Source organism: Heterodontus francisci, unplaced genomic scaffold (genome assembly GCF_036365525.1).
Source record: "Heterodontus francisci isolate sHetFra1 unplaced genomic scaffold, sHetFra1.hap1 HAP1_SCAFFOLD_1605, whole genome shotgun sequence".
Lineage (NCBI taxonomy): Eukaryota > Metazoa > Chordata > Chondrichthyes > Heterodontiformes > Heterodontidae > Heterodontus > Heterodontus francisci.
In genome coordinates this window covers 1-61,908 of record NW_027140894.1, presented here as the reverse complement: position 1 = coordinate 61,908, position 61,908 = coordinate 1, and the positions used below count along the sequence as shown (strand labels likewise).

The following is a 61,908-nucleotide window of genomic DNA, read 5'->3' as shown; positions in this document are numbered from 1 at the left end:
TGTGAGGAGTAGAGAGAGACAGCAGAGTGAGAGAGAGAGACAGCAGAGTGAGAGAGAGAGACAGCAGAGTGAGAGAGAGAGACAGCAGAGAGAGAGAGAGAGACAGCAGAGAGAGAGAGAGAGACAGCAGAGTGAGAGAGAGAGAGCAGCAGAGAGAGAGAGAGAGACAGCAGAGTGAGAGAGTGAGACAGCAGAGTGAGAGAGAGAGACAGCAGAGTGAGAGAGAGAGACAGCAGAGTGAGAGAGAGAGACAGCAGAGTGAGAGAGAGAGAGACAGCAGAGAGAGAGAGAGAGAGACAGCAGAGAGAGAGAGAGAGAGACAGCAGAGAGAGAGAGAGAGACAGCAGAGAGAAGAGAGAGAGAGACAGCAGAGAGAGAGAGAGAGACAGCAGAGAGAGAGAGAGAGACAGCAGAGAGAGAGAGAGAGAGACAGCAGAGAGAGAGAGAGCAGAGAGAGAGAAGCAGAGAGAGAGACAGCAGAGAGAGAGACAGCAGAGAGAGAGACAGCAGAGAGAGAGACAGCAGAGAGAGACAGCAGAGAGAGAGAGAGAGAGACAGCAGGAGAGAGAGAGAGAGACAGCAGAGTGAGAGAGAGAGACAGCAGAGTGAGAGAGAGAGACAGCAGAGTGAGAGAGAGAGACAGCAGAGTGAGAGAGAGAGACAGCAGAGTGAGAGAGAGAGGACAGCAGAGAGAGAGAGAGAGACAGCAAGTGAGAGAGAGAGACAGCAGAGAGAGAGAGAGAGACAGCAGAGTGAGAGAGAGAGACAGCAGAGAGAGAGAGAGAGAGACAGCAGAGAGAGAGAGAGAGACAGCAGAGTGAGAGAGAGAGAGACAGCAGAGAGAGAGAGAAGAGAGAGAGAGAGACAGCAGAGAGAGACAGCAGAGAGAGAGACAGCAGAGTGAGAGAGAGAGAGACAGCAGAGTGAGAGAGAGAGAGACAGCAGAGAGAGAGAGAGAGACAGCAGAGAGAGAGAGAGAGAGACAGCAGAGAGAGAGAGAGAGACAGCAGAGAGAGAGAGAGAGACAGCAGAGTGAGAGAGAGAGACAGCAGAGTGAGAGAGAGAGAGACAGCAGAGAGAGAGAGAGAGAGACAGCAGAGAGAGAGAGAGAGACAGCAGAGTGAGAGAGAGAGACAGCAGAGAGAGAGAGAGAGACAGCAGAGAGAGAGAGAGAGAGACAGCAGAGAGAGAGAGAGAGACAGCAGAGAGAGAGAGAGAGACAGCAGAGAGAGAGAGAGAGACAGCAGAGAGAGAGAGAGAGACAGCAGAGAGAGAGAGAGAGACAGCAGAGAGAGAGAGAGAGAGACAGCAGAGAGAGAGAGAGAGACAGCAGAGAGAGAGAGAGAGACAGCAGAGAGAGAGAGAGAGACAGCAGAGAGAGAGAGAGAGACAGCAGAGAGAGAGAGAGAGACAGCAGAGAGAGAGAGAGAGACAGCAGAGAGAGAGAGAGAGAGACAGCAGAGAGAGAGAGAGAGAGACAGCAGAGAGAGAGAGAGAGAGACAGCAGAGAGAGAGAGAGAGACAGCAGAGAGAGAGAGAGAGAGACAGCAGAGAGAGAGAGAGAGACAGCAGAGAGAGAGAGAGAGAGACAGCAGAGAGAGAGAGAGAGAGACAGCAGAGAGAGAGAGAGAGAGACAGCAGAGAGAGAGAGAGAGACAGCAGAGAGAGAGAGAGAGACAGCAGAGAGAGAGAGAGAGACAGCAGAGAGAGAGAGAGAGACAGCAGAGAGAGAGAGAGAGACAGCAGAGAGAGAGAGAGAGACAGCAGAGAGAGAGAGAGAGAGACAGCAGAGTGAGAGAGGAGAGACAGCAGAGAGAGAGAGAGAGACAGCAGAGTGAGAGGGAGAGACAGCAGATAGAGAGAGAGAGGGAGACAGCAGAGTGAGAGGGAGAGACAGCAGAGAGAGAGAGAGGAGACAGCAGAGAGAGAGGGAGAGACAGCAGAGTGAGAGAGAGGAGACAGCAGAGTGAGAGAGAGAGACAGCAGAGAGAGAGAGGAGACAGCAGAGAGAGAGGAGAGACAGCAGAGAGAGAGAGAGAGACAGCAGAGAGAGAGAGAGACAGCAGAGTGAGAGAGAGAGACAGCAGAGAGAGAGAGAGAGAGACAGCAGAGACAGCAGAGAGAGAGAGAGAGAGGCAGCAGAGAGAGAGAGAGAGAGACAGCAGAGAGAGAGAGAGAGACAGCAGAGAGAGAGAGAGAGACAGCAGAGAGAGAGAGAGAGACAGCAGAGAGAGAGAGAGAGACAGCAGAGAGAGAGAGAGAGACAGCAGAGAGAGAGAGAGAGAGACAGCAGAGGAGAGAGAGAGACAGCAGAGAGAGAGAGAGAGACAGCAGAGAGAGAGAGAGAGACAGCAGAGAGAGAGAGAGAGACAGCAGAGAGAGAGAGAGAGACAGCAGAGAGAGAGAGAGAGACAGCAGAGAGAGAGAGAGAGACAGCAGAGAGAGAGAGAGAGACAGCAGAGAGAGAGAGAGAGAGACAGCAGAGAGAGAGAGAGAGAGACAGCAGAGAGAGAGAGAGAGAGACAGCAGAGAGAGAGAGAGAGAGACAGCAGAGAGAGAGAGAGACAGCAGAGAGAGAGAGAGAGACAGCAGAGAGAGAGAGAGACAGCAGAGTGAGAGAGAGAGACAGCAGAGTGAGAGAGAGAGACAGCAGAGTGAGAGAGAGAGACAGCAGAGTGAGAGGAGAGACAGCAGAGAGAGAGGGAGAGAGGGAGACAGCAGAGTGAGAGAGAGAGACAGCAGAGTGAGAGAGAGAGACAGCAGAGTGAGAGGGAGAGACAGCAGATAGAGAGGGAGAGAGGAGACAGCAGAGTGAGAGGGAGAGACAGCAGAGAGAGAGAGGGAGACAGCAGAGAGAGAGGGGGAGACAGCAGAGTGAGAGGGGGAGACAGCAGAGTGAAGAGGGAGAGACAGCAGAGAGAGAGAGGAGACAGCAGAGAGAGAGAGGAGACAGCAGAGAGAGAGGAGAGACAGCAGAGAGAGAGAGAGACAGCAGAGAGAGAGAGAGAGAGACAGCAGAGAGAGAGAGAGAGAGAGAGAGAGCAGAGACAGCAGAGTGAGAGAGGGAGACAGCAGAGTGAGAGAGAGAGACAGCAGAGTGAGAGAGAGAGACAGCAGAGTGAGAGAGAGAGACAGCAGAGAGAGAGAGAGAGACAGCAGAGTGAGAGGGAGACAGCAGAGTGAGAGGGAGACAGCAGAGTGAGAGAGAGAGACAGCAGAGTGAGAGAGAGAGACAGCAGAGAGAGAGAGAGGAGACAGCAGAGTGAGAGGGAGACAGCAGAGTGAGAGAGAGAGACAGCAGAGTGAGAGAGGAGACAGCAGAGTGAGAGGGAGACAGCAGAGAGAGAGAGAGACAGCAGAGTGAGAGAGAGAGACAGCAGAGTGAGAGAGAGAGACAGCAGAGTGAGAGAGAGAGACAGCAGAGTGAGAGAGAGAGACAGCAGAGAGAGAGAGAGAGACAGCAGAGAGAGAGAGAGACAGCAGAGAGAGAGAGAGAGACAGCAGAGAGAGAGAGGGAGACAGCAGAGTGAGAGAGAGAGACAGCAGAGAGAGAGAGAGAGACAGCAGAGAGAGAGAGAGAGAGACAGCAGAGAGAGAGAGAGAGAGAGCAGAGAGAGAGAGAGAGAGACAGCAGAGAGAGAGAGAGAGAGACAGCAGAGAGAGAGAGAGAGAGACAGCAGAGTGAGAGAGAGAGAGACAGCAGAGAGAGAGAGAGAGAGAGACAGCAGAGAGAGAGAGAGAGAGAGACAGCAGAGAGAGAGAGAGACAGCAGAGAGAAGAGAGAGAGAGAGAGACAGCAGAGAGAGAGAGAAAGACTAATTTTCCACTGTTACCTTGTACTGATGTCTCACTTCCTTCATCACCGTAACTCCAAGGGAAAAATTGACATAATTTGTGGAGTTCAAACTGTGTGGAAACATGGAAAACAGAAAAGTCACTGGATATCTAACACACTGTAACACCCAGTGCCAGAGGGGGAAAGGACAGTGTATCTAACACACTGTAACACCCAGTGCCAGAGGGGGAAAGGACAGTGTATCTAACACACTGTGACACCCGGTCCCAGAGGGGGAAAGGGCAGTGCATCTAACGCACTCTGACAACCGGTCCCAGAGGGGGGGAAAGGACAGTGTATCTAACACACTCTAACACCCAGTGCCAGAGGGGGGAAAGGACAGTGTATCTAACGCACTGTGACACCCAGTCCCAGAGGGGGGAAAGGACAGTGTATCTAACGCACTGTGACACCCAGTGCCAGAGGGGGGAAAGGACAGTGTATCTAACGCACTGTAACACCCAGTGCCAGAGGGGGGAAAGGACAGTGTATCTAACGCACTGTGACACCCAGTGCCAGAGGGGGGGAAAGGACAGTGTATCTAACGCACTGTAACACCCAGTCCCAGAGGGGGGAAAGGACAGTGTATCTAACACACTGTGACACCCAGTCCCAGAGGGGGAAAGGGACAGTGTATCTAACGCACTGTGACACCCAGTGCCAGAGGGGGGGAAAGGACAGTGTATCTAACGCACTGTAACACCCAGTGCCAGAGGGGGGAAAGGACAGTGTATCTAACGCACTGTGACACCCAGTCCCAGAGGGGGGAAAGGACAGTGTATCTAACGCACTGTGACACCCAGTGCCAGAGGGGGGAAAGGACAGTGTATCTAACGCACTGTAACACCCAGTGCCAGAGGGGGGAAAGGACAGTGTATCTAACGCACTGTAACACCCAGTGCCAGAGGGGGGAAAGGACAGTGTATCTAACGCACTGTGACACCCAGTGCCAGAGGGGGGAAAGGACAGTGTATCTAACGCACTGTAACACCCAGTCCCAGAGGGGGGAAAGGACAGTGTATCTAACACACTGTGACACCCAGTCCCAGAGGGGGAAAGGACAGTGTATCTAACACACTGTGACACCCGGTCCCAGAGGGGGAAAGGGACAGTGTATCTAACACACTGCAACACCCGGTCCCAGAGGGGGAAAGGACAATGTATCTAACGCACTCTGACACCCGGTCCCAGAGGAGGGGAAAGGACAGTGTATCTAACGCACTGTGACACCCGGTCCCAGAGGGGGAAAGGACAATGTATCTAACACACTGCAACACCCAGTCCCAGAGAGGGGGAAAGGACAGTGTATCTAACGCACTCTGACACCCGGTCCCAGAGGAGGGGAAAGGACAGTGTATCTAACACACTGCAACACCCAGTCCCAGAGAGGGGAAAGGACAATGTATCTAACACACTGCAACACCCAGTCCCAGAGAGGGGAAAGGACAGTGTATCTAACACACTGTAACACCCGGTCCCAGAGGGGGAAAGGACAATGTATCTAACACACTACAACACCCAGTCCCAGAGAGGGGAAAGGACAGTGTATCTAACACACTGTAACACCCGGTCCCAGAGGGGGAAAGGACAATGTATCTAACACACTGTAACACCCAGTCCCAGAGGGGGGGAAAGGACAGTGTATCTAACGCACTGTGACACCCGGTCCCAGAGGGGGAAAGGACAGTGTATCTAACATACTGTGACACCGGTCCCAGAGGGGGGAAAGGACAGTGTATCTAACACACTGTGACACCCGGGTCCCAGAGGGGGAAAGGACAGTGTATCTAACACACTGTGAGACCCAGTCCCAGAGGGGGAAAGGACAGTGTATCTAACACACTGTGACACCCGGTCCCAGAGGGGGAAAGGACAGTGTATCTAACACACTGTGAGACCCAGTCCCAGAGGGGGGAAAGGACAGTGTATCTAACGCACTGTGACACCCAGTCCCAGAGGGGGAAAGGACAGTGTATCTAACACACTGTGACACCCGGTCGCAGAGGGGGGAAAGGACAGTGTATCTAACACACTGTGACACCCGGTCCCAGAGGGGGAAAGGACAGTGTATCTAACACACTGTGAGACCCAGTCCCAGAGGGGGAAAGGACAGTGTATCTAACACACTGTGACACCCGGTCCCAGAGGCGGAAAGGACAGTGTATCGAACACACTGTGACACCCGGTCCCAGAGGGGGAAAGGACAATGTATCTAACACACTGTGACACCCGGTCCCAGAGGGGGAAAGGACAATGTATCTAACACACTGTGACACCCGGTCCCAGAGGGGGAAAGGACAATGTATCTAACACACTGTGACACCCGGTCCCAGAGGGGGAAAGGACAATGTATCTAACACACTGTGACACCCGGTCCCAGAGGCGGAAAGGACAGTGTATCTAACACACTGTGACACCCGGTCCCAGAGGGGGAAAGGACAATGTATCTAACACACTGTGACACCCGGTCCCAGAGGGGGAAAGGACAGTGTATCTAACACACTGTGACACCCGGTCCCAGAGGGGGAAAGGACAGTGTATCTAACACACTGTGACACCCAGTCCCAGAGGGGGAAAGGAGAGTGTATCTAACACACTGTGACACCCGGTCCCAGAGGGGGAAAGGACAGTGTATCTAACACACTGTGACACCCAGTCCCAGAGGGGGAAAGGACAGTGTATCTAACACACTGTGACACCCGGTCCCAGAGGGGGAAAGGACAGTGTATCTAACACACTGTGACACCCGGTCCAAGAGGGGGAAAGGACAGTGTATCTAACACACTGTGACACCCGGTCCCAGAGGGGGAAAGGACAGTGTATCTAACACACTGTGACACCCAGTCCCAGAGGGAGAAAGGACAGTGTATCTAACACACTGTGACACCCGGTCCCAGAGGGGGAAAGGACAGTGTATCTAACACACTGTGACACCCGGTCCAAGAGGGGGAAAGGACAGTGTATCTAACACACTGTGACACCCGGTCCCAGAGGGGGAAAGGACAGTGTATCTAACACACTGTGACACCCAGTCCCAGAGGGGGAAAGGACAGTGTATCTAACACACTGTGACACCCGGTCCCAGAGGGGGAAAGGACAGTGTATCTAACACACTGTGACACCCGGTCCAAGAGGGGGAAAGGACAGTGTATCTAACACACTGTGACACCCAGTCCCAGAGGGGGAAAGGACAGTGTATCTAACACACTGTGACACCCGGTCCCAGAGGGGGAAAGGACAGTGTATCTAACACACTGTGACACCCGGTCCAAGAGGGGGAAAGGACAGTGTATCTAACACACTGTGACACCCGGTCCCAGAGGGGGAAAGGACAGTGTTTCTAACACACTGTGACACCTCGGTGTTCACTAACCTCTGCAGTAGGAGGTTGACTCTGTGCCGAACAGGGATGTTGAGAGTATCTCGGTTGTTATTCAGTGCCCCCACTTCCTCGTTGTCACTACCGAGGGAGAGAAGGAGAGAGAGTGAGAGGAAGACCGAGAGAGAGGTGTGAGACGCAGGGGGCAGCTCCTGCAACAGTGGGAGGGCGACTGAGAGGAGGCGAGGTTGTGGGGAGGAGTCAGACGCGGAGGAGGAGGAGGGTACGGAAGGTCTGACATGGAGGGCGAAGGGACGGATGAGGGGAGGCGCCGTCAAGAGACGGGGGAGGGTGGGCGAGGCCGTGAGAGGAGAGCGGAGGGTCAGCGCGAGGGGAAAGGTGGGAGCGGAGGAGTAAGGGGAGGGAGGTTCAGAGGGGAGTGGGCCTATTGGAGGGCGGTTGGGGAGCTGGGTTCTTCGGATGAGGGGCAGGGGTCAGGGACGGAGGCGAGGGATCTGAGGGAGGAGGGTTTACCTCATGGCAGTCGCAACAACCCTCACAGAGTCATTCAAACTGTTGGCATTGGAGACGTCCAACGTCAGGATGAAAATTACCTGGAGATTAAACATGAGAGAACAAAGATTAACATGGGATCCGTTCACCCTCTCTCTCAGGGTGATATCTGTACACTGACTGGTGTCTCTCAGTCCCCTCTCTCTCAGGGAGATATCTGTACACTGACTGGTGTCTCTCAGTCCCCTCTCTCTCAGGGTGATATCTGTACACTGACTGGTGTCTCTCAGTCCCCTCTCTCTCAGGGTGATATCTGTACACTGACTGGTGTCTCTCAGTCCTCTCTCTCTCAGGGTGATATCTGTACACTGACTGGTGTCTCTCAGTCCCTCTCTCTCAGGGTGATATCTGTACACTGACTGGTGTCTCTCAGTCCCTCTCTCTCTCAGGGTGATATCTGTACACTGACTGGTGTCTCTCAGTCTCTATCTCTCAGGGTGATATCTGTACACTGACTGGTGTCTCTCAGTCCCTCTCTCTCAGGGTGATATCTGTACACTGACTGGTGTCTCTCAGTCCCCTCTCTCTCAGGGTGATATCTGTACACTGACTGGTGTCTCTCAGTCCCTCTCTCTCAGGGTGATATCTGTACACTGACTGGTGTCTCTCAGTCCCCTCTCTCTCAGGGTGATATCTGTACACTGACTGGTGTCTCTCAGTCCCCTCTCTCTCAGGGTGATATCTGTACACTGACTGGTGTCTCTCAGTCCTCTCTCTCAGGGTGATATCTGTACACTGACTGGTGTCTCTCAGTCTCTCTCTCTCAGGGTGATATCTGTACACTGACTGGTGTCTCTCAGTCCCCTCTCTCTCAGGGTGATATCTGTACACTGACTGGTGTCTCTCAGTCTCTCTCTCTCAGGGTGATATCTGTACACTGACTGGTGTCTCTCAGTCCTCTCTCTCAGGGTGATATCTGTACACTGACTGGTGTCTCTCAGTCCCTCTCTCTCAGGGTGATATCTGTACACTGACTGGTGTCTCTCAGTCCCCTCTCTCTCTCAGGGTGATATCTGTACACTGACTGGTGTCTCTCAGTCCTCTCTCTCAGGGTGATATCTGTACACTGACTGGTGTCTCTCAGTCCCCTCTCTCTCTCAGGGTGATATCTGTACACTGACTGGTGTCTCTCAGTCCCCTCTCTCTCAGGGTGATATCTGTACACTGACTGGTGTCTCTCAGTCCCCTCTCTCTCAGGGTGATATCTGTACACTGACTGGTGTCTCTCAGTCCCCTCTCTCTCAGGGTGATATCTGTACACTGACTGGTGTCTCTCAGTCCCCTCTCTCTCAGGGTGATATCTGTACACTGACTGGTGTCTCTCAGTCCCTCTCTCTCAGGGTGATATCTGTGCACTGACTGGTGTCTCTCAGTCCCCTCTCTCTCAGGGTGATATCTGTACACTGACTGGTGTCTCTCAGTCTCTCTCTCTCAGGGTGATATCTGTACACTGACTGCTGTCTCTCAGTCCCCTCTCTCTCAGGGTGATATCTGTACACTGACTGGTGTCTCTCAGTCCCCTCTCTCTCAGCGTGATATCTGTACACTGACTGGTGTCTCTCAGTCCCTCTCTCTCAGGGTGATATCTGTACACTGACTGGTGTCTCTCAGTCCCTCTCTCTCAGGGTGATATCTGTGCACTGACTGGTGTCTCTCAGTCCCCTCTCTCTCAGGGTGATATCTGTACACTGACTGGTGTCTCTCAGTCCCTCTCTCTCAGGGTGATATCTGTACACTGACTGGTGTCTCTCAGTCCCTCTCTCTCAGGGTGATATCTGTGCACTGACTGGTGTCTCTCAGTCCCCTCTCTCTCAGGGTGATATCTGTACACTGACTGGTGTCTCTCAGTCTCTCTCTCTCAGGGTGATATCTGTACACTGACTGCTGTCTCTCAGTCCCCTCTCTCTCAGGGTGATATCTGTACACTGACTGGTGTCTCTCAGTCCCCTCTCTCTCAGCGTGATATCTGTACACTGACTGGTGTCTCTCAGTCCCTCTCTCTCAGGGTGATATCTGTACACTGACTGGTGTCTCTCAGTCCCTCTCTCTCAGGGTGATATCTGTACACTGACTGGTGTCTCTCAGTCCCTCTCTCTCAGGGTGATATCTGTACACTGACTGGTGTCTCTCAGTCCCCTCTCTCTCAGAGTGATATCTGTACACTGACTGGTGTCTCTCAGTCCCTCTCTCTCAGGGTGATATCTGTACACTGACTGGTGTCTCTCAGTCCCTCTCTCTCAGGGTGATATCTGTACACTGACTGGTGTCTCTCAGTCCCTCTCTCTCAGGGTGATATCTGTACACTGACTGGTGTCTCTCAGTCTCTCTCTCTCAGGGTGATATCTGTACACAGACTGGTGTCTCTCAGTCCTCAGTCTCTCAGGGTGATATCTGTACACTGACTGGTGTCTCTCAGTCCCTCTCTCAGGGTGATATCTGTACACTGACTGGTGTCTCTCAGTCTCTCTCTCTCAGGGTGATATCTGTACACTGACTGGTGTCTCTCAGTCCCTCTCTCTCAGGGTGATATCTGTACACTGACTGGTGTCTCTCAGTCCCCTCTCTCTCAGGGTGATATCTGTACACTGTCTGGTGTCTCTCAGTCCCTCTCTCTCAGGGAGATATCTGTACACTGACTGGTGTCTCTCAGTCCCTCTCTCGCTCAGGGTGATATCTGTACACTGACTGGTGTCTGTCAGTCCTCTCTCTCTCAGGGTGATATCTGTACACTGACTGGTGTCTCTCAGTCCCTCTCTCTCAGGGTGATATCTGTACACTGACTGGTGTCTCTCAGTCCTCTCTCTCAGGGTGATATCTGTACACTGACTGGTGTCTCTCAGTCCCCTCTCTCTCAGGGAGATATCTGTACACTGACTGGTGTCTCTCAGTCCCTCTCTCTCAGGGAGATATCTGTACACTGACTGGTGTCTCTCAGTCCCCTCTCTCTCAGGGTGATATCTGTACACTGACTGGTGTCTCTCAGTCCCCTCTCTCTCAGGGTGATATCTGTACACTGACTGGTGTCTCTCAGTCCCTCTCTCTCTGGGTGATATCTGTACACTGACTGGTGTCTCTCAGTCCCCTCTCTCTCAGGGTGATATCTGTACACTGACTGGTGTCTCTCAGTCCCCTCTCTCTCAGGGTGATATCTGTACACTGACTGGTGTCTCTCAGTCCCCTCTCTCTCAGGGTGATATCTGTACACTGACTGGTGTCTCTCAGTCCCCTCTCTCTCAGGGTGATATCTGTACACTGACTGGTGTCTCTCAGTCCCCTCTCTCTCTCAGGGTGATATCTGTACACTGACTGGTGTCTCTCAGTCCCTCTCTCTCAGGGTGATATCTGTACACTGACTGGTGTCTCTCAGTCCCTCTCTCTCAGGGTGATATCTGTGCACTGACTGGTGTCTCTCAGTCCCCTCTCTCTCAGGGTGATATCTGTACACTGACTGGTGTCTCTCAGTCTCTCTCTCTCAGGGTGATATCTGTACACTGACTGCTGTCTCTCAGTCCCCTCTCTCTCAGGGTGATATCTGTACACTGACTGGTGTCTCTCAGTCCCCTCTCTCTCAGCGTGATATCTGTACACTGACTGGTGTCTCTCAGTCCCTCTCTCTCAGGGTGATATCTGTACACTGACTGGTGTCTCTCAGTCCCTCTCTCTCAGGGTGATATCTGTACACTGACTGGTGTCTCTCAGTCCCTCTCTCTCAGGGTGATATCTGTACACTGACTGGTGTCTCTCAGTCCCCTCTCTCTCAGAGTGATATCTGTACACTGACTGGTGTCTCTCAGTCCCTCTCTCTCAGGGTGATATCTGTACACTGACTGGTGTCTCTCAGTCCCCTCTCTCTCTCAGGGTGATATCTGTACACTGACTGGTGTCTCTCAGTCCCTCTCTCTCAGGGTGATATCTGTACACTGACTGGTGTCTCTCAGTCCCTCTCTCTCAGGGTGATATCTGTGCACTGACTGGTGTCTCTCAGTCCCCTCTCTCTCAGGGTGATATCTGTACACTGACTGGTGTCTCTCAGTCTCTCTCTCTCAGGGTGATATCTGTACACTGACTGCTGTCTCTCAGTCCCCTCTCTCTCAGGGTGATATCTGTACACTGACTGGTGTCTCTCAGTCCCCTCTCTCTCAGCGTGATATCTGTACACTGACTGGTGTCTCTCAGTCCCTCTCTCTCAGGGTGATATCTGTACACTGACTGGTGTCTCTCAGTCCCTCTCTCTCAGGGTGATATCTGTACACTGACTGGTGTCTCTCAGTCCCTCTCTCTCAGGGTGATATCTGTACACTGACTGGTGTCTCTCAGTCCCCTCTCTCTCAGAGTGATATCTGTACACTGACTGGTGTCTCTCAGTCCCTCTCTCTCAGGGTGATATCTGTACACTGACTGGTGTCTCTCAGTCCCTCTCTCTCAGGGTGATATCTGTACACTGACTGGTGTCTCTCAGTCCCTCTCTCTCAGGGTGATATCTGTACACTGACTGGTGTCTCTCAGTCTCTCTCTCTCAGGGTGATATCTGTACACAGACTGGTGTCTCTCAGTCCTCAGTCTCTCAGGGTGATATCTGTACACTGACTGGTGTCTCTCAGTCCCTCTCTCAGGGTGATATCTGTACACTGACTGGTGTCTCTCAGTCTCTCTCTCTCAGGGTGATATCTGTACACTGACTGGTGTCTCTCAGTCCCTCTCTCTCAGGGTGATATCTGTACACTGACTGGTGTCTCTCAGTCCCCTCTCTCTCAGGGTGATATCTGTACACTGTCTGGTGTCTCTCAGTCCCTCTCTCTCAGGGAGATATCTGTACACTGACTGGTGTCTCTCAGTCCCTCTCTCGCTCAGGGTGATATCTGTACACTGACTGGTGTCTGTCAGTCCTCTCTCTCTCAGGGTGATATCTGTACACTGACTGGTGTCTCTCAGTCCCTCTCTCTCAGGGTGATATCTGTACACTGACTGGTGTCTCTCAGTCCTCTCTCTCAGGGTGATATCTGTACACTGACTGGTGTCTCTCAGTCCCCTCTCTCTCAGGGAGATATCTGTACACTGACTGGTGTCTCTCAGTCCCTCTCTCTCAGGGAGATATCTGTACACTGACTGGTGTCTCTCAGTCCCCTCTCTCTCAGGGTGATATCTGTACACTGACTGGTGTCTCTCAGTCCCCTCTCTCTCAGGGTGATATCTGTACACTGACTGGTGTCTCTCAGTCCCTCTCTCTCTGGGTGATATCTGTACACTGACTGGTGTCTCTCAGTCCCCTCTCTCTCAGGGTGATATCTGTACACTGACTGGTGTCTCTCAGTCCCCTCTCTCTCAGGGTGATATCTGTACACTGACTGGTGTCTCTCAGTCCCCTCTCTCTCAGGGTGATATCTGTACACTGACTGGTGTCTCTCAGTCCCCTCTCTCTCAGGGTGATATCTGTACACTGACTGGTGTCTCTCAGTCCCCTCTCTCTCTCAGGGTGATATCTGTACACTGACTGGTGTCTCAGTCCCCTCTCTCTCAGGGTGATATCTGTACACTGACTGGTGTCTCTCAGTCCCTCTCTCTCAGGGTGATATCTGTACACTGACTGGTGTCTCTCAGTCCCTCTCTCTCAGGGTGATATCTGTACACTGACTGGTGTCTCAGTCCCCTCTCTCTCAGGGTGATATCTGTACACTGACTGGTGTCTCTCAGTCCCCTCTCTCTCAGGGTGATATCTGTACACTGACTGGTGTCTCTCAGTCCCTCTCTCTCTCAGGGTGATATCTGTACACTGACTGGTGTCTCTCAGTCCCTCTCTCTCTGGGTGATATCTGTACACTGACTGGTGTCTCTCAGTCCCTCTCTCTCAGGGTGATATCTGTACACTGACTGGTGTCTCTCAGTCCCTCTCTCTCAGGGTGATATCTGTACACTGACTGGTGTCTCTCAGTCCCTCTCTCTCAGGGTGATATCTGTACACTGACTGGTGTCTCTCAGTCCCTCTCTCTCTGGGTGATATCTGTACACTGACTGGTGTCTCTCAGTCCCCTCTCTCTCAGGGTGATATCTGTACACTGACTGGTGTCTCTCAGTCCCCTCTCTCTCAGGGTGATATCTGTACACTGACTGGTGTCTCTCAGTCCCTCTCTCTCAGGGTGATATCTGTACACTGACTGGTGTCTCTCAGTCCCCTCTCTCTCAGGGTGATATCTGTACACTGACTGGTGTCTCTCAGTCTCTCTCTCTCAGGGTGATATCTGTACACTGACTGGTGTCTCTCAGTCCCCTCTCTCTCAGGGTGATATCTGTACACTGACTGGTGTCTCTCAGTCCCCTCTCTCTCAGGGTGATATCTGTACACTGACTGGTGTCTCTCAGTCCCCTCTCTCTCAGGGTGATATCTGTACACTGACTGGTGTCTCTCAGTCCCCTCTCTCTCTCAGGGTGATATCTGTACACTGACTGGTGTCTCTCAGTCCCTCTCTCTCAGGGTGATATCTGTACACTGACTGGTGTCTCAGTTCCCTCTCTCTCAGGGTGATATCTGTACACTGACTGGTGTCTCTCAGTCCCCTCTCTCTCAGGGTGATATCTGTACACTGACTGGTGTCTCTCAGTCCCTCTCTCTCTCAGGGTGATATCTGTACACTGACTGGTGTCTCTCAGTCCCTCTCTCTCTGGGTGATATCTGTACACTGACTGGTGTCTCTCAGTCCCTCTCTCTCAGGGTGATATCTGTACACTGACTGGTGTCTCTCAGTCCCCTCTCTCTCAGGGTGATATCTGTACACTGACTGGTGTCTCTCAGTCCCCTCTCTCTCAGGGTGATATCTGTACACTGACTGGTGTCTCTCAGTCCCCTCTCTCTCAGGGTGATATCTGTACACTGACTGGTGTCTCTCAGTCCCCTCTCTCTCAGGGTGATATCTGTAAACTGACTGGTGTCTCTCAGTCCCTCTCTCTCTGGGTGATATCTGTACACTGACTGGTGTCTCTCAGTCCCTCTCTCTCAGGGTGATATCTGTACACTGACTGGTGTCTCTCAGTCCCCTCTCTCTCAGGGTGATATCTGTACACTGACTGGTGTCTCTCAGTCCCTCTCTCTCAGGGTGATATCTGTACACTGACTGGTGTCTCTCAGTCCCCTCTCTCTCAGGGTGATATCTGTACACTGACTGATGTCTCTCAGTCCCCTCTCTCTCAGGGTGATATCTGTACACTGACTGGTGTCTCTCAGTCCCCTCTCTCTCAGGGTGATATCTGTACACTGACTGGTGTCTCTCAGTCCCCTCTCTCTCAGGGTGATATCTGTACACTGACTGGTGTCTCTCAGTCCCCTCTCTCTCAGGGTGATATCTGTACACTGACTGGTGTCTCTCAGTCCCCTCTCTCTCAGGGTGATATCTGTACACTGACTGGTGTCTCTCAGTCCCCTCTCTCTCAGAGTGATATCTGTACACTGACTGGTGTCTCTCAGTCCCTCTCTCTCAGGGTGATATCTGTACACTGACTGGTGTCTCTCAGTCCCCACTCTCTCTGGGTGATATCTGTACACTGACTGGTGTCTCTCAGTCTCTCTCTCTCAGGGTGATATCTGTACACTGACTGGTGTCTCTCAGTCCCTCTCTCTCTGGGTGATATCTGTACACTGACTGGTGTCTCTCAGTCCCTCTCTCTCAGGGTGATTTCTGTACACTGACTGGTGTCTCTCAGTCTCTCTCTATCAGGGTGATATCTGTACACTGACTGGTGTCTCTCAGTCCCCTCTCTCTCAGAGTGATATCTGTACACTGACTGGTGTCTCTCAGTCCCTCTCTCTCAGGGTGATATCTGTACACTGACTGGTGTCTCTCAGTCCCTCTCTCTCAGGGTGATATCTGTACACTGACTGGTGTCTCTCAGTCCCCTCTCTCTCAGGGTGATATCTGTACACTGACTGGTGTCTCTCAGTCCCTCTCTCTCAGGGTGATATCTGTACACTGACTGGTGTCTCTCAGTCCCTCTCTATCAGGGTGATATCTGTACACTGACTGGTGTCTCTCAGTCCCTCTCTCTCAGGGTGATATCTGTACACTGACTGGTGTCTCTCAGTCCCAACTCTCTCAGGGTGATATCTGTACACTGACTGGTGTCTCTCAGTCTCTCTCTCTCAGTGTGATATCTGTACACTGACTGGTGTCTCTCAGTCCCTCTCTCTCAGGGTGATATCTGTACACTGACTGGTGTCTCTCAGTCTCTCTCTCTCAGTGTGATATCTGTACACTGACTGGTGTCTCTCAGTCCCTCTCTCTCAGGGTGATATCTGTGCACTGACTGGTGTCTCTCAGTCCCTCTCTCTCAGGGTGATTTCTGGACACTGACTGGTGTCTCTCAGTCCCCTCTCTCTCAGGGTGATATCTGTACACTGACTGGTGTCTCTCAGTCTCTCTCTCTCAGGGTGATATCTGTACACTGACTGGTGTCTCTCAGTCCCTCTCTCTCAGGGTGATATCTGTACACTGACTGGTGTCCCTCAGTCTCTCTCTCTCAGGGTGATATCTGTACACTGACTGGTGTCTCTCAGTCCCCTCTCTCTCAGGGTGATATCTGTACACTGACTGGTGTCTCTCAGTCCCCTCTCTCTCAGGGTGATATCTGTACACTGACTGGTGTCTCTCAGTCCCCTCTCTCTCAGGGTGATATCTGTACACTGACTGGTGTCTCTCAGTCCCTCTCTCTCAGGGTGATATCTGTACACTGACTGGTGTCTCTCAGTCCCCCCTCTCTCAGGGTGATATCTGTACACTGACTGGTGTCTCTCAGTCCCCTCTCTCTCAGGGTGATATCTGTACACTGACTGGTGTCTCTCAGTCCCTCTCTCTCAGGGTGATATCTGTACACTGACTGGTGTCTCTCAGTCCCTCTCTCTCAGGGTGATATCTGTACACTGACTGGTGTCTCTCAGTCTGTCTCTCTCAGGGTGATATCTGTACACTGACTGGTGTCTCTCAGTCCCCTCTCTCTCTGGGTGATATCTGTACACTGACTGGTGTCTCTCAGTCCCTCTCTCTCAGGGTGATATCTGTACACTGACTGGTGTCTCTCAGTCCCTCTCTCTCAGGGTGATATCTGCACACTGACTGGTGTCTCTCAGTCCCCTCTCTCTCAGGGTGATATCTGTACACTGACTGGTGTCTCTCAGTCCCCTCTCTCTCAGGGTGATATCTGTACACTGACTGGTGTCTCTCAGTCCCTCTCTCTCTCAGGGTGATATCTGTACACTGACTGGTGTCTCTCAGTCCCCTCTCTCTCAGGGTGATATCTGTACATTGACTGGTGTCTCTCAGTCCCTGTCTCTCTCAGGGTGATATCTGTACACTGACTGGTGTCTCTCAGTCCCTCTCTCTCTCAGGGTGATATCTGTACACTGACTGGTGTCTCTCAGTCCCTCTCTCTCTCAGGGTGATATCTGTACACTGACTGGTGTCTCTCAGTCCCCTCTCTCTCAGGGTGATATCTGTACATTGACTGGTGTCTCTCAGTCCCCTCTCTCTCAGGGTGATATCTGTACACTGACTGGTGTCTCTCAGTCTCTCTCTCTCAGGGTGATATCTGTACACTGACTGGTGTCTCTCAGTCCCCTCTCTCTCAGGGTGATATCTGTACACTGACTGGTGTCTCTCAGTCCCCTCTCTCTCAGGGTGATATCTATACACTGACTGGTGTCTCTCAGTCCCCTCTCTCTCAGGGTGATATCTGTACACTGTTTGGTGTCTCTCAGTCCCCTCTCTCAGGGTGATATCTGTACACGGACTGGTGTCTCTCAGTCCCTCTCTCTCAGGGTGATATCTGTACACTGTTTGGTGTCTCTCAGTCCCCTCTCTCAGGGTGATATCTGTACACTGACTGGTGTCTCTCAGTCTCTCTCTCTCTCAGGGTGATATCTGTACACTGACTGGTGTCTCTCAGTCCCTCTCTCTCAGGGTGATATCTGTACACTGACTGGTGTCTCTCAGTCCCTCTCTCTCAGGGTGATATCTGTACACTGACTGGTGTCTCTCAGTCCCTCTCTCTCAGGGTGATATCTGTATACTGACTGGTGTCTCTCAGTCCCCTCTCTCTCAGGGTGATATCTGTACACTGACTGGTGTCTCTCAGTCCCTTCTCTCAGGGTGATATCTGAACACTGACTGGTGTCTCTCAGTCCCCTCTCTCTCAGGGTGATATCTGTACACTGACTGGTGTCTCTCAGTCCCTCTCTCTCAGGGTGATATCTGTACACTGACTGGTGTCTCTCAGTCCCCTCTCTCTCAGGGTGATATCTGTACACTGACTGGTGTCTCTCAGTCCCTTCTCTCAGGGTGATATCTGCACACTGACTGGTGTCTCTCAGTCCCCTCTCTCTCAGGGTGATATCTGTACACTGACTGGTGTCTCTCAGTCCCCTCTCTCTCAGGGTGATATCTGTACACTGACTGGTGTCTCTCAGTCCCTTCTCTCAGGGTGATATCTGCACACTGACTGGTGTCTCTCAGTCCCCTCTCTCTCAGGGTGATATCTGTACACTGACTGGTGTCTCTCAGTCCCTTCTCTCAGGGTGATATCTGCACACTGACTGGTGTCTCTCAGTCCCCTCTCTCTCAGGGTGATATCTGTACACTGACTGGTGTCTCTCAGTCCCTCTCTCTCATGGTGATATCTGTACACTGTTTGGTGTCTCTCAGTCTCTCTCTCTCAGGGTGATATCTGTACACTGACTGGTGTCTCTCAGTCGCTCTCTCTCAGGGTGATATCTGTACACTGATTGGTGTCTCTCAGTCCCTCTCTCTCAGGGTGATATCTGTACACTGACTGGTGTCTCTCAGTCCCTCTCTCTCAGGGTGATATCTGTACACTGACTGGTGTCTCTCAGTCCCCTCTCTCTCAGGGTGATATCTGTACACTGACTGGTGTCTCTCAGTCCCTTCTCTCAGGGTGATATCTGCACACTGACTGGTGTCTCTCAGTCCCCTCTCTCTCAGGGTGATATCTGTACACTGACTGGTGTCTCTCAGTCCCCTCTCTCTCTGGGTGATATCTGTACACTGACTGGTGTCCCTCAGTCCCTCTCTCTCAGGGTGATATCTGTACACTGACTGGTGTCTCTCAGTCCCCTCTCTCTCAGGGTGATATCTGTACACTGACTGGTGTCTCTCAGTCTCTCTCTCAGGGAGATATCTGTACACTGACTGGTGTCTCTCAGTCCCTCTCTCGCTCAGGGTGATATCTGTACACTGACTGGTGTCTCTCAGTCCCCTCTCTCTCAGGGTGATATCTGTACACTGACTGGTGTCTCTCAGTCCCCTCTCTTTCAGGGTGATATCTGTACACTGACTGGTGTCTCTCAGTCCCTCTCTATCAGCGTGATATCTGTACACTGACTGGTGTCTCTCAGTCCCTCTCTCTCAGGGAGATATCTTTACACTGACTGGTGTCTCACAGTCCCTCTCTCTCAGGGTGATATCTGTACACTGACTGGTGTCTCTCAGTCCCCTCTCTCTCAGGGTGATATCTGTACACTGACTGGTGTCTCTCAGTCCCTCTCTCTCAGGGTGATATCTGTACACTGACTGGTGTCTGTCAGTCCCCTCTCTCTCAGGATGATATCTGTACACTGACTGGTGTCTCTCAGTCCCTCTCTCTCAGGGTGATATCTGTACACTGACTGGTGTCTCTCAGTCCCTCTCTCTCAGGATGATATCTGTACACTGACTGGTGTCTCTCAGTCCCCTCTCTCTCAGGGTGATATCTGTACACTGACTGGTGTCTCTCAGTCCCTCTCTCTCAGGGTGATATCTGTACACTGACTGGTGTCCCTCAGTCTCTCTCTCTCAGGGTGATATCTGTACACTGACTGGTGTCTCTCAGTCCCCTCTCTCTCAGGGTGATATCTGTACACTGACTGGTGTCTCTCAGTCCCCTCTCTCTCAGGGTGATATCTGTACACTGACTGGTGTCTCTCAGTCCCCTCTCTCTCAGGATGATATCTGTACACTGACTGGTGTCTCTCAGTCCCCTCTCTCTCAGAGTGATATCTGTACACTGACTGGTGTCTCTCAGTCCCTCTCTCTCAGGGTGATATCTGTACACTGACTGGTGTCTCTCAGTCCCCACTCTCTCAGGGTGATATCTGTACACTGACTGGTGTCTCTCAGTCCCCTCTCTCTCAGGGTGATATCTGTACACTGACTGGTGTCTCTCAGTCCCTCTTTCTCAGGGTGATATCTGTACACTGACTGGTGTCTCTCAGTCCCCTCTCTCTCAGGGTGATATCTGTACACTGACTGGTGTCTCTCAGTCCTCTCTCTCTCAGGGTGATATCTGTACACTGACTGGTGTCTCAGTCCCCTCTCTCTCAGGGTGATATCTGTACACTGACTGGTGTCTCAGTCCCCTCTCTCTCAGGGTGATATCTGTACACTGACTGGTGTCTCTCAGTCTCTCTCTCTCAGGGTGATATCTGTACACTGACTGGTGTCTCTCAGTCCCCTCTCTCTCAGGGTGATATCTGTACACTGACTGGTGTCTCTCAGTCCCCTCTCTCTCAGAGTGATATCTGTACACTGACTGGTGTCTCTCAGTCCCTCTCTCTCAGGGTGATATCTGTACACTGACTGGTGTCTCTCAGTCCCCACTCTCTCTGGGTGATATCTGTACACTGACTGGTGTCTCTCAGTCTCTCTCTCTCAGGGTGATATCTGTACACTGACTGGTGTCTCTCAGTCCCTCTCTCTCAGGGTGATATCTGTACACTGACTGGTGTCTCTCAGTCTCTCTCTCTCAGTGTGATATCTGTACACTGACTGGTGTCTCTCAGTCCCTCTCTCTCAGGGTGATATCTGTGCACTGACTGGTGTCTCTCAGTCCCTCTCTCTCAGGGTGATTTCTGGACACTGACTGGTGTCTCTCAGTCCCCTCTCTCTCAGGGTGATATCTGTACACTGACTGGTGTCTCTCAGTCTCTCTCTCTCAGGGTGATATCTGTACACTGACTGGTGTCTCTCAGTCCCTCTCTCTCAGGGTGATATCTGTACACTGACTGGTGTCTCTCAGTCCCCTCTCTCTCAGGGTGATATCTGTACACTGACTGGTGTCTCTCAGTCCCCTCTCTCTCAGGGTGATATCTGTACACTGACTGGTGTCTCTCAGTCCCCTCTCTCTCAGGGTGATATCTGTACACTGACTGGTGTCTCTCAGTCCCTCTCTCTCAGGGTGATATCTGTACACTGACTGGTGTCTCTCAGTCCCCCCTCTCTCAGGGTGATATCTGTACACTGACTGGTGTCTCTCAGTCTCTCTCTCTCAGGGTGATATCTGTACACTGACTGGTGTCTCTCAGTCCCTCTCTCTCAGGGTGATATCTGTACACTGACTGGTGTCTCTCAGTCCCTCTCTCTCAGGGTGATATCTGTACACTTACTGGTGTCTCTCAGTCTGTCTCTCTCAGGGTGATATCTGTACACTGACTGGTGTCTCTCAGTCCCCTCTCTCTCTGGGTGATATCTGTACACTGACTGGTGTCTCTCAGTCCCTCTCTCTCAGGGTGATATCTGTACACTGACTGGTGTCTCTCAGTCCCTCTCTCTCAGGGTGATATCTGCACACTGACTGGTGTCTCTCAGTCCCCTCTCTCTCAGGGTGATATCTGTACACTGACTGGTGTCTCTCAGTCCCCTCTCTCTCAGGGTGATATCTGTACACTGACTGGTGTCTCTCAGTCCCTCTCTCTCAGTGTAATATCTGCACACTGACTGGTGTCTCTCAGTCCCCTCTCTCTCAGGGTGATATCTGTACATTGACTGGTGTCTCTCAGTCCCTGTCTCTCTCAGGGTGATATCTGTACACTGACTGGTGTCTCTCAGTCCCTCTCTCTCTCAGGGTGATATCTGTACACTGACTGGTGTCTCTCAGTCCCTCTCTCTCTCAGGGTGATATCTGTACACTGACTGGTGTCTCTCTGTCCCCTCTCTCTCAGGGTGATATCTGTACACTGACTGGTGTCTCTCAGTCCCCTCTCTCTCAGGGTGATATCTGTACATTGACTGGTGTCTCTCAGTCCCCTCTCTCTCAGGGTGATATCTGTACACTGACTGGTGTCTCTCAGTCTCTCTCTCTCAGGGTGATATCTGTACACTGACTGGTGTCTCTCAGTCCCCTCTCTCTCAGGGTGATATCTGTACACTGACTGGTGTCTCTCAGTCCCCTCTCTCTCAGGGTGATATCTGTACACTGACTGGTGTCTCTCAGTCCCTCTCTCTCAGGGTGATATCTGTACACTGTTTGGTGTCTCTCAGTCCCCTCTCTCAGGGTGATATCTGTACACTGACTGGTGTCTCTCAGTCTCTCTCTCTCTCAGGGTGATATCTGTACACTGACTGGTGTCTCTCAGTCCCTCTCTCTCAGGGTGATATCTGTACACTGACTGGTGTCTCTCAGTCCCTCTCTCTCAGGGTGATATCTGTACACTGACTGGTGTCTCTCAGTCCCTCTCTCTCAGGGTGATATCTGTACACTGACTGGTGTCTCTCAGTCCCCTCTCTCTCAGGGTGATATCTGTACACTGACTGGTGTCTCTCAGTCCCTTCTCTCAGGGTGATATCTGCACACTGACTGGTGTCTCTCAGTCCCCTTTCTCTCAGGGTGATATCTGTACACTGACTGGTGTCTCTCAGTCCCTCTCTCTCAGGGTGATATCTGTACACTGACTGGTGTCTCTCAGTCCCCTCTCTCTCAGGGTGATATCTGTACACTGACTGGTGTCTCTCAGTCCCTTCTCTCAGGGTGATATCTGCACACTGACTGGTGTCTCTCAGTCCCCTCTCTCTCAGGGTGATATCTGTACACTGACTGGTGTCTCTCAGTCCCCTCTCTCTCAGGGTGATATCTGTACACTGACTGGTGTCTCTCAGTCCCTTCTCTCAGGGTGATATCTGCACACTGACTGGTGTCTCTCAGTCCCCTCTCTCTCAGGGTGATATCTGTACACTGACTGGTGTCTCTCAGTCCCTTCTCTCAGGGTGATATCTGCACACTGACTGGTGTCTCTCAGTCCCCTCTCTCTCAGGGTGATATCTGTACACTGACTGGTGTCTCTCAGTCCCTCTCTCTCAGGGTGATATCTGTACACTGTTTGGTGTCTCTCAGTCCCCTCTCTCAGGGTGATATCTGTACACTGACTGGTGTCTCTCAGTCTCTCTCTCTCAGGGTGATATCTGTACACTGACTGCTGTCTCTCAGTCGCTCTCTCTCAGGGTGATATCTGTACACTGACTGGTGTCTCTCAGTCCCTCTCTCTCAGGGTGATATCTGTACACTGACTGGTGCCTCTCAGTCCCTCTCTCTCAGGGTGATATCTGTACATTGACTGGTGTCTCTCAGTCTCTCTCTCTCAGGGTGATATCTGTACACTGACTGGTGTCTCTCAGTCCCTTCTCTCAGGGTGATATCTGCACACTGACTGGTGTCTCTCAGTCCCCTCTCTCTCAGGGTGATATCTGTACACTGACTGGTGTCTCTCAGTCCCCTCTCTCTCTGGGTGATATCTGTACACTGACTGGTGTCCCTCAGTCCCTCTCTCTCAGGGTGATATCTGTACACTGACTGGTGTCTCTCAGTCCCCTCTCTCTCAGGGTGATATCTGTACACTGACTGGTGTCTCTCAGTCTCTCTCTCAGGGAGATATCTGTACACTGACTGGTGTCTCTCAGTCCCTCTCTCGCTCAGGGTGATATCTGTACACTGACTGGTGTCTCTCAGTCCCCTCTCTCTCAGGGTGATATCTGTACACTGACTGGTGTCTCTCAGTCCCCTCTCTCTCAGGGTGATATCTGTACACTGACTGGTGTCTCTCAGTCCCTCTCTATCAGCGTGATATCTGTACACTGACTGGTGTCTCTCAGTCCTTCTCTCTCAGGGAGATATCTTTACACTGACTGGTGTCTCACAGTCCCTCTCTCTCAGGGTGATATCTGTACACTGACTGGTGTCTCTCAGTCCCCTCTCTCTCAGGGTGATATCTGTACACTGACTGGTGTCTCTCAGTCCCTCTCTCTCAGGGTGATATCTGTACACTGACTGGTGTCTGTCAGTCCCCTCTCTCTCAGGATGATATCTGTACACTGACTGGTGTCTCTCAGTCCCTCTCTCTCAGGGTGATATCTGTACACTGACTGGTGTCTCTCAGTCCCTCTCTCTCAGGATGATATCTGTACACTGACTGGTGTCTCTCAGTCCCCTCTCTCTCAGGGTGATATCTGTACACTGACTGGTGTCTCTCAGTCCCTCTCTCTCAGGGTGATATCTGTACACTGACTGGTGTCCCTCAGTCTCTCTCTCTCAGGGTGATATCTGTACACTGACTGGTGTCTCTCAGTCCCCTCTCTCTCAGGGTGATATCTGTACACTGACTGGTGTCTCTCAGTCCCCTCTCTCTCAGGGTGATATCTGTACACTGACTGGTGTCTCTCAGTCCCCTCTCTCTCAGGATGATATCTGTACACTGACTGGTGTCTCTCAGTCCCCTCTCTCTCAGAGTGATATCTGTACACTGACTGGTGTCTCTCAGTCCCTCTCTCTCAGGGTGATATCTGTACACTGACTGGTGTCTCTCAGTCCCCACTCTCTCAGGGTGATATCTGTACACTGACTGGTGTCTCTCAGTCCCCTCTCTCTCAGGGTGATATCTGTACACTGACTGGTGTCTCTCAGTCCCTCTTTCTCAGGGTGATATCTGTACACTGACTGGTGTCTCTCAGTCCCCTCTCTCTCAGGGTGATATCTGTACACTGACTGGTGTCTCTCAGTCCTCTCTCTCTCAGGGTGATATCTGTACACTGACTGGTGTCTCAGTCCCCTCTCTCTCAGGGTGATATCTGTACACTGACTGGTGTCTCAGTCCCCTCTCTCTCAGGGTGATATCTGTACACTGACTGGTGTCTCTCAGTCTCTCTCTCTCAGGGTGATATCTGTACACTGACTGGTGTCTCTCAGTCCCTCTCTCTCAGGGTGATATCTGTACACTGACTGGTGTCTCTCAGTCTGTCTCTCTCAGGGTGATATCTGTACACTGACTGGTGTCTCTCAGTCCCCTCTCTCTCAGGGTGATATCTGTACACTGACTGGTGTCTCTCAGTCCCCTCTCTCTCAGAGTGATATCTGTACACTGACTGGTGTCTCTCAGTCCCTCTCTCTCAGGGTGATATCTGTACACTGACTGGTGTCTCTCAGTCCCCACTCTCTCTGGGTGATATCTGTACACTGACTGGTGTCTCTCAGTCTCTCTCTCTCAGGGTGATATCTGTACACTGACTGGTGTCTCTCAGTCCCTCTCTCTCTGGGTGATATCTGTACACTGACTGGTGTCTCTCAGTCCCTCTCTCTCAGGGTGATTTCTGTACACTGACTGGTGTCTCTCAGTCTCTCTCTATCAGGGTGATATCTGTACACTGACTGGTGTCTCTCAGTCCCCTCTCTCTCAGAGTGATATCTGTACACTGACTGGTGTCTCTCAGTCCCTCTCTCTCAGGGTGATATCTGTACACTGACTGGTGTCTCTCAGTCTGTCTCTCTCAGGGTGATATCTGTACACTAACTGGTGTCTCTCAGTCCCTCTCTCTCAGGGTGATATCTGTACACTGACTGGTGTCTCTCAGTCCCCTCTCTCTGAGTGATATCTGTACACTGACTGGTGTCTCTCAGTCCCTCTCTCTCAGGGTGATATCTGTACACTGACTGGTGTCTCTCAGTCTCTCTCTCTCAGGGTGATATCTGTACACTGACTGGTGTCTCTCAGTCCCCACTCTCTCTGGGTGATATCTGTACACTGACTGGTGTCTCTCAGTCTCTCTCTCTCAGGGTGATATCTGTACACTGACTGGTGTCTCTCAGTCCCTCTCTCTCTGGGTGATATCTGTACACTGACTGGTGTCTCTCAGTCCCTCTCTCTCAGGGTGATATCTGTACACTGACTGGTGTCTCTCAGTCCCTCTCTCTCTCAGGGTGATATCTGTACACTGACTGGTGTCTCTCAGTCCCTCTCTCTCAGGGTGATTTCTGTACACTGACTGGTGTCTCTCAGTCTCTCTCTATCAGGGTGATATCTGTACACTGACTGGTGTCTCTCAGTCCCCTCTCTCTCAGAGTGATATCTGTACAATGACTGGTGTCTCTCAGTCCCTCTCTCTCAGGGTGATATCTGTACACTGACTGGTGTCTCTCAGTCCCTCTCTCTCAGGGTGATATCTGTACACTGACTGGTGTCTCTCAGTCCCTCTCTCTCAGGGTGATATCTGTACACTGACTGGTGTCTCTCAGTCCCTCTCTCTCAGGGTGATATCTGTACACTGACTGGTGTCTCTCAGTCCCCACTCTCTCAGGGTGATATCTGTACACTGACTGGTGTCTCTCAGTCTCTCTCTCTCAGTGTGATATCTGTACACTGACTGGTGTCTCTCAGTCCCTCTCTCTCAGGGTGATATCTGTACACTGACTGGTGTCTCTCAGTCTCTCTCTCTCAGTGTGATATCTGTACACTGACTGGTGTCTCTCAGTCCCTCTCTCTCAGGGTGATATCTGTGCACTGACTGGTGTCTCTCAGTCCCTCTCTCTCAGGGTGATTTCTGGACACTGACTGGTGTCTCTCAGTCTCTCTCTCTCAGGGTGATATCTGTACACTGACTGGTGTCTCTCAGTCCCTCTCTCTCAGGGTGATATCTGTACACTGACTGGTGTCCCTCAGTCTCTCTCTCTCAGGGTGATATCTGTACACTGACTGGTGTCTCTCAGTCCCCTCTCTCTCAGGGTGATATCTGTACACTGACTGGTGTCTCTCAGTCCCCTCTCTCTCAGGGTGATATCTGTACACTGACTGGTGTCTCTCAGTCCCCTCTCTCTCAGGGTGATATCTGTACACTGACTGGTGTCTCTCAGTCCCTCTCTCTCAGGGTGATATCTGTACACTGACTGGTGTCTCTCAGTCCCCCCTCTCTCAGGGTGATATCTGTACACTGACTGGTGTCTCTCAGTCTCTCTCTCTCAGGGTGATATCTGTACACTGACTGGTGTCTCTCAGTCCCTCTCTCTCAGGGTGATATCTGTACACTGACTGGTGTCTCTCAGTCCCTCTCTCTCAGGGTGATATCTGTACACTGACTGGTGTCTCTCAGTCCCCTCTCTCTCTGGGTGATATCTGTACACTGACTGGTGTCTCTCAGTCCCTCTCTCTCAGGGTGATATCTGTACACTGACTGGTGTCTCTCAGTCCCTCTCTCTCAGGGTGATATCTGCACACTGACTGGTGTCTCTCAGTCCCCTCTCTCTCAGGGTGATATCTGTACACTGACTGGTGTCTCTCAGTCCCTCTCTCTCAGTGTAATATCTGCACACTGACTGGTGTCTCTCAGTCCCCTCTCTCTCAGGGTGATATCTGTACATTGACTGGTGTCTCTCAGTCCCTGTCTCTCTCAGGGTGATATCTGTACACTGACTGGTGTCTCTCAGTCCCTCTCTCTCTCAGGGTGATATCTGTACACTGACTGGTGTCTCTCAGTCCCTCTCTCTCTCAGGGTGATATCTGTACACTGACTGGTGTCTCTCTGTCCCCTCTCTCTCAGGGTGATATCTGTACACTGACTGGTGTCTCTCAGTCCCCTCTCTCTCAGGGTGATATCTGTACATTGACTGGTGTCTCTCAGTCCCCTCTCTCTCAGGGTGATATCTGTACACTGACTGGTGTCTCTCAGTCTCTCTCTCTCAGGGTGATATCTGTACACTGACTGGTGTCTCTCAGTCCCCTCTCTCTCAGGGTGATATCTGTACACTGACTGGTGTCTCTCAGTCCCCTCTCTCTCAGGGTGATATCTGTACACTGACTGGTGTCTCTCAGTCCCTCTCTCTCAGGGTGATATCTGTACACTGTTTGGTGTCTCTCAGTCCCCTCTCTCAGGGTGATATCTGTACACTGACTGGTGTCTCTCAGTCTCTCTCTCTCTCAGGGTGATATCTGTACACTGACTGGTGTCTCTCAGTCCCTCTCTCTCAGGGTGATATCTGTACACTGACTGGTGTCTCTCAGTCCCTCTCTCTCAGGGTGATATCTGTACACTGACTGGTGTCTCTCAGTCCCTCTCTCTCAGGGTGATATCTGTACACTGACTGGTGTCTCTCAGTCCCCTCTCTCTCAGGGTGATATCTGTACACTGACTGGTGTCTCTCAGTCCCTTCTCTCAGGGTGATATCTGCACACTGACTGGTGTCTCTCAGTCCCCTCTCTCTCAGGGTGATATCTGTACACTGACTGGTGTCTCTCAGTCCCTCTCTCTCAGGGTGATATCTGTACACTGACTGGTGTCTCTCAGTCCCCTCTCTCTCAGGGTGATATCTGTACACTGACTGGTGTCTCTCAGTCCCTTCTCTCAGGGTGATATCTGCACACTGACTGGTGTCTCTCAGTCCCCTCTCTCTCAGGGTGATATCTGTACACTGACTGGTGTCTCTCAGTCCCTTCTCTCAGGGTGATATCTGCACACTGACTGGTGTCTCTCAGTCCCCTCTCTCTCAGGGTGATATCTGTACACTGACTGGTGTCTCTCAGTCCCTTCTCTCAGGGTGATATCTGCACACTGACTGGTGTCTCTCAGTCCCCTCTCTCTCAGGGTGATATCTGTACACTGACTGGTGTCTCTCAGTCCCTGTCTCTCTCAGGGTGATATCTGTACACTGACTGGTGTCTCTCAGTCCCTCTCTCTCTCAGGGTGATATCTGTACACTGACTGGTGTCTCTCAGTCCCTCTCTCTCTCAGGGTGATATCTGTACACTGACTGGTGTCTCTCTGTCCCCTCTCTCTCAGGGTGATATCTGTACACTGACTGGTGTCTCTCAGTCCCCTCTCTCTCAGGGTGATATCTGTACATTGACTGGTGTCTCTCAGTCCCCTCTCTCTCAGGGTGATATCTGTACACTGACTGGTGTCTCTCAGTCTCTCTCTCTCAGGGTGATATCTGTACACTGACTGGTGTCTCTCAGTCCCCTCTCTCTCAGGGTGATATCTGTACACTGACTGGTGTCTCTCAGTCCCCTCTCTCTCAGGGTGATATCTGTACACTGACTGGTGTCTCTCAGTCCCTCTCTCTCAGGGTGATATCTGTACACTGTTTGGTGTCTCTCAGTCCCCTCTCTCAGGGTGATATCTGTACACTGACTGGTGTCTCTCAGTCTCTCTCTCTCTCAGGGTGATATCTGTACACTGACTGGTGTCTCTCAGTCCCTCTCTCTCAGGGTGATATCTGTACACTGACTGGTGTCTCTCAGTCCCTCTCTCTCAGGGTGATATCTGTACACTGACTGGTGTCTCTCAGTCCCTCTCTCTCAGGGTGATATCTGTACACTGACTGGTGTCTCTCAGTCCCCTCTCTCTCAGGGTGATATCTGTACACTGACTGGTGTCTCTCAGTCCCTTCTCTCAGGGTGATATCTGCACACTGACTGGTGTCTCTCAGTCCCCTCTCTCTCAGGGTGATATCTGTACACTGACTGGTGTCTCTCAGTCCCTCTCTCTCAGGGTGATATCTGTACACTGACTGGTGTCTCTCAGTCCCCTCTCTCTCAGGGTGATATCTGTACACTGACTGGTGTCTCTCAGTCCCTTCTCTCAGGGTGATATCTGCACACTGACTGGTGTCTCTCAGTCCCCTCTCTCTCAGGGTGATATCTGTACACTGACTGGTGTCTCTCAGTCCCCTCTCTCTCAGGGTGATATCTGTACACTGACTGGTGTCTCTCAGTCCCTTCTCTCAGGGTGATATCTGCACACTGACTGGTGTCTCTCAGTCCCCTCTCTCTCAGGGTGATATCTGTACACTGACTGGTGTCTCTCAGTCCCTTCTCTCAGGGTGATATCTGCACACTGACTGGTGTCTCTCAGTCCCCTCTCTCTCAGGGTGATATCTGTACACTGACTGGTGTCTCTCAGTCCCTCTCTCTCAGGGTGATATCTGTACACTGTTTGGTGTCTCTCAGTCCCCTCTCTCAGGGTGATATCTGTACACTGACTGGTGTCTCTCAGTCTCTCTCTCTCAGGGTGATATCTGTACACTGACTGGTGTCTCTCAGTCGCTCTCTCTCAGGGTGATATCTGTACACTGACTGGTGTCTCTCAGTCCCTTCTCTCAGGGTGATATCTGCACACTGACTGGTGTCTCTCAGTCCCCTCTCTCTCAGGGTGATATCTGTACACTGACTGGTGTCTCTCAGTCCCTTCTCTCAGGGTGATATCTGCACACTGACTGGTGTCTCTCAGTCCCCTCTCTCTCAGGGTGATATCTGTACACTGACTGGTGTCTCTCAGTCCCTTCTCTCAGGGTGATATCTGCACACTGACTGGTGTCTCTCAGTCCCCTCTCTCTCAGGGTGATATCTGTACACTGACTGGTGTCTCTCAGTCCCTGTCTCTCTCAGGGTGATATCTGTACACTGACTGGTGTCTCTCAGTCCCTCTCTCTCTCAGGGTGATATCTGTACACTGACTGGTGTCTCTCAGTCCCTCTCTCTCTCAGGGTGATATCTGTACACTGACTGGTGTCTCTCTGTCCCCTCTCTCTCAGGGTGATATCTGTACACTGACTGGTGTCTCTCAGTCCCCTCTCTCTCAGGGTGATATCTGTACATTGACTGGTGTCTCTCAGTCCCCTCTCTCTCAGGGTGATATCTGTACACTGACTGGTGTCTCTCAGTCTCTCTCTCTCAGGGTGATATCTGTACACTGACTGGTGTCTCTCAGTCCCCTCTCTCTCAGGGTGATATCTGTACACTGACTGGTGTCTCTCAGTCCCCTCTCTCTCAGGGTGATATCTGTACACTGACTGGTGTCTCTCAGTCCCTCTCTCTCAGGGTGATATCTGTACACTGTTTGGTGTCTCTCAGTCCCCTCTCTCAGGGTGATATCTGTACACTGACTGGTGTCTCTCAGTCTCTCTCTCTCTCAGGGTGATATCTGTACACTGACTGGTGTCTCTCAGTCCCTCTCTCTCAGGGTGATATCTGTACACTGACTGGTGTCTCTCAGTCCCTCTCTCTCAGGGTGATATCTGTACACTGACTGGTGTCTCTCAGTCCCTCTCTCTCAGGGTGATATCTGTACACTGACTGGTGTCTCTCAGTCCCCTCTCTCTCAGGGTGATATCTGTACACTGACTGGTGTCTCTCAGTCCCTTCTCTCAGGGTGATATCTGCACACTGACTGGTGTCTCTCAGTCCCCTCTCTCTCAGGGTGATATCTGTACACTGACTGGTGTCTCTCAGTCCCTCTCTCTCAGGGTGATATCTGTACACTGACTGGTGTCTCTCAGTCCCCTCTCTCTCAGGGTGATATCTGTACACTGACTGGTGTCTCTCAGTCCCTTCTCTCAGGGTGATATCTGCACACTGACTGGTGTCTCTCAGTCCCCTCTCTCTCAGGGTGATATCTGTACACTGACTGGTGTCTCTCAGTCCCCTCTCTCTCAGGGTGATATCTGTACACTGACTGGTGTCTCTCAGTCCCTTCTCTCAGGGTGATATCTGCACACTGACTGGTGTCTCTCAGTCCCCTCTCTCTCAGGGTGATATCTGTACACTGACTGGTGTCTCTCAGTCCCTTCTCTCAGGGTGATATCTGCACACTGACTGGTGTCTCTCAGTCCCCTCTCTCTCAGGGTGATATCTGTACACTGACTGGTGTCTCTCAGTCCCTCTCTCTCAGGGTGATATCTGTACACTGTTTGGTGTCTCTCAGTCCCCTCTCTCAGGGTGATATCTGTACACTGACTGGTGTCTCTCAGTCTCTCTCTCTCAGGGTGATATCTGTACACTGACTGGTGTCTCTCAGTCGCTCTCTCTCAGGGTGATATCTGTACACTGACTGGTGTCTCTCAGTCCCTTCTCTCAGGGTGATATCTGCACACTGACTGGTGTCTCTCAGTCCCCTCTCTCTCAGGGTGATATCTGTACACTGACTGGTGTCTCTCAGTCCCCTCTCTCTCTGGGTGATATCTGTACACTGACTGGTGTCCCTCAGTCCCTCTCTCTCAGGGTGATATCTGTACACTGACTGGTGTCTCTCAGTCCCCTCTCTCTCAGGGTGATATCTGTACACTGACTGGTGTCTCTCAGTCTCTCTCTCAGGGAGATATCTGTACACTGACTGGTGTCTCTCAGTCCCTCTCTCGCTCAGGGTGATATCTGTACACTGACTGGTGTCTCTCAGTCCCCTCTCTCTCAGGGTGATATCTGTACACTGACTGGTGTCTCTCAGTCCCCTCTCTCTCAGGGTGATATCTGTACACTGACTGGTGTCTCTCAGTCCCTCTCTATCAGCGTGATATCTGTACACTGACTGGTGTCTCTCAGTCCCTCTCTCTCAGGGAGATATCTTTACACTGACTGGTGTCTCACAGTCCCTCTCTCTCAGGGTGATATCTGTACACTGACTGGTGTCTCTCAGTCCCCTCTCTCTCAGGGTGATATCTGTACACTGACTGGTGTCTCTCAGTCCCTCTCTCTCAGGGTGATATCTGTACACTGACTGGTGTCTGTCAGTCCCCTCTCTCTCAGGGTGATATCTGTACACTGACTGGTGTCTCTCAGTCCCTCTCTCTCAGGGTGATATCTGTACACTGACTGGTGTCTCTCAGTCCCTCTCTCTCAGGATGATATCTGTACACTGACTGGTGTCTCTCAGTCCCCTCTCTCTCAGGGTGATATCTGTACACTGACTGGTGTCTCTCAGTCCCTCTCTCTCAGGGTGATATCTGTACACTGACTGGTGTCCCTCAGTCTCTCTCTCTCAGGGTGATATCTGTACACTGACTGGTGTCTCTCAGTCCCCTCTCTCTCAGGGTGATATCTGTACACTGACTGGTGTCTCTCAGTCCCCTCTCTCTCAGGGTGATATCTGTACACTGACTGGTGTCTCTCAGTCCCCTCTCTCTCAGGATGATATCTGTACACTGACTGGTGTCTCTCAGTCCCCTCTCTCTCAGAGTGATATCTGTACACTGACTGGTGTCTCTCAGTCCCTCTCTCTCAGGGTGATATCTGTACACTGACTGGTGTCTCTCAGTCCCCACTCTCTCAGGGTGATATCTGTACACTGACTGGTGTCTCTCAGTCCCCTCTCTCTCAGGGTGATATCTGTACACTGACTGGTGTCTCTCAGTCCCTCTTTCTCAGGGTGATATCTGTACACTGACTGGTGTCTCTCAGTCCCCTCTCTCTCAGGTTGATATCTGTACACTGACTGGTGTCTCTCAGTCCTCTCTCTCTCAGGGTGATATCTGTACACTGACTGGTGTCTCAGTCCCCTCTCTCTCAGGGTGATATCTGTACACTGACTGGTGTCTCAGTCCCCTCTCTCTCAGGGTGATATCTGTACACTGACTGGTGTCTCTCAGTCTCTCTCTCTCAGGGTGATATCTGTACACTGACTGGTGTCTCTCAGTCCCTCTCTCTCAGGGTGATATCTGTACACTGACTGGTGTCTCTCAGTCTGTCTCTCTCAGGGTGATATCTGTAGACTGACTGGTGTCTCTCAGTCCCCTCTCTCTCAGGGTGATATCTGTACACTGACTGGTGTCTCTCAGTCCCCTCTCTCTCAGAGTGATATCTGTACACTGACTGGTGTCTCTCAGTCCCTCTCTCTCAGGGTGATATCTGTACACTGACTGGTGTCTCTCAGTCCCCACTCTCTCTGGGTGATATCTGTACACTGACTGGTGTCTCTCAGTCTCTCTCTCTCAGGGTGATATCTGTACACTGACTGGTGTCTCTCAGTCCCTCTCTCTCTGGGTGATATCTGTACACTGACTGGTGTCTCTCAGTCCCTCTCTCTCAGGGTGATTTCTGTACACTGACTGGTGTCTCTCAGTCGCTCTCTATCAGGGTGATATCTGTACACTGACTGGTGTCTCTCAGTCCCCTCTCTCTCAGAGTGATATCTGTACACTGACTGGTGTCTCTCAGTCCCTCTCTCTCAGGGTGATATCTGTACACTGACTGGTGTCTCTCAGTCTGTCCCTCTCAGGGTGATATCTGTACACTAACTGGTGTCTCTCAGTCCCTCTCTCTCAGGGTGATATCTGTACACTGACTGGTGTCTCTCAGTCCCCTCTCTCTGAGTGATATCTGTACACTGACTGGTGTCTCTCAGTCCCTCTCTCTCAGGGTGATATCTGTACACTGACTGGTGTCTCTCAGTCTCTCTCTCTCAGGGTGATATCTGTACACTGACTGGTGTCTCTCAGTCCCCACTCTCTCTGGGTGATATCTGTACACTGACTGGTGTCTCTCAGTCTCTCTCTCTCAGGGTGATATCTGTACACTGACTGGTGTCTCTCAGTCCCTCTCTCTCTGGGTGATATCTGTACACTGACTGGTGTCTCTCAGTCCCTCTCTCTCAGGGTGATATCTGTACACTGACTGGTGTCTCTCAGTCCCTCTCTCTCTCAGGGTGATATCTGTACACTGACTGGTGTCTCTCAGTCCCTCTCTCTCAGGGTGATTTCTGTACACTGACTGGTGTCTCTCAGTCTCTCTCTATCAGGGTGATATCTGTACACTGACTGGTGTCTCTCAGTCCCCTCTCTCTCAGAGTGATATCTGTACAATGACTGGTGTCTCTCAGTCCCTCTCTCTCAGGGTGATATCTGTACACTGACTGGTGTCTCTCAGTCCCTCTCTCTCAGGGTGATATCTGTACACTGACTGGTGTCTCTCAGTCCCTCTCTCTCAGGGTGATATCTGTACACTGACTGGTGTCTCTCAGTCCCTCTCTCTCAGGGTGATATCTGTACACTGACTGGTGTCTCTCAGTCCCCACTCTCTCAGGGTGATATCTGTACACTGACTGGTGTCTCTCAGTCTCTCTCTCTCAGTGTGATATCTGTACACTGACTGGTGTCTCTCAGTCCCTCTCTCTCAGGGTGATATCTGTACACTGACTGGTGTCTCTCAGTCTCTCTCTCTCAGTGTGATATCTGTACACTGACTGGTGTCTCTCAGTCCCTCTCTCTCAGGGTGATATCTGTGCACTGACTGGTGTCTCTCAGTCCCTCTCTCTCAGGGTGATTTCTGGACACTGACTGGTGTCTCTCAGTCCCCTCTCTCTCAGGGTGATATCTGTACACTGACTGGTGTCTCTCAGTCTCTCTCTCTCAGGGTGATATCTGTACACTGACTGGTGTCTCTCAGTCCCTCTCTCTCAGGGTGATATCTGTACACTGACTGGTGTCCCTCAGTCTCTCTCTCTCAGGGTGATATCTGTACACTGACTGGTGTCTCTCAGTCCCCTCTCTCTCAGGGTGATATCTGTACACTGACTGGTGTCTCTCAGTCCCCTCTCTCTCAGGGTGATATCTGTACACTGACTGGTGTCTCTCAGTCCCCTCTCTCTCAGGGTGATATCTGTACACTGACTGGTGTCTCTCAGTCCCTCTCTCTCAGGGTGATATCTGTACACTGACTGGTGTCTCTCAGTCCCCCCTCTCTCAGGGTGATATCTGTACACTGACTGCTGTCTCTCAGTCTCTCTCTCTCAGGGTGATATCTGTACACTGACTGGTGTCTCTCAGTCCCTCTCTCTCAGGGTGATATCTGTACACTGACTGGTGTCTCTCAGTCCCTCTCTCTCAGGGTGATATCTGTACACTGACTGGTGTCTCTCAGTCTGTCTCTCTCAGGGTGATATCTGTACACTGACTGGTGTCTCTCAGTCCCCTCTCTCTCTGGGTGATATCTGTACACTGACTGGTGTCTCTCAGTCCCTCTCTCTCAGGGTGATATCTGTACACTGACTGGTGTCTCTCAGTCCCTCTCTCTCAGGGTGATATCTGCACACTGACTGGTGTCTCTCAGTCCCCTCTCTCTCAGGGTGATATCTGTACACTGACTGGTGTCTCTCAGTCCCCTCTCTCTCAGGGTGATATCTGTACACTGACTGGTGTCTCTCAGTCCCTCTCTCTCAGTGTAATATCTGCACACTGACTGGTGTCTCTCAGTCCCCTCTCTCTCAGGGTGATATCTGTACATTGACTGGTGTCTCTCAGTCCCTCTCTCTCTCAGGGTGATATCTGTACACTGACTGGTGTCTCTCAGTCCCTCTCTCTCTCAGGGTGATATCTGTACACTGACTGGTGTCTCTCAGTCCCTCTCTCTCTCAGGGTGATATCTGTACACTGACTGGTGTCTCTCTGTCCCCTCTCTCTCAGGGTGATATCTGTACACTGACTGGTGTCTCTCAGTCCCCTCTCTCTCAGGGTGATATCTGTACATTGACTGGTGTCTCTCAGTCCCCTCTCTCTCAGGGTGATATCTGTACACTGACTGGTGTCTCTCAGTCTCTCTCTCTCAGGGTGATATCTGTACACTGACTGGTGTCTCTCAGTCCCTCTCTCTCAGGGTGATATCTGTACACTGACTGGTGTCTCTCAGTCCCTCTCTCTCAGGGTGATATCTGTACACTGACTGGTGTCTCTCAGTCTCTCTCTCTCAGGGTGATATCTGTACACTGACTGGTGTCTCTCAGTCCCTCTCTCTCAGGGTGATATCTGTACACTGACTGGTGTCTCTCAGTCCCTCTCTCTCAGGGTGATATCTGTACACTGACTGGTGTCTCTCAGTCCCTCTCTCTCAGGGTGATATCTGTACACTGACTGGTGTCTCTCAGTCCCCTCTCTCTCAGGGTGATATCTGTACACTGACTGGTGTCTCTCAGTCCCTTCTCTCAGGGTGATATCTGCACACTGACTGGTGTCTCTCAGTCCCCTCTCTCTCAGGGTGATATCTGTACACTGACTGGTGTCTCTCAGTCCCTCTCTCTCAGGGTGATATCTGTAACATGACTGGTGTCTCTCAGTCCCCTCTCTCTCAGGGTGATATCTGTACACTGACTGGTGTCTCTCAGTCTCTCTCTCAGGGAGATATCTGTACACTGACTGGTGTCTCTCAGTCCCTCTCTCGCTCAGGGTGATATCTGTACACTGACTGGTGTCTCTCAGTCCCCTCTCTCTCAGGGTGATATCTGTACACTGACTGGTGTCTCTCAGTCCCCTCTCTCTCAGGGTGATATCTGTACACTGACTGGTGTCTCTCAGTCCCTCTCTATCAGCGTGATATCTGTACACTGACTGGTGTCTCTCAGTCCCTCTCTCTCAGGGAGATATCTTTACACTGACTGGTGTCTCACAGTCCCTCTCTCTCAGGGTGATATCTGTACACTGACTGGTGTCTCTCAGTCCCCTCTCTCTCAGGGTGATATCTGTACACTGACTGGTGTCTCTCAGTCCCTCTCTCTCAGGGTGATATCTGTACACTGACTGGTGTCTGTCAGTCCCCTCTCTCTCAGGATGATATCTGTACACTGACTGGTGTCTCTCAGTCCCTCTCTCTCAGGGTGATATCTGTACACTGACTGGTGTCTCTCAGTCCCTCTCTCTCAGGATGATATCTGTACACTGACTGGTGTCTCTCAGTCCCCTCTCTCTCAGGGTGATATCTGTACACTGACTGGTGTCTCTCAGTCCCTCTCTCTCAGGATGATATCTGTACACTGACTGGTGTCTCTCAGTCCCCTCTCTCTCAGGGTGATATCTGTACACTGACTGGTGTCTCTCAGTCCCTCTCTCTCAGGGTGATAGCTGTACACTGACTGGTGTCTCTCAGTCCCCTCTCTCTCAGGGTGATATCTGTACACTGACTGGTGTCTCTCAGTCCCCTCTCTCTCAGGGTGATATCTGTACACTGACTGGTGTCTCTCAGTCCCCTCTCTCTCAGGGTGATATCGGTACACTGACTGGTGTCTCTCAGTCCCTCTCTCTCAGGGTGATATCTGTACACTGACTGGTGTCTCTCAGTCCCTCTCTCTCAGGGTGATATCTGTACACTGACTGGTGTCTCTCAGTCCCCTCTCTCTCAGGGTGATATCTGTACACTGACTGGTGTCTCTCAGTCCCTCTCTCTCAGGGTGATATCTGTACACTGACTGGTGTCTCTCAGTCCCCTCTCTCTCAGGGTGATATCTGTACACTGACTGGTGTCTCTCAGTCCCTCTCTCTCAGGGTGATATCTGTACACTGACTGGTGTCTCTCAGTCCCCTCTCTCTCAGGGTGATATCTGTACACTGACTGGTGTCTCTCAGTCCCTCTTTCTCAGGGTGATATCTGTACACTGACTGGTGTCTCAGTCCCCTCTCTCTCAGGGTGATATCTGTACACTGACTGGTGTCTCTCAGTCCCTCTCTCTCTCAGGGTGATATCTGTACACTGACTGGTGTCTCAGTCCCCTCTCTCTCAGGGTGATATCTGTACACTGACTGGTGTCTCTCAGTCCCCTCTCTCTCAGGGTGATATCTGTACACTGACTGGTGTCTCTCAGTCCCCTCTCTCTCAGGGTGATATCTGTACACTGACTGGTGTCTCTCAGTCCTCTCTATCTCAGGGTGATATCTGTACACTGACTGGTGTCTCAGTCCCCTCTCTCTCAGGGTGATATCTGTACACTGACTGGTGTCTCAGTCCCCTCTCTCTCAGGGTGATATCTGTACACTGACTGGTGTCTCTCAGTCCCTCTCTCTCTCAGGGTGATATCTGTACACTGACTGGTGTCTCAGTCCCCTCTCTCTCAGGGTGATATCTGTACACTGACTGGTGTCTCTCAGTCCCTCTCTCTCTCAGGGTGATATCTGTACACTGACTGGTGTCTCTCAGTCCCCTCTCTCTCTCAGGGTGATATCTGTACACTGACTGGTGTCTCTCAGTCCCTCTCTCTCAGGGTGATATCTGTACACTGACTGGTGTCTCAGTCCCCTCTCTCTCAGGGTGATATCTGTACACTGACTGGTGTCTCTCAGTCCCTCTCTCTCTCAGGGTGATATCTGTACACTGATTGGTGTCTCTCAATCCCTCTCTCTCAGGGTGATATCTGTACACTGACTGGTGTCTCTCAGTCCCCTCTCTCTCAGGGTGATATCTGTACACTGACTGGTGTCTCTCAGTCCCCTCTCTCTCAGGGTGATATCTGTACACTGACTGGTGTCTCTCAGTCCCCTCTCTCTCAGGGTGATATCTGTACACTGACTGGTGTCTCTCAGTCCCCTCTCTCAGGGTGATATCTGTACACTGACTGGTGTCTCTCAGTCCCTCTCTCTCAGGGTGATATCTGTACACTGACTGGTGTCTCAGTCCCCTCTCTCTCAGGGTGATATCTGTACACTGACTGGTGTCTCTCAGTCCCTCTCTCTCAGGGTGATATCTGTACACTGACTGGTGTCTCTCAGTCCTCTCTCTCTCAGGGTGATATCTGTACACTGACTGGTGTCTCTCAGTCCCTCTCTCTCAGGGTGATATCTGTACACTGACTGGTGTCTCTCAGTCCCCTCTCTCTCAGGGTGATATCTGTACACTGACTGGTGTCTCTCAGTCCCTCTCTCTCAGGGTGATATCTGTACACTGACTGGTGTCTCTCAGTCCCTCTCTCTCAGGGTGATATCTGTACACTGACTGGTGTCTCTCAGTCCCTCTCTCTCAGGGTGATATCTGTACACTGACTGGTGTCTCTCAGTCCCTCTCTCTCAGGGTGATATCTGTACACTGACTGGTGTCTCTCAGTCCCTCTCTCTCAGGGTGATATCTGTACACTGACTGGTGTCTCTCAGTCCCTCTCTCTCAGGGTGATATCTGTACACTGACTGGTGTCTCTCAGTCCCTCTCTCTCTCAGGGTGATATCTGTACACTGACTGGTGTCTCTCAGTCTGTCTCTCTCAGGGTGATATCTGTACACTGACTGGTGTCTCTCAGTCCCTCTCTGTCAGGGTGATATCTGTACACTGACTGGTGTCTCTCAGTCCCTCTCTCTCAGGGTGATATCTGTACACTGACTGGTGTCTCTCAGTCCCCTCTCTCTCAGGGTGATATCTGTACACTGACTGGTGTCTCTCAGTCCCTCTCTCTCAGGGTGATATCTGTACACTGACTGGTGTCTCTCAGTCCCTCTCTCTCAGGGTGATATCTGTACACTGACTGGTGTCTCTCAGTCCCTCTCTCTCAGGGTGATATCTGTACACTGACTGGTGTCTCTCAGTCCCCTCTCTCTCAGGGTGATATCTGTACACTGACTGGTGTCTCTCAGTCCCTCTCTCTCAGGGTGATATCTGTACACTGACTGGTGTCTCAGTCCCCTCTCTCTCAGGGTGATATCTGTACACTGACTGGTGTCTCTCAGTCCCTCTCTCTCAGGGTGATATCTGTACACTGACTGGTGTCTCAGTCCCCTCTCTCTCAGGGTGATATCTGTTCACTGACTGGTGTCTCTCAGTTCCTCTCTCTCAGGGTGATATCTGTACACTGACTGGTGTCTCTCAGTCCCCTCTCTCAGGGTGATATCTGTACACTGACTGGTGTCTCTCAGTCCCTCTCTCTCAGGGTGATATCTGTACACTGACTGGTGTCTCTCAGTCCCCTTTCTCTCAGGGTGATATCTGTACACTGACTGGTGTCTCTCAGTCCCCTCTCTCAGGGTGATATCTGTATACTGACTGGTGTCTCTCAGTCCCTCTCTCTCAGGGTGATATCTGTACACTGACTGGTGTCTCTCAGTCCCTCTCTCTCAGGGTGATATCTGTACACTGACTGGTGTCTCAGTCCCCTCTCTCTCAGGGTGATATCTGTTCACTGACTGGTGTCTCTCAGTTCCTCTCTCTCAGGGTGATATCTGTACACTGACTGGTGTCTCTCAGTCCCCTCTCTCAGGGTGATATCTGTACACTGACTGGTGTCTCTCAGTCCCTCTCTCTCAGGGTGATATCTGTACACTGACTGGTGTCTCTCAGTCCCCTTTCTCTCAGGGTGATATCTGTACACTGACTGGTGTCTCTCAGTCCCTCTCTCTCAGGGTGATATCTGTACACTGACTGGTGTCTCTCAGTCCCCTCTCTCTCAGGGTGATATCTGTACACTGACTGGTGTCTCTCAGTCCCTCTCTCTCAGGGTGATATCTGTACACTGACTGGTGTCTCTCAGTCCCCTCTCTCTCAGGGTGATTTCTGTACACTGACTGGTGTCTCTCAGTCCCTCTCTCTCAGGGTGATATATGTACACTGACTGGTGTCTCTCAGTCCCTCTCTCTCAGGGTGATATCTGTACACTGACTGGTGTCTCTCAGTCTCTCTCTCTCAGGGTGATATCTGTACACTGACTGGTGTCTCTCAGTCCCCTCTCTCTCAGGGTGATATCTGTACACTGACTGGTGTCTCTCAGTCCCCTCTCTCTCAGGGAGATATCTGTACACTGACTGGTGTCTCTCAGTCCCTCTCTCTCAGGGTGATATCTGTACACTGACTGGTGTCTCTCAGTCCCTCTCTCTCAGGGTGATATCTGTACACTGACTGGTGTCTCTCAGTCCCTCTGTCTCAGGGTGATATCTGTACACTGACTGGTGTCTCTCAGTCCCTCTCTCTCAGGGTGATATCTGTACACTGACTGGTGTCTCTCAGTCCCTCTCTCTCAGGGTGATATCTGTACACTGACTGGTGTCTCTCAGTCCTCTCTCTCTCAGGGTGATATCTGTACACTGACTGGTGTCTCTCAGTCCCTCTCTCTCAGGGTGATATCTGTACACTGACTGGTGTCTCTCAGTCCCTCTCTCTCAGGGTGATATCTGTACACTGACTGGTGTCTCTCAGTCCCTCTCTCTCAGGGTGATATCTGTACACTGACTGGTGTCTCTCAGTCCCTCTCTCTCAGGGTGATATCTGTACACTGACTGGTGTCTCTCAGTCCCTCTCTCTCAGGGTGATATCTGTACACTGACTGGTGTCTCTCAGTCCCTCTCTCTCAGGGTGATATCTGTACACTGACTGGTGTCTCTCAGTCCCTCTCTCTCAGGGTGATATCTGTACACTGACTGGTGTCTCTCAGTCCCTCTCTCTCAGGGTGATATCTGTACACTGACTGGTGTCTCTCAGTCCCCTCTCTCTCAGGGTGATATCTGTACACTGACTGGTGTCACTTGGTCTTACCTCTGAGTGCTCTCTGAATACAGGATGACCGACTGTACACACGGTGATGCTGAGGTTTCCTTGCGTGACACTGTCAACACAGCCTACATTGAGCCTCCTGTTGGTCTGAGAAAAATAAACATTGGTCAGACACCCACTCACGCTCCCGACCCTCGGACCCATAATCCGGGTCGACACTGCCCTGTGATCAGTACTGAGGGAGAGCCGCACTGTCGGAGGGTCAGTACTGAGGGAGCGCCGCACTGTTGGAGGGTCAGTACTCAGGGAGCTCCGCACTGTCGGAGGGTCAGTACTGAGGGAGCGCCGCACTGTCGGAGGGTCAGTACTGAGGGAGTGTCGCACTGTCGGAGGGTCAGTACTGAGGGAGTGCCGCACTGTCAGAGGGTCAGTACTGAGGGAGTGCCGCAGTGTCGGAGGGTCAGTACTGAGGGAGTGCCGCAGTGTCGAAGGGTCAGTATTGAGGGAGTGTCGCACTGTCGGAGGGTCAGTACTGAGGGAGTGCCGCAGTGTCGGAGGGTCAGTATTGAGGGAGTGTCGCACTGTCGGAGGTTCAGTACTGAGGGAGTGCCGCACTGTCGGAGGGTCAGTACTGAGAGAGTGCCGCACTGTCGGACGGTCAGTACTGGGAGAGTGCGGCACTGTCGGAGGGTCAGTACTGACGGAGCGCTGCACTGTCGGAGGGTCAGTACTGAGGGAGTGTCACACTGTCGGAGGGTCAGTACTGGGGGAGTGTCACTCTCAGAGGGTCAGTACTGAGGGAGTGCCGCACTGTCGGAGGGTCAGTACTGAGGGAGTGTCACATTGTCGGAGGGTCAGTACTGAGGGAGTTTCACACTGTCAGAGGGTCATTACTGAGGGAGTGTCACACTGTTAGAGGGTCAGTACTGAGGGAGTGTCACACTGTCAGAGGGTCATTACTGAGGGAGTGTCACACTGTCAGAGGGTCAGTACTGAGGGAGTGTCACACTGTTAGAGGGTCAGTACTGAGGGAGTGTCACACTGTCAGAGGGTCAGTACTGAGGGAGTGTCACACTGTCTGACGGTCAGTACTGAGGGAGTGTCACACTGTCGGAGGGTCAGTCCTGAGGGATTGCCGCACTCTCGGAGACTCAGTACTGAGGGATTGCCGCACTCTCGGAGGGTCAGTACTGAGGGAGCGCCGCACTCTCGGAGGGTCAGTACTGAGGGATTGCCGCACTCTCGGAGGGTCAGTACTGAGGGAGTGTCGCACTGTCGGAGGGTCAGTACTGAGGGAGTGCCGCAGTGTCGGAGGGTCAGTATTGAGGGAGTGTCGCACTGTCGGAGGGTCAGTACTGAGGGAGTGTCGCACTGTCGGAGGTTCAGTACTGAGGGAGCGCCGCACTCTCGGATGGTCAGTACTGAGGGAGTGCCGCACTGTCGGAGGGTCAGTACTGAGGGAGTGCCGCACTCTCGGAGGGTCTGTACTGAGGGAGTGTCGCACTCTCGGAGGGTCAGTACTGAGGGAGCGCCGCACTCTCGGAGACTCAGTACTGAGGGAGTGCCGCACTCTCGGATGGTCAGTACTGAGGGAGTGCCGCACTCTCGGATGGTCAGTACTGAGGGAGCGCCGCACTGTCGGAGGGTCAGTACTGAGGGATTGCCGCACTCTCGGAGACTCAGTACTGAGGGAGCGCCGCACTCTCGGATGGTCAGTACTGAGGGAGTGCCGCACTGTCGGAGGTGTCTTTCAGGACGTTAAACCGAGGGGCCCTGACTGCCCTCTCGGGTGGATGTAAAAGATCCCACGGCCACTCTTGGTGCGATGCGGAGGGAGTTCTCCCCGGTGTTCCAGGGCCACGGTTTATCCCTGACGATCATCCCTAACCCTGATCATGTGGGTCATTATCACATCTCTGTGTGTGGGATCTTGCTGTGCCCAACCTGGGTACCGCATCCCAGCGGTGAAGACAACTCATTAGCAGTGTGGCACAATGGGATGTCCTGACAGAGGCGGTCTTTGGGTTTCTGTAGTAACGGTGGGGAGGGGGTGTTACCCCCATCACCCAGCCCGAGCTCTGCGCGTGGCCTGTACCTTTAAGATGGTCACTCTGCGGAAGGAGAGAGCTTGTGGGTGCTGGAATCGCACAGCCGTGTGATAGGAACTTTCCTTCATGTTCTTCAGCTGCACAGTGATGTTTACCTGGGCCCCTGCTTGGATGGTTAAACTGGGAAGGTAAAATACACCAGCTTAAAAACAATATGGACTGGGTGTCACAGTGTGTTAGATACACTGTCCTTTCCCCCTCTGGGACTGGGTGTCACAGTGTGTTAGATACACTGTCCTTTCCCCCTCTGGGACCGGGTGTCACAGTGTGTTAGATACACTGTCCTTTCCCCCTCTGGGACCGGGTGTCACAGTGTGTTAGATACACTGTCCTTTCCCCCTCTGGGACCGGGTGTCACAGTGTGTTAGATACACTGTCCTTTCCCCCTCTGGGACTGGGTGTCACAGTGCGTTAGATACACTGTCCTTTCCCCCTCTGGGACTGAGTGTCACAGTGCATTAGATACACTGTCCTTTCTCCCTCTGGGACTGGGTGTCACAGTGCGTTAGATACACTGTCCTTTCCCCCTCTGGGACTGAGTGTCACAGTGCGTTAGATACACTGTCCTTTCCCCCTCTGGGACTGGGTGTCACAGTGTGTTAGATACACTGTCCTTTCCCCCTCTGGGACTGAGTGTCACAGTGCGTTAGATACACTGTCCTTTCCCCCTCTGGGACTGGGTGTCACAGTGTGTTAGATACACTGTCCTTTCCTCCTCTGGGACTGGGTGTCACAGTGCGTTAGATACACTGTCCTTTCCCCCTCTGGGACTGGGTGTCACAGTGTGTTAGATACACTGTCCTTTCCCCCTCTGGGACTGAGTGTCACAGTGCGTTAGATACACTGTCCTTTCCCCCTCTGGGACTGGGTGTCACAGTGTGTTAGATACACTGTCCTTTCCCCCTCTGGGACTGGGTGTCACAGTGCGTTAGATACACTGTCCTTTCCCCCTCTGGGACTGGGTGTCACAGTGCGTTAGATACACTGTCCTTTCCCCCTCTGGGACTGAGTGTCACAGTGCGTTAGATACACTGTCCTTTCCCCCTGTGGGACTGGGTGTCACAGTGTGTTAGATACACTGTCCTTTCCCCCTCTGGGACTGAGTGTCACAGTGCGTTAGATACACTGTCCTTTCCCCCTCTGGGACTGGGTGTCACAGTGTGTTAGATACACTGTCCTTTCCCCCTCTGGGACCGGGTGTCACAGTGTGTTAGATACACTGTCCTTTCCCCCTCTGGGACTGGGTGTCACAGTGCGTTAGATACACTGTCCTTTCCCCCTCTGGGACTGAGTGTCACAGTGCGTTAGATACACTGTCCTTTCCCCCTCTGGGACCGGGTGTCACAGTGTGTTAGATACAGTGTCCTTTCCCCCCTCTGGGACCGGGTGTCACAGTGCGTTAGATACACTGTCCTTTACCCCTCTGGGACCGGGTGTCACAGTGTGTTAGATACACTGTCCTTTCCCCCTCTGGGACCGGGTGTCACAGTGTGTTAGATACACTGTCCTTTCCCACTCTGGGACTGGGTGTCACAGTGTGATAGATACACTGTCCTTTCCCCCTCTGGGACCGGGTGTCACAGTGTGTTAGATACACTGTCCTTTCCCCCTCTGGGACCGCGTGTCACAGTGTGTTAGATACACTGTCCTTTCCCCCTCTGGGACTGGGTGTCACAGTGCGTTAGATACACTGTCCTTTCCCCCTCTGGGACCGGGTATCACAGTGTGTTAGATACACTGTCCTTTCCCCCTCTGGGACTGGGTGTCACAGTGTGTTAGATACACTGTCCTTTCCCCCCTCTGGGACCGGGTGTCACAGTGTGTTAGATACACTGTCCTTTCCCACTCTGGGACTGGGTGTCACAGTGTGATAGATACACTGTCCTTTCCCCCTCTGGGACCGGGTGTCACAGTGTGTTAGATACACTGTCCTTTCCCCCCTCTCGGACCGGGTGTCACAGTGTGTTAGATACACTGTCCTTTCCCCCTCTGGGACCGCGTGTCACGGTGTGTTAGATACACTGTCCTTTCCCCCTCTGGGACCGGGTGTCACAGTGTGTTAGATACACTGTCCTTTCCCCCTCTGGGACCGGGTGTTACAGTGTGTTAGATACACTGTCCTTTACCCCTCTGGGACTGGGTGTCACAGTGTGTTAGATACGCTGTCCTTTCCCCCTCTGGGACCGGGTGTCACAGTGCGTTAGATACACTGTCCTTTCCCCCTCTGGGACCGGGTGTCACAGTGCGTTAGATACACTGTCCTTTCCCCCTCTGGGACCGGGTGTCACAGTGCGTTAGATACACTGTCCTTTCCCCCCTCTGGGACTGGGTATCACAGTGTGTTAGATACACTGTCCTTTCCCCCCTCTGGGACCGGGTGTCACAGTGTGTTAGATACACTGTCCTTTCCCCCTCTGGGACCGGGTGTCACAGTGCATTAGATACACTGTCCTTTCCCCCTCTGGGACTGGGTGTCACAGTGTGTTAGATACACTGTCCTTTCCCCCCTCTGGGACCGCGTGTCACGGTGTGTTAGATACACTGTCCTTTCCCCCTCTGGGACCGGGTGTCACAGTGTATTAGATACACTGTCCTTTTCCCCCTCTGGGACCGCGTGTCACGGTGTGTTAGATACACTGTCCTTTCCCCCTCTGGGACCGGGTGTCACAGTGTATTAGATACACTGTCCTTTCCCCCCTCTGGGACCGCGTGTCACGGTGTGTTAGATACACTGTCCTTTCCCCCTCTGGGACCGGGTGTCACAGTGTGTTAGATACACTGTCCTTTCCCCCCTCTGGGACCGGGTGTCACAGTGTGTTAGATACATTGTCCTTTCCCCCTCTGGGACCGGGTGTCACAGTGCGTTAGATACACTGTCCTTTCCCCCTCTGGGACCGGGTGTCACAGTGCGTTAGATACACTGTCCTTTCCCCCCTCTGGGACCGCGTGTCACAGTGTGTTAGATACACTGCCCTTTCCCCCTCTGGGACCGGGTGTCACAGTGTGTTAGATACACTGTCCTTTCCCCCTCTGGGACTGGGTGTCACAGTGTGTTAGATACACTGTCCTTTCCCCCCTCTGGGACCGGGTGTCACAGTGCGTTAGATACACTGTCCTTTCCCCCTCTGGGACCGGGTGTCACAGTGCGTTAGATACACTGTCCTTTCCCCCTCTGGGACCGGGTGTCACAGTGTGTTAGATACACTGTCCTTTCCCACTCTGGGACTGGGTGTCACAGTGTGATAGATACACTGTCCTTTCCCCCTCTGGGACCGGGTGTCACAGTGTGTTAGATACACTGTCCTTTCCCCCTCTGGGACCGGGTGTCACAGTGTGTTAGATACACTGTCCTTTCCCCCTCTGGGACCGGGTGTCACAGTGTGTTAGATACACTGTCCTTTCCCCCCTCTGGGACCGGGTGTCACAGTGTGTTAGATACACTGTCCTTTCCCCCTCTGGGACCGGGTGTCACAGTGTATTAGATACACTGTCCTTTCCCCCTCTGGGACTGGGTGTCACAATGCGTTAGATACACTGTCCTTTCCCCCTCTGGGACCGGGTGTCACAGTGTGTTAGATACACTGTCCTTTCCCCCTCTGGGACTGGGTGTCACAATGCGTTAGATACACTGTCCTTTCCCCCTCTGGGACCGGGTGTCACAGTGTGTTAGATACACTGTCCTTTCCCCCTCTGGGACCGGGTGTCACAGTGTGTTAGATACACTGTCCTTTCCCCCCTCTGGGACCAGGTGTCACAGTGTGTTAGATACACTGTCCTTTCCCCCCTCTGGGACCGGGTGTCACAGTGTGTTAGATACACTGTCCTTTCCCCCCTCTGGGACCGGGTGTCACAGTGTGTTAGATACACTGTCCTTTCCCCCCTCTGGGACCGGGTGTCACAGTGTGTTAGATACACTGTCCTTTCCCCCCTCTGAGACCGGGTGTCACAGTGCGTTAGATACACTGTCCTTTCCCCCCTCTGGGACCGCGTGTCACAGTGTGTTAGATACACTGTCCTTTCCCCCTCTGGGACCGGGTGTCACAGTGTGTTAGATACACTGTCCTTTCCCCCTCTGGGACCGGGTGTCACAGTGTGTTAGATACACTGTCCTTTCCCCCCTCTGGGACCGCGTGTCACGGTGTGTTAGATACACTGTCCTTTCCCCCCTCTGGGACCGGGTGTCACAGTGCGTTAGATACACTGTCCTTTACCCCTCTGGGACCGGGTGTCACAGTGTGTTAGATACACTGTCCTTTCCCCCTCTGGGACCGGGTGTCACAGTGTGTTAGATACACTGTCCTTTCCCCCTCTGGGACCGGGTGTCACAGTGTGTTAGATACACTGTCCTTTCCCCCTCTGGGACCGGGTGTCACAGTGTGTTAGATACACTGTCCTTTCCCACTCTGGGACTGGGTGTCACAGTGTGATAGATACACTGTCCTTTCCCCCTCTGGGACCGGGTGTCACAGTGTGTTAGATACACTGTCCTTTCCCCCTCTGGGACCGCGTGTCACAGTGTGTTAGATACACTGTCCTTTCCCCCTCTGGGACTGGGTGTCACAGTGCGTTAGATACACTGTCCTTTCCCCCTCTGGGACCGGGTATCACAGTGTGTTAGATACACTGTCCTTTCCCCCTCTGGGACTGGGTGTCACAGTGTGTTAGATACACTGTCCTTTCCCCCCTCTGGGACCGGGTGTCACAGTGTGTTAGATACACTGTCCTTTCCCACTCTGGGACTGGGTGTCACAGTGTGATAGATACACTGTCCTTTCCCCCTCTGGGACCGGGTGTCACAGTGTGTTAGATACACTGTCCTTTCCCCCCTCTCGGACCGGGTGTCACAGTGTGTTAGATACACTGTCCTTTCCCCCTCTGGGACCGCGTGTCACGGTGTGTTAGATACACTGTCCTTTCCCCCTCTGGGACCGGGTGTCACAGTGTGTTAGATACACTGTCCTTTCCCCCTCTGGGACCGGGTGTTACAGTGTGTTAGATACACTGTCCTTTACCCCTCTGGGACTGGGTGTCACAGTGTGTTAGATACGCTGTCCTTTCCCCCTCTGGGACCGGGTGTCACAGTGCGTTAGATACACTGTCCTTTCCCCCTCTGGGACCGGGTGTCACAGTGCGTTAGATACACTGTCCTTTCCCCCTCTGGGACCGGGTGTCACAGTGCGTTAGATACACTGTCCTTTCCCCCCTCTGGGACTGGGTATCACAGTGTGTTAGATACACTGTCCTTTCCCCCCTCTGGGACCGGGTGTCACAGTGTGTTAGATACACTGTCCTTTCCCCCTCTGGGACCGGGTGTCACAGTGCATTAGATACACTGTCCTTTCCCCCTCTGGGACTGGGTGTCACAGTGTGTTAGATACACTGTCCTTTCCCCCCTCTGGGACCGCGTGTCACGGTGTGTTAGATACACTGTCCTTTCCCCCTCTGGGACCGGGTGTCACAGTGTATTAGATACACTGTCCTTTTCCCCCTCTGGGACCGCGTGTCACGGTGTGTTAGATACACTGTCCTTTCCCCCTCTGGGACCGGGTGTCACAGTGTATTAGATACACTGTCCTTTCCCCCCTCTGGGACCGCGTGTCACGGTGTGTTAGATACACTGTCCTTTCCCCCTCTGGGACCGGGTGTCACAGTGTGTTAGATACACTGTCCTTTCCCCCCTCTGGGACCGGGTGTCACAGTGTGTTAGATACATTGTCCTTTCCCCCTCTGGGACCGGGTGTCACAGTGCGTTAGATACACTGTCCTTTCCCCCTCTGGGACCGGGTGTCACAGTGCGTTAGATACACTGTCCTTTCCCCCCTCTGGGACCGCGTGTCACAGTGTGTTAGATACACTGCCCTTTCCCCCTCTGGGACCGGGTGTCACAGTGTGTTAGATACACTGTCCTTTCCCCCTCTGGGACTGGGTGTCACAGTGTGTTAGATACACTGTCCTTTCCCCCCTCTGGGACCGGGTGTCACAGTGCGTTAGATACACTGTCCTTTCCCCCTCTGGGACCGGGTGTCTCAGTGCGTTAGATACACTGTCCTTTCCCCCTCTGGGACCGGGTGTCACAGTGTGTTAGATACACTGTCCTTTCCCACTCTGGGACTGGGTGTCACAGTGTGATAGATACACTGTCCTTTCCCCCTCTGGGACCGGGTGTCACAGTGTGTTAGATACACTGTCCTTTCCCCCTCTGGGACCGGGTGTCACAGTGTGTTAGATACACTGTCCTTTCCCCCTCTGGGACCGGGTGTCACAGTGTGTTAGATACACTGTCCTTTCCCCCCTCTGGGACCGGGTGTCACAGTGTGTTAGATACACTGTCCTTTCCCCCTCTGGGACCGGGTGTCACAGTGTATTAGATACACTGTCCTTTCCCCCTCTGGGACTGGGTGTCACAATGCGTTAGATACACTGTCCTTTCCCCCTCTGGGACCGGGTGTCACAGTGTGTTAGATACACTGTCCTTTCCCCCTCTGGGACTGGGTGTCACAATGCGTTAGATACACTGTCCTTTCCCCCTCTGGGACCGGGTGTCACAGTGTGTTAGATACACTGTCCTTTCCCCCTCTGGGACCGGGTGTCACAGTGTGTTAGATACACTGTCCTTTCCCCCCTCTGGGACCAGGTGTCACAGTGTGTTAGATACACTGTCCTTTCCCCCCTCTGGGACCGGGTGTCACAGTGTGTTAGATACACTGTCCTTTCCCCCCTCTGGGACCGGGTGTCACAGTGTGTTAGATACACTGTCCTTTCCCCCCTCTGGGACCGGGTGTCACAGTGTGTTAGATACACTGTCCTTTCCCCCCTCTGAGACCGGGTGTCACAGTGCGTTAGATACACTGTCCTTTCCCCCCTCTGGGACCGCGTGTCACAGTGTGTTAGATACACTGTCCTTTCCCCCTCTGGGACCGGGTGTCACAGTGTGTTAGATACACTGTCCTTTCCCCCTCTGGGACCGGGTGTCACAGTGTGTTAGATACACTGTCCTTTCCCCCCTCTGGGACCGCGTGTCACGGTGTGTTAGATACACTGTCCTTTCCCCCCTCTGGGACCGGGTGTCACAGTGCGTTAGATACACTGTCCTTTACCCCTCTGGGACCGGGTGTCACAGTGTGTTAGATACACTGTCCTTTCCCCCTCTGGGACCGGGTGTCACAGTGTGTTAGATACACTGTCCTTTCCCCCTCTGGGACCGGGTGTCACAGTGTGTTAGATACACTGTCCTTTCCCCCTCTGGGACCGGGTGTCACAGTGTGTTAGATACACTGTCCTTTCCCCCTCTGGGACCGGGTGTCACAGTGCGTTAGATACACTGTCCTTTCCCTCTCTGGGACCGGGTGTCACAGTGTGTTAGATACACTGTCCTTTCCCCCTCTGGGACCGGGTGTCACAGTGCGTTAGATACACTGTCCTTTCCCTCTCTGGGACCGGGTGTCACAGTGTGTTAGATACACTGTCCTTTCCCCCTCTGGGACCGGGTGTCACAGTGCGTTAGATACACTGTCCTTTGCCCCTCTCGGACCGGGTGTCACAGTGCGTTAGATACACTGTCCTTTCCCCCTCTGGGACCGGGTGTCACAGTGTGTTAGATACACTGTCCTTTCCCTCTCTGGGACCGGGTGTCACAGTGCGTTAGATACACTGTCCTTTCCCTCTCTGGGTCCGGGTGTCACAGTGTGTTAGATACACTGTCCTTTCCCCCTCTGGGACCGGGTGTCACAGTGTGTTAGATACACTGTCCTTTCCCTCTCTGGGACCGGGTGTCACAGTGCGTTAGATACACTGTCCTTTCCCTCTCTGGGACCGGGTGTCACAGTGTGTTAGATACACTGTCCTTTCCCCCTCTGGGACCGGGTGTCACAGTGCGTTAGATACACTGTCCTTTCCCTCTCTGGGACCGGGTGTCACAGTGTGTTAGATACACTGTCCTTTCCCCCTCTGGGACCGGGTGTCACAGTGTGTTAGATACACTGTCCTTTGCCCCTCTCGGACCGGGTGTCACAGTGCGTTAGATACACTGTCCTTTCCCCCCTCTGGGACCGGGTGTCACAGTGCGTTAGATACACTGTTCTTTCCCCCCTCTGGGACCGGGTGTCACAGTGCGTTAGATACACTGTCCTTTCCCCCTCTGGGACCGGGTGTCACAGTGGGTTAGATACACTGTCCTTTCCCCCTCTGGGACCGGGTGTCACAGTGCGTTGGATACACTGTCCTTTCCCCCTCTGGGACCGGGTGTCACAGTGCGTTAGATACACTGTCCTTTCCCCCTCTGGGACTGGGTGTCACAGTGTGTTAGATACACTGTCCTTTCCCCCTCTGGGATTGGGTGTCACAGTGTGTTAGATACACTGTCCTTTCCCCCTCTGGGATTGGGTGTCACAGTGCGTTAGATACACTGTCCTTTCCCCCTCTGGGACTGAGTGTCACAGTGTGTTAGATACACTGTCCTTTCCCCCTCTGGGACAGGGTGTCACAGTGTGTTAGATACACTGTCCTTTCCCCCCTCTGGGACTGGGTGTCACAGTGTGTTAGATACACTGTCCTTTCCCCCTCTGGGACCGGGTGTCACAGTGTGTTAGATGCACTGTCCTTTCCCCCTCTGGGACCGGGTGTCACAGTGTGTTAGATACACTGTCCTTTCCCCCCTCTGGGACTGGGTGTCACTGTGCGTTAGATACACTGTCCTTTCCCCCCTCTGGGACTGGGTGTCACAGTGTGTTAGATACACTGTCCTTTCCCCCCTCTGGGACTGGGTGTCACAGTGTGTTAGATACACTGTCCTTTCCCCCTCTGGGACCGGGTGTCACAGTGTGTTAGATACACTGTCCTTTCCCCCCTCTGGAACCGGGTGTCACAGTGCGTTAGATACACTGTCCTTTCCCCCTCTGGGACCGGGTGTCACAGTGTGTTAGATACACTGTCCTTTCCCCCTCTGGGACCGAGTGTCACAGTGCGTTAGATCCACTGTCCTTTCCCCCTCTGGGACCGGGTGTCACAGTGCGTTAGATACACTGTCCTTTCCCCCCTCTGGGACCGGGTGTCACAGTGCGTTAGATACACTGTCCTTTTCCCCCTCTGGGACCGGGTGTCACAGTGTGTTAGATACACTGTCCTTTCCCCCCTCTGGGACTGGGTGTCACAGTGTGTTAGATACACTGTCCTTTCCTCCTCTGGGACCGGGTGTCACAGTGTGTTCGATACACTGTCCTTTCCCCCTCTGCGACCGGGTGTCAAAGTGCGTTAGATACACTGTCCTTTCCCCCTCTGGGACCGGGTGTCACAGTGCGTTAGATACACTGTCCTTTCCCCCTCTGGGACCGGGTGTCACAGTGCGTTAGATACACTGTCCTTTCCCCCTCTGGGATCGGGTGTCACAGTGCGTTCGATACACTGTCCTTTCCCCCTCTGGGATCGGGTGTCACAGTGCGTTCGATACACTGTCCTTTCCCCCTCTGGGATCGGGTGTCACAGTGCGTTCGATACACTGTCTTTTTCCCCTCTGGGACCGGGTGTCACAGTGCGTTAGATACACTGTCCTTTCCCCCTCTGGGACCGGGTGTCACAGTGCGTTAGATACACTGTCCTTTCCCCCTCTTGGATCGGGTGTCACAGTGCGTTAGATACACTGTCCTTTCCCCCTCTGGGATCGGGTGTCACAGTGCGTTAGATACACTGTCCTTTCCCCCTCTGGGACCAGGTGTCACAGTGCGTTAGATACACTGTCCTTTCCCCCTCTGGGACCGGGTGTCACAGTGCGTTAGATACACTGTCCTTTCCCCCTCTGGGACTGGGTGTCACAGTGCGTTAGATACACTGTCCTTTCCCCCTCTGGGACTGGGTGTCACAGTGTGTTAGATACACTGTCCTTTCCCCCTCTTGGACCGGGTGTCACAGTGTGTTAGATACACTGTCCTTTCCCCCTCTGGGACCGGGTGTCACAGTGTGTTAGATACACTGTCCTTTCCCCCTCTGGGACCGGGTGTCACAGTGTGTTAGATACACTGTCCTTTCCGCACTCTGGGACCGGGTGTCACAGTGTGTTAGATACACTGTCCTTTCCCCCTCTGGGACCGGGTGTCACAGTGTGTTAGATACACTGTCCTTTCCCCCTCTGGGACCGGGTGTCACAGTGTATTAGATACATTGTCCTTTCCCCCTCTGGGACTGGATGTCACAGTGTGTTAGATACACTGTCCTTTCCCCCTCTGGGACCGGGTGTCACAGTGTATTAGATACACTGTCCTTTCCCCCTCTGGGACCGGGTGTCACAGTGCGTTAGATGCACTGTCCTTTTCCCCTCGTGGACCGGGTGTCACAGTGCGTTAGATACACTGTCCTTTCCCCCTCTGGGACCGGGTGTCACAGTGCGTTAGGTACACTGTCCTTTCCCCCCTCTGGGACCGGGTGTCACAGTGCGTTAGATGCACTGTCCTTTTCCCCTCGTGGACCGGGTGTCACAGTGTGTTAGATACACTGTCCTTTCCCCCTCTGGGACTGGGTGTCACAGTGTGTTAGATACACTGTCCTTTCCCCCTCTGGGACTGGGTGTCACAGTGTGTTAGATACACTGTCCTTTCCCTCCTCTGGGACCGGGTGTCACAGTGTGTTAGATACACTGTCCTTTCCCCCTCTGGGACTGGGTGTCACAGTGTGTTAGATACACTGTCCTTTCCCCCTCTGGGACTGGGTGTCACAGTGTGTTAGATACACTGTCCTTTCCCCCTCTGGGACCGGGTGTCACAGTGTGTTAGATACACTGTCCTTTCCCTCCTCTGGGACCGGGTGTCACAGTGCGTTAGATGCACTGTCCTTTTCCCCTCGTGGACCGGGTGTCACAGTGTGTTAGATACACTGTCCTTTCCCCCCTCTGGGACTGGGTGTCACAGTGTGTTAGATACACTGTCCTTTCCCCCTCTGGGACCGGGTGTCACAGTGTGTTAGATACACTGTCCTTTCCCCCCTCTGGGACTGGGTGTCACAGTGTGTTAGATACACTGTCCTTTCCCCCTCTGGGACCGGGTGTCACAGTGTGTTAGATACACTGTCCTTTCCCCCTCTGTGACCGGGTGTCACAGTGTGTTAGATACACTGTCCTTTCCCCCTCTGGGACCGGGTGTCACAGTGCGTTAGATACACTGTCCTTTCCCCCCTCTGGGACTGGGTGTCACAATGCGTTAGATACACTGTCCTTTCCCCCCTCTGGGACCGGGTGTCACAGTGTGTTAGATACACTGTCCTTTCCCCCTCTGGGACTGGGTGTCACAGTGCGTTAGATACACTGTCCTTTCCCCCTCTGTGACCGGGTGTCACAGTGTGTTAGATACACTGTCCTTTCCCCCTCTGGGACTGGGTGTCACAATGCGTTAGATACACTGTCCTTTCCCCCCTCTGGGACCGGGTGTCACAGTGTGTTAGATACACTGTCCTTTCCCCCTCTGGGACTGGGTGTCACAGTGTGTTAGATACACTGTCCTTTCCCCCTCTGTGACCGGGTGTCACAGTGTGTTAGATACACTGTCCTTTCCCCCTCTGGGACCGGGTGTCACAGTGTGTTAGATACACTGTCCTTTCCCCCTCTGGGACCGGGTGTCACAATGCATTAGATACACTGTCCTTTCCCCCTCTGGGACCGGGTGTCACAATGCATTAGATACACTGTCCTTTCCCCCTCTGGGACCGGGTGTCACAATGCGTTAGATACACTGTCCTTTCCCCCTCTGGGACTGGGTGTGACAGTGTGTTAGATACACTGTCCTTTCCCCCCTCTGGGACCAGGTGTCACAGTGTGTTAGATACACTGTCCTTTCCCCCCTCTGGGACTGGGTGTGACAGTGTGTTAGATACACTGTCCTTTCCCCCTCTGGGACTGGGTGTGACAGTGTGTTAGATACACTGTCCTTTCCCCCTCTGGGACTGGGTGTGACAGTGCGTTAGATACACTGTCCTTTCCCCCCTCTGGGACCGGGTGTCACAGTGTGTTAGATACACTGTCCTTTCCCCCCTCTGGGACCAGGTGTCACAGTGTGTTAGATACACTGTCCTTTCCCCCCTCTGGGACCGGGTGTCACAGTGTGTTAGATACACTGTCCTTTCCCCCTCTGGGACTGGGTGTGACAGTGTGTTAGATACACTGTCCTTTCCCCCCTCTGGGACCGGGTGTCACAGTGTGTTAGATACACTGTCCTTTCCCCCTCTGGGACCGGGTGTGACAGTGTGTTAGATACACTGTCCTTTCCCCCTCTGGGACTGGGTGTCACAGTGTGTTAGATACACTGTCCTTTCCCCCCCTCTGGGACCGGGTGTGACAGTGTGTTAGATACACTGTCCTTTCCCCCTCTGGGACCGGGTGTCACAGTGTGTTAGATACACTGTCCTTTCCCCCCTCTGGGACTGGGTGTCACAGTGTGTTAGATACACTGTCCTTTCCCCCTCTGGGACCGGGTGTCACAGTGTGTTAGATACACTTTCCTTTCACCCCTCTGGGACCGGGTGTCACAGTGTGTTAGATACACTGTCCTTTCCCCCCTCTGGGACCGGGTGTCACAGTGTGTTAGATACACTGTCCTTTCCCCCCTCTGGGACTGGGTGTCACAGTGTGTTAGATACACTGTCCTTTCCCCCTCTGGGACTGGGTCTCACAGTGTGTTAGATACACTGTCCTTTCCCCCTCTGGGACCGGGTGTCACAGTGTGTTAGATACACTGTCCTTTCCCCCTCTGGGACCGGGTGTCACAGTGTGTTAGATACACTGTCCTTTCCCCCCTCTGGGACCGGGTGTCACCGTGTGTTAGATACACTGTCCTTTCCCCCTCTGGGACTGGGTGTCACAGTGTGTTAGATACACTGTCCTTTCCCCCTCTGGGACTGGGTGTCACAGTGTGTTAGATACACTGTCCTTTCCCCCCTCTGGGACCGGGTGTCACAGTGTGTTAGATACACTGTCCTTTCCCCCTCTGGGACTGGGTGTCACAGTGCGTTAGATACACTGTCCTTTCCCCCCTCTGGGACCGGGTGTCACAGTGTGTTAGATACACTGTCCTTTCCCCCTCTGGGACCGGGTGTTACAGTGTGTTAGATACACTGTCCTTTCCCCCTCTGGGACCGGGTGTCACAGTGCGTTAGATACACTGTCCTTTCCCCCCTCTGGGACCGGGAGTAACAGAGTGTTAGATACACTGTCCTTTCCCCCTCTTGGACCGGGTGTCACAGTGCGTTAGATACACTGTCCTTTCCCCCCTCTGGGACCGGGTGTCACAGTGTGTTAGATACACTGTCCTTTCCCCCTCTGGGACTGGGTGTCACAGTGTGTTAGATACACTGTCCTTTCCCCCTCTGGGACTGGGTGTTACAGTGTGTTAGATACACTGTCCTTTCCCTCTCTGAGACTGGGTGTCACAGTGTGTTGGATACACTGTTCTTTCCCCCTCTGGGACCGGGTGTCACAGTGTGTTAGATACACTGTTCTTTCCCCCTCTGGGACCGGGTGTCACAGTGTGTTAGATACACTGTCCTTTCCCCCTCTGGGTCCGGGTGTCACAGTGTGTTAGATACACTGTCCTTTCCCCCTCTGGGACCGGGTGTCACAGTGCGTTAGATACACTGTCCTTTCCCCCTCTGGGACCGGGTGTCACAGTGTGTTAGATACACTGTTCTTTCCCCCTCGAGGACCGGGTGTCACAGTGTGTTAGATACACTGTTCTTTCCCCCTCTGGGACCGGGTGTCACAGTGTGTTAGATACACTGTTCTTTCCCCCTCTGGGACCGGGTGTCACAGTGTGTTAGATACACTGTCCTTTCCCCCTCTGGGTCCGGGTGTCACAGTGTGTTAGATACACTGTCCTTTCCCCCTCTGGGTCCGGGTGTCACAGTGTGTTAGATACACTGTCCTTTCCCCCTCTGGGACCGGGTGTCACAGTGCGTTAGATACACTGTCCTTTCCCCCTCTGGGACCGGGTGTCACAGTGCGTTAGATACACTGTCCTTTCCCCCTCTGGGTCCGGGTGTCACAGTGCGTTAGATACACTGTCCTTTCTTCCTCTGGGACCGGGTGTCACAGTGTGTTAGATACACTGTCCTTTCCCCCTCTGGGTCCGGGTGTCACAGTGTGTTAGATACACTGTCCTTTCCCCCTCTGGGACCGGGTGTCACAGTGCGTTAGATACACTGTCCTTTCCCCCTCTGGGACCGGGTGTCACAGTGCGTTAGATACACTGTCCTTTCCCCCTCTGGGTCCGGGTGTCACAGTGCGTTAGATACACTGTCCTTTCCCCCTCTGGGACCGGGTGTCACAGTGCGTTAGATACACTGTCCTTTCCCCCTCTGGGACCGGGTGTCACAGTGCGTTAGATACACTGTCCTTTCCCCCTCTGGGACCGGGTGTCACAGTGTGTTAGATACACTGTCCTTTCCCCCTCTGGGACCGGGTGTCACAGTGTGTTAGATACACTGTCCTTTCCCCCCTCTGGGTCCGGGTGTCACAGTGTGTTAGATACACTGTCCTTTCCCCCTCTGGGACCGGGTGTCACAGTGTGTTAGATACACTGTCCTTTCCCCCTCTGGGACCGGGTGTCACAGTGTGTTAGATACACTGTCCTTTCTTCCTCTGGGACCGGGTGTCACAGTGTGTTAGATACACTGTCCTTTCCCCCTCTGGGACTGGGTGTCTCAGTGTGTTAGATACACTGTCCTTTCCCCCTCTGGGACCGGGTGTCACAGTGTGTTAGATACACTGTCCTTTCCCCTCTGGGACCGGGTGTCACAGTGTGTTAGATACACTGTCCTTTCCCCCTCTGGGACCGGGTGTCACAGTGCGTTAGATACACTGTCCTTTCCCCCTCTGGGACCGGGTGTCACAGTGCGTTAGATACACTGTCCTTTCCCCCTCTGGGTCCGGGTGTCACAGTGTGTTAGATACACTGTCCTTTCCCCCTCTGGGTCCGGGTGTCACAGTGTGTTAGATACACTGTCCTTTCCCCCTCTGGGACCGGGTGTCACAGTGCGTTAGATACACTGTCCTTTCCCCCTCTGGGACCGGGTGTCACAGTGCGTTAGATACACTGTCCTTTCCCCCTCTGGGTCCGGGTGTCACAGTGCGTTAGATACACTGTCCTTTCTTCCTCTGGGACCGGGTGTCACAGTGTGTTAGATACACTGTCCTTTCCCCCTCTGGGTCCGGGTGTCACAGTGTGTTAGATACACTGTCCTTTCCCCCTCTGGGACCGGGTGTCACAGTGCGTTAGATACACTGTCCTTTCCCCCTCTGGGACCGGGTGTCACAGTGCGTTAGATACACTGTCCTTTCCCCCTCTGGGTCCGGGTGTCACAGTGCGTTAGATACACTGTCCTTTCCCCCTCTGGGACCGGGTGTCACAGTGCGTTAGATACACTGTCCTTTCCCCCTCTGGGACCGGGTGTCACAGTGCGTTAGATACACTGTCCTTTCCCCCTCTGGGACCGGGTGTCACAGTGTGTTAGATACACTGTCCTTTCCCCCTCTGGGACCGGGTGTCACAGTGTGTTAGATACACTGTCCTTTCCCCCTCTGGGACAGGGTGTCACAGTGTGTTAGATACACTGTCCTTTCCCCCTCTGGGACCGGGTGTCACAGTGTGTTAGATACACTGTCCTTTCTTCCTCTGGGACCGGGTGTCACAGTGTGTTAGATACACTGTCCTTTCCCCCTCTGGGACCGGGTGTCACAGTGTGTTAGATACACTGTCCTTTCCCCCTCTGGGACTGGGTGTCACAGTGTGTTAGATACACTGTCCTTTCCCCCTCTGGGACCGGGTGTCACAGTGTGTTAGATACACTGTCCATTCCCCCTCTGAGACTGGGTGTCACAGTGTGTTAGATACACTGTCCTTTCCCCCTCTGGGACCGGGTGTCACAGTGTGTTAGATACACTGTCCTTTCCCCCTCTGGGACCGGGTGTCACAGTGCGTTAGATACACTGTCCTTTCCCCCTCTGGGACCGGGTGTCACAGTGTGTTAGATACACTGTCCTTTCCCCCTCTGGGACCGGGTGTCACAGTGTGTTAGATACACTGTCCTTTCCCCCTCTGGGACAGGGTGTCACAGTGTGTTAGATACACTGTCCTTTCCCCCTCTGGGACCGGGTGTCACAGTGTGTTAGATACACTGTCCTTTCTTCCTCTGGGACCGGGTGTCACAGTGTGTTAGATACACTGTCCTTTCCCCCTCTGGGACAGGGTGTCACAGTGTGTTAGATACACTGTCCTTTCCCCCTCTGGGACCGGGTGTCACAGTGCGTTAGATACACTGTCCTTTCCCCCTCTGGGACCGGGTGTCACAGTGCGTTAGATACACTGTCCTTTCTCCCTCTGGGACCGGGTGTCACAGTGTGTTAGATACACTGTCCTTTCCCCCTCTTGGACCGGGTGTCACAGTGTGTTAGATACACTGTCCTTTCCCCCTCTGGGACCGGGTGTCACAGTGTGTTAGATACACTGTCCTTTCCCCCTCTGGGACAGGGTGTCACAGTGTGTTAGATACACTGTCCTTTCCCCCTCTGGGACCGGGTGTCACAGTGTGTTAGATACACTGTCCTTTCCCCCTCTGGGACTGGGTGTCACAGTGTGTTAGATACACTGTCCTTTCCCCCCTCTGGGACTGGGTGTCACAGTGTATTAGATACACTGTCCTTTCCCCCTCTGGGACTGGGTGTCACAGTGTGTTAGATACACTGTCCTTTCCCCCTCTGGGACTGGGTGTCACAGTGCGTTAGATACACTGTCCTTTCCCCTCTGGGACCGGGTGTCACAGTGTGTTAGATACACTGTCCATTCCCCCTCTGAGACTGGGTGTCACAGTGTGTTAGATACACTGTCCTTTCCCCTCTGGGACCGGGTGTCACAGTGTGTTAGATACACTGTCCTTTCCCCCTCTGGGACCGGGTGTCACAGTGTGTTAGATACACTGTCCTTTCCCCCTCTGGGACTGGGTGTCACAGTGTGTTAGATACACTGTCCTTTCCCCCCTCTGGGACCGGGTGTTACAGTGCGTTAGATACACTGTCCTTTCCCCCTCTGGGACTGGGTCTCACAGTGTGTTAGATACACTGTCCTTTCCCCCCTCTGGGACCGGGTCTCACAGTGTGTTAGATACACTGTCCTTTCCCCCTCTGGGACTGGGTCTCACAGTGTGTTAGATACACTGTCCTTTCCCCCTCTGGGACTGGGTCTCACAGTGTGTTAGATACACTGTCCTTTCCCCCCTCTGGGACCGGGTCTCACAGTGTGTTAGATACACTGTCCTTTCCCCCTCTGGGACTGGGTCTCACAGTGTGTTAGATACACTGTCCTTTCCCCCTCTGGGACTGGGTGTCACAGTGTGTTAGATACACTGTCCTTTCCCCCCTCTGGGACCGGGTCTCACAGTGTGTTAGATACACTGTCCTTTCCCCCTCTGGGACTGGGTCTCACAGTGTGTTAGATACACTGTCCTTTCCCCCTCTGGGACTGGGTCTCACAGTGTGTTAGATACACTGTCCTTTCCCCCCTCTGGGACTGGGTCTCACAGTGTGTTAGATACACTGTCCTTTACCCCCTCTGGGACCGGGTGTCACATCTTTGTCTGTTTCGGAAATTTGGGACGTACCCGGAATGATTGATGGCCACATCTAAGTCCGCAAGGCAAACTTCGTCTGTTCCACAGTTTTTCTCGAATGGTAGCTGTGGGGATCGGGAACACCGATGTGAGTTAATCTCAGGAAGCACAATATTCTAGTTTTACACCCACCCTTCCTTCCCCGACCTCTCCTCCACCCTCTCTTCACAGACCCTCCATCCTCTCCTCCATCCGCTCAGCCCCTGTGTGTCTGACCCCCTCCTCACCTCCCTGTCCAGAACCTTTGTGTTTGTTCAGCTCTCCCCCGCACTCGGACCTCTCTCATATTCCCCTCCGTCTGCCCCCAAGCCCTGTTACGCCGACCGAGCTCAATATCTGTTATCAAATAGTCAGAGGTTTGTGCGGCTAAGTTCAGCTAACTGGAGGTCCCTCTTTCTCTCTATCTCTCTATCTCTCTGTGTCTCTGTCTCTCTGTCTCTCA

General features: G+C 52.8%; 1 protein-coding gene across 1 annotated transcript; it reads right to left on the bottom strand.

Annotated features, from left to right (window-relative positions):
- Positions 1–3,833: 3,833 nt before the first annotated feature.
- Positions 3,834–61,571, bottom strand: LOC137361342 (integrin alpha-M-like; the record flags this gene model as incomplete). The annotated part of the gene is made up of 6 exons (XM_068026234.1): positions 61,458–61,571; positions 43,820–43,952; positions 41,767–41,871; positions 7,689–7,768; positions 7,209–7,295; positions 3,834–3,906 (listed from the first exon to the last, which is right to left on the bottom strand). Coding segments are annotated over exons 2-6 (426 nt in total), but the record flags the coding sequence as incomplete, so codon positions are not given.
- Positions 61,572–61,908: the final 337 nt, after the last annotated feature.